This window comes from Mytilus galloprovincialis, chromosome 9, assembly GCF_965363235.1.
Source record: "Mytilus galloprovincialis chromosome 9, xbMytGall1.hap1.1, whole genome shotgun sequence".
Taxonomy (NCBI): Eukaryota; Metazoa; Mollusca; class Bivalvia; order Mytilida; family Mytilidae; genus Mytilus; species Mytilus galloprovincialis.
The window spans coordinates 2,628,248-2,700,336 of record NC_134846.1 but is presented as its reverse complement, the minus strand read 5'-3'; the positions used below and the strand labels follow the sequence as shown (position 1 = coordinate 2,700,336).

Below are 72,089 nucleotides of genomic sequence, written 5' to 3'. Positions count from 1 at the left end.
TATTGACACGAGTATCCATTAATGTTCATGGTAAAACCTTTGGAGTTATATCAGTTTGCGTGGAAATTTAAAAATAAAAGCACGGCGATCTTTCCTTGGTGATGTTTTAATGGCCGTCCGGCTTTAAAAAAATCGGATAACCAACAACTATTATATATATGTGTACCAAAAGCCGTCAGCGATTGGTCACAGACAAATTGCTTCATTGTGGACCAAAGTCATGCTTTTCGCGGGACCCTATTAAACATCTATAGTGTTATCACTACCATGTGTTGTAGAGATTTCGTTGCACAAAATGACAGAAACATTCTCTGTTGGAGCTCTATATTGATAATTCGATCTTGTATGTTTTATATACCCATTGTAGCCGAAAATGAAAATGAAACATTCTTATTTGATATCGATCTATTGTTTGAATGGTAAATTTTCCTAACCATTTTTTGTTTTAAAAAATGATCATTTTGAATATAGATTTTAATTTTGAAAAAAGCAAGTGTTGGACTTGTGCTTTTATTTGCACTCAGTTCATGTAAGATGTCATATTTTTAAATGTGCTTATCCGAGTCTTGGACTGCATCCCAACGGCTTTCATTCGTTTATTTTAAATTTGTAGTACATTTTATACAGACACTGTTTTCAATTGTTTTTACCAATATTTTAGATGCAAGTTACATCTTGAACACTCAGAACAGCGTTACAAAAGTTAGATTTCAGGAATGAATAGCCTTTAGCCATCAACGATGACTTTTCAAGAGTTGTTTTAGTTAAAGGATGATTCCTTTATTTTTGTGCAATTTTTGCTCTTCACGACAAACAAGACAAACAGAACATTACGTTAAGCATTAAGTATCACCTAAAGTATTTTACAACCTTCATTGGTGGAAGTTCATATATAATTCTGTTGTTTTGTTGTTTGATTGTTTGGGGTTTTTTTTGTTTGTTTGGTTTTTTTTTGGGGGGAGGGGGGTTAATATATAAGTAATTATTGTCCTGAATAAACATCGCTATGCGTTTGTGCGTTTTTGCATTTCAGTTTGTATTGTGAAATTTCTTCTATCAGCCAAAACAAACTTTAAATTCGTCCGTTATAAATGTGTTTGCCAGAAATCCATGTATTTTTTATCTAATAGTTACAAACTTAAACATTTTCTAGTTGCCTTAGATGAGATTTTCCGTGACGCTGGGTTTGTAATGTGGTACCCCGTTTTATTTTTACAATACTTGAAATCTTTAAAAGATGCAGATGGGAATTGTCGGTTCTTATGAATGTATTCGCAAGGAATTAAGTTATGACACCGTGTAAGATCATCAAAGATGAATATTTAGGACCCCTTGGATTAAAGATCTTTCAGGACAACGGATTTGAAAGTTCACTTTAATATACATTGTATATCTTTAAACATAAGATTAATGAACATGGCACAAAGAAGTCTTGTCGAAAATATGATTATAATACGACACAAACGGAGCAGGATTTGCTAACCCTTCCAGAAAACCATAAATCATCACGTTTTTTACAGGGTCAATGTTGCTCAGATTTTATTTTTCAATGTTGTGTTTGTTGTGTTTTGTGGACTATTGAGTGTCTTGTTGATTTTCATTTTAGCTGTGGCTTTGTTGGTTTGTTTCTACCCGGTGTCCCTTTGGTATCTTTCGCCTCTTTCTTATATATATGATATCACAACTATTATATATATGTAAGCGTTCAGATACATTTATATGGATACACTGTTGAATTAAAATGGACCTAATAATTAGATGAGTGAAAAAAAGTATGAAGAAATAGAAAAAAGGGGACATACTAGTAAATAGGAGAAGTAAAAGGCAAGATATAAGGATGTGTGTACGTGTGTGGAATTGGCATTCTTAAGTGTTTTACACAACAAGGAATATTTAAGATTGTTATATAGAAGAACGCTTATTCATTCTGGTCGAAAGTTAGTCTGTCATACTTAAACGTGTTAGCAATGGTGTACCTTCTCCAATTTTTAGAATGCATGGGATATCTAAAGATAAAGACGAATATGTTCGAAAATTTATAATAGTTAGGAATTGATAAAATAAAATAATCCATGTGTGATGGTTTTGTTTTTGAAATTCTAAATATGTTTTACCGCGCTAAATATTATAAACGAAAATCGTACAAATAAGTCAGGAACAGAGGTTCAACCTGTAACTTAGTACCGTAGTTGTTGTTTGTTTTTGTATATCATATTTGTTTGTCGTATACAGTTTTATAAATCAATCAAGCCGTTGTTTTTTTCTCGTATGAATTGTTAAAATACCATTATTAGTACGGTGACAAATAAGGTAAATTTGAAAATTAAATGGACCGAAATACCTCACGGCTAATTTTGGTCATATTTTGTAGATAAATATAATATCCTTTGATTAAGGCATGTCGTAGAGTGCCAAAGTGGTGCAGATTTTTGAAAACTGCATTCAAAAGTCAAAAGGGGGGGTTTTCAAAAATCGAAAATTTGAGACATTTTGGACAATTTCTCGCTAGTCTCTCATGTTAACTGAGATTTTTTTTCGATGGAAGCATGCGCTAAGAATGCTCCACAAATACAACTAGTGATTTTTGTGTCTGATTGCCAGATATTAGTGATACGTACCCTCGCTTGCAACATGTAAGAAAATGAAACAAATATTTTTATCTACGGAAATAATCGACAAAAAATATTCAAAATTAAGATTTAGCTATGCAATAATATATGGCCTCATATAAAGATATTTCTGGGAAAGTTTTGTTAAAATGCAATAAAGAACAGAGGGAAAATAAGAACTGTAAAGTTAACACTCTGTCCATGATGTTATAAAAAAAAATGGTGAAATTCTTTTCTGATTATTTAAACTGTTAAAAGGATGTTAGAACTATAAAAATGAGTCTTCATGTTCATGGCACTATAGTTTATGAGGTTTGTTTTTATTTCGATAAATAAATCAGTACTAGACCAATTGCACATTGAGAAGATGTGCCCCCCCCCCCCTTTTCTTTTTATAAAACAGCGACAGACATGGTTGTCGTTTGTTGATGCGGTTCATAAATGTTTCTCGTTTCAAGTTTGTATATAGGTTTTACCGTTGCAATGGTTTTAGACTAGTCATTGTTTTGAGCCCTTAACTGTTCGGTGTGAGCCAAGACTCCGTTTTGAAATTTATTCTCGTTTCTAGTTTTTATATAGGTTAGACCGTTGCACTGGTTTTACACTAGTCATTTTTTGGAGCCCTTACTGTTCGGTGTGAGCCAAGACTCCGTTTTGAAGACTGTACTTTGACCTATAATGGTTAACTTTTACAAATTATGACCTGGATGTCTCATTGGAACTCATACCACATCTTCTTATATCTATAAACAAAGAAATATATAACAGACTTGAAAGCCCGACATATATGTGAACAAAGATTCACAGTAAATATTACGCTTCAAAAGTTGTTGTCTATGTATTATTATAATACACTATCACTAGACAGTAATATGCACATCAATTTGGAAAGGTAATGGAATACTAAAAAAAAGTGGATTTCATTGTATGGCGCCGACAATACTCATGAGTTTATTCAGATTATCATATGTACTGATTGACCATGTAATTGCTTCTGAGGTCATTTTGATCCGCGGTGAAGTGATTTTCACTGCAAAATATGTGTCAATATAAGAACGGTCAACCAGCTAGAATGACATATTTTGATACATGCATGTTTTCCAGACCCCTTGTAATTGTCTACCTTTGCCAATTTCGATTATAGAAGACGTGTCGCATCATGTAAGAGCGCGAGTTTCTGTTGGTATGCCGGACATCAGCGGTCCAATAACTCTTTTAAAAAAGTTGCATATTTCGTGAGTACGTAAAAACTGTCTTGTGGCTTTGGTTGAAGAAACGCCTCCAGTCTGAAATCACAATTCATCTTGTTTGACATCTGAGGAAAAGACCTTATTAGAAATAAAACATAACTGTCATGATTTTAGTCGGATGCAACCTCTGGAATAACTTTTCAATATCTGTTTACTGGCAAAAAAAGGCGACAGAATAATTCTTATATCTGTCACTTCAGCCACTTACAAATCCTACACAAAATTGCTTCACAGTCTATAGATTTTGAAAAGATCCCGATGAAAATAGTCCGTCATGTTCTTGCAAATCAAAATCATTGAAGTGCGATAGTACATAGTTACAGTGTACCTACACATCTTGTCCATCCATGTTTATTTTCAGATGCAAAGACATTTCTTACAATCTCTAATTGATCTGCATTCAATGACTTGAAGAACAATTTGGACCTACCACCATTTGAATTAAACCTTATTGTCTCTTTGACGCCTTTAATGATAGCTGACTTTGTGATATGGGATTTGCTCATTGTGAAGGTCGTTCGGTAACCTAAAGTTGTAAATATCTGTGTCATTTTGTTTCTTGTGAAGAGTTATTCCATTGGCAATCCTACCACATCTTCTCTTCATAAACACCAATGTCTGATGTAATGGGAAGGTTGGGCGCCCGCTGACATGTTTAACCTCGCCACATTCTGTATGTGGCTGTCCCAAGTCAGGACCTGTTATTCAGTGGTTGTCATTTGTTGTTGTTACATTTTTGTTGTTCGTTTATTATTTTGTACATTAATTAGGCCGTTTTTTCACGTTTGAATTGTTTTACATTTGTCAATTCGGCCCTTTTATTGCTTACTACCGGTATGCGGTAAGGGCTTTGCCTATTGTTGAAGGCCGTACGGTGACCTATAGTTGTAAGTGTATGTGTAATTTATGGTCTTTTGTGGCGATTTGTCTAATTGGCAATCATACCATTGATATGAAGCATCAGAAGCATTTTTTTTTAATTTCATCAAATAGTTGACAATGCATGCTGAATGTTGAAGCGCCTTGTCCTTGGAGTTATTTGTAACGAGTTAACTCACCACTAGATGGCTACCTGGTAATTTGCGTCATTTAAAACAATATCGGCACGCTCAAATGACTCGATATGCCTTAATTGCTTACCTTGTTGTATGACTTTTGTCTCCAGAATAGGCATTGTATACCAGTCATGGTATTAAATGCCATGAAGCGTGTTTTAAGGAAAGTTGATTCATCGTTACACGCATGTTGTTTTCTCTCTCACTCATTCAAATGCATGATCATGTTTTCTTCTTGGACATGTACAGGCTTAATTACACGATCTAAGCTACTTTACTCGTTCTTATTTAATGGAATTAGCACTGACAATAATTTTCCGAAATTTTTCGGATGTGTTCCAATGTGGTTTAAAATTAATTAGTATTTTCGAAAAACAAGAATAAAAGCACCTCAAAAGTTATCAAACCTTAGCATCTGTACGTATTCAAGCACATATACACAACTATTGATACAATTATATATTCTTTTTTATATAACTTAAGAAAGTGCATAAAAACATTGCATTTCATATAACAGGGGAAAATAAGAAAAGGGAACGTTACATGACTTATTGAGGTGAAAATTGAGTAGTTATACTACTATGTGATGAGTTTTATAAATTTGCTCGTAAAAGTTGATTTGTATGTTCTATCAAACTTTTCTATATAAAAACTTCTTAAGTATTGGTAGTTCCACTATTTTTGTTAAAATTCACCATTGGTGATATATATTAAAAATGTAAAATACTTTGATAGACGGTAAGATTGAAAAAAATGTCAAATACATTTGAAAATCGTTCAATTCACTCAATTTATATGTTTATATGATATTAAAGTTTGATGTCAAATAAAAGCTGATACATTACTCTTTCATCTGATACCAATTTTATGATGTTATCTTCATTCGGGAATTAATTATAAGCGTTACCGTGCTTGAAAATGAAAAAGAAAAAAAAATCAGAAAATCTCACTTTTACGCGATTTTACAAAAAACTGCACCGTAGGAAAACTCTACGACACGGATAAAATGTAAGTATAATGTTTACTCTATCTTCATGTGAATTTTCAGCCGTGAGGTATTTCGGTCCATTAAACTCCTTAAATAAGCGACTTTTCTCGATTTGTCACTCCACTATATGGTAAATGGTGTCAGAGTTTGCTGCATATGGATGTGCGTACATTTACGACATTATATAGGTTATATGCACAGTGTTTTCTTCCCGCAAGTGATATTTAGTCACCATTTGCACTGGTATAGGAACGGCCGTCTGTCCGTCGCTCCAAAAAAAATTGCAACATTTTAGTTTAAAAATAAAACTTTTTTAAAGTCCAGTAATAATTTCGTCATTTTTTCAACAACTTCAGTTTTTTCTAAACATTACAAACATTACAAATATAACAAACAATGCTGTATCTTTTGGAACACTATCTCAAAATTTAAGGAATACATGTGTAGCTATTTATTTAGATAAACTGTATCAATGTTTAAATTTTGGAAATTTCTAGCAACTATTTCCAAATGGCGTACCGTTAAGACGTTCGAGGCTGTTCAAGGAATAAGGAAACTTTGATTAACACAACAGCATTGTCAGCCAAGTATTTAATTGTTGCTTGTCAAACTCGAAAAGAGATGGGAAAGTAAAAAAAAAGGCTACTTAGCATTTACTTAATGTTTATAACGAAATAGACGTGCACAATATCTCATGTACACATAGTGCATTTCTAAATATAAAACACTTTTTTAATAGAAATATTTGAAATAAATACATCAACAATGTTTATTATACGCCCGTCAAAATTTTGACGGGACGTATTATGGTATACAAATGTCCGGTGTCCGTCCGTCCGTCCCTCCGTCCGTCTGTCTGTCCGTCTGTCCGTCGTACCGTCTGTCCGTCGTACCGTCTGTCCGTCGTACCGTCTGTCCGTCTGTCCGGCGTAAACATGTCGCACCGTAACTCGAGAACGACTTATCCAAATTTCATGAACTTAATATAGTTGTTTCTTATGATGGTCAAATGATCTGTATACTTTTTGGTGAAAATAAGATTTAAACTTTTTGAGTTCCGGCACTTTATGACTAATACAGGGGTGTGTTTTTTTCACATGTCGCACTGTATCTCAAAAACGATTCTTGATTATGACTTAAAACTTTAAACACTTCTTAGTTATATTAATCTCAATATCTTTTTGGTGATGATTCAAAATTTCATTTTTGAGTTATTGAGTATTTTGTAAAAAAGGGGGAGTTTTTTTTTTACATGTCGCGCCATATCTCAAAAACGATTTATGATTATTGCTTAAAACTTTACACATGTTTTTGTTATATTAATCTACAGATCTGTATACTTTTTGGTGATGATTCAAAATTTCATTTTTGAGTTATTAGTATTTTGAAAAAAAGGAGGAGTTTTTTTTTACATGTGCCGTATCTCAAAAACGATTTATGATTATTGCTTAAAACTTTACACACTTCTTTGTTATATTAATCTAATCTAAAGATCTTTATACTTTTTGGTGATGATTCAAAATTTTATTTTTGAGTTATTGAGTATTTTGTAAAACAGGGGAGGGTTTTTTTACATGTCTCGCCGTATCTCAAAAATAATTTATGATTATTGCTTTAAACTTTACACACTTCTTTGTTATATTAATCAAAAGATCTGTATACTTTTTGGTTTTGATTTAAAATTTGATTTTAGTAATATTTAGTTTTTTGTTAAAAAAAAAAAGACAGGGTGGGGGTTTCACATGTCCCGCCGTGTCTCAAAAACAATATATGGTTATTGCTTAAAACTTTCTCAGAAACTATTTATGATTATTGCATAAGATTTCCACCCAAGATGTCGGACGTATCATGCGCTCATGGTGCAGCTGTTTATTTTTAAAATTGGTCAAGTCTGTAGGGCGTTAAAAGTAAAAGTTATTGTTATTTTTTTCCTCTTCACTGAAATGCGATACTTATAAAATCCGTAAATGTTATTAAGTTTTCGGATATTTCTTATATTTTCTTATATATTTCATCGGAATATGCATGTACCAAAGATAGATGACTGTATCCCCAGTTATTAGTCCCGAAAAAGAGGAGAAATAAAATCAAATCTGAAACAGGCCTCGACTGTTCATGAATGTAAAATCACAAAAAATCTGAATCTGAGGAAAATTCAAAACGGCAAGTACATAAAGCGATTTGTATAAAGATTTTGACGTCGCGTACGGTGTTGGTGATAATACGGGTTTTGCTTTCCAATTCGCCTTTCTTTCATTTGTTAGAAGTTTCGGAATTGATAACTATATAAATGTATATATCAAAATGTGCGTAATTAAAAGTAGAAATGGAATATGCCTTAAAATCAATACTTTAATTCATTTTGTTACTCGAATGATCCCTCATAACACTGATTTTGAGCGTGTAGACAGGTAACACCGCGACATATGATCAGCGTTGCTTTGAAGTTATTCTTGTCATTTTTTATACTTATTAAAAAAAAAGTTGTACTCCTAGCAAGAGTAGTCTTTGGTGTTAATGGTGTATGTTTTATTTGTGACGTCATCGTTAACTGGACGCGTCTGACAAGGACGAAAAGTTCACTTTGTTTTGTGGTAAAGCCGAAAATAGAAAAAAAAATATGGATAGGGGTGAAGTTAAGAGTGATTTTAAAAGGTAATTCAAATAGATTATTCCGAAAATGATATATCTTTTTATTCCGTATATAATAAGGAAAAAAAATAAAAAGTTTTGTTACAATATTTCAAAAGATCGTGTCAGAATTCATAATGTTTTGAAATTTGCATTTCTGTCACAAAACCCAAATCTCGCATATTTTTTGGAGCTCTTCAAAATTCGAACGAATGCTGCAGATCCAAACCACAATTTACATATCCACCCTTCATGTGTCAAAATTATACAATAAATATACAACTTTCTATGTTTTCAATTAGTAAGTATTGTTAAAATTATGTCCTAAATTGTTCATTTTATTAAATCCGTTGAAATGTCACACTCGCCGTTTTCTGACGTTTTGGCGTATTTGTTAAGTGTCTTATGAAAAGTAATAGGCAGTTGCAGTCTTTTCTACGATATGAAATTGTATTCAAACGTGAAAACATTTTTTGTAAGTGTATGAAAAAAAATTGTGTCGAAGTTTTAAGAGAAAATATTGAAAAAAAAATAAACGCGATCTATTTGTTTTTGTCTAGTCAAAATGTCACAAAACGCCGTTTTTTACATTTTTGTTACAAGTATGATAAGTCATATTATACAGTTTTGGAGGGGGAAGATTTGAAATTATAATAACACAAATAATACTAGATAACCTTAAAATCTACTGTTCAGGGATTTTTTTGAACCCATTTTCGATCACATGTCGGAAGTATTAACGACATAGTCAGCGACTACTTTTGTCTAGTCATAATGTCACACCATGCTTTTTTACTTGTTTTGACGTTACGTTCTGTAAAACTTGACATGTAGTGCCTAACGTCGCAAATTACGGAAGCCTTTACGTGCCATGCTAATTAACTTTTCCAATTCTATATAACGGATTATGAATTTGATATAACAGATTATCAATTTGATATCACAAATTATCAATTTGATATAACAGATTATCAATTTGGTATAACAAATTATGAATTCGATATAACAGATTATCAATTTGATATAACAAATTATCAATTAGAAATAACAAATTGTCAATTTGATATAACAAACTGTGAATTTCTCTACCAACAGTATGATTTAATCATAATAATGAGATTGGTTGAAACATTGCGTAACCCAAATTGGCGCATTTATTTGTGTATTCATTCATTGTTTATCTGACGTCCAGCGACAAATATGTAAATGAATGCTTATTCAAAACTTTCTCAACAGGTTTAATGTTTCTGAAACCCTCTCCCTCCCCTTTAATCTATTATTTGAGGCAGTCTTTGAGGGACTAGTTTGAACGTTCTCTATTCAGTACATGGGACCTGGTGTCTTAGAACGAACGATTATAATAGAAAAAGGATCAACTTATATTGCACATTTTCAAATCAGAAAGAATGGATAGTGTGCTTCTCGGGACATAGGAACATACAAGGATAACAAATGCTTCCCCTTCCTCAAAATCCTAGCATGCTTCTTTATCAATTTCGATGGGCACATACAAGGATTTATGAAACATCCTTAAGTTCACCCTTGCATTTTTCTTTATATATTTGTTTCAACATTTATTTTGTTTGCACACTTTTTATTAAAAACAAAGACCCATGCGCGAGATCTAGAAGAGAAAATTAATGCACAATCAGTGCAAAAGGGATCTGATATATCAAATTTATTAATTTTTATTTCAAATTATCATAATTTGTTATATCAAATTGATAATCTGTTACATTACAATTTATTTGTTATATCAAATTGAAAAAAAAGTAAATTTGCATGGCCCTCAAAGACTTCTGTAGCAAATATCTTATCATGCAAAACCATAACTTTTTTATAATTTTTTTTTTTTATACAATATCTTAACAGATTCTAAACGAATCTAATTAAAATTAATATCTATATCTGTTTCGGCGGAGGACATTTTAGCGCATTGGTAGGACATTTTAGAGAAAAAATCTAACGTTTTATCGCCAAAGTAAAGCCCATTTTAGCCCAAGATTTTTAACCCATTCGAGCGAAAATGGAAATTATCAATGCCCATTTTAGAGTAATGCTTTAATCCATTTTATGAATAATGATTAATGATCAATATTTTTTTTAAATAGAAGCAAGACAGCACAATTTTAAAAATATCATGTCCATTTAAATATAACACTGAGATTTTAAAATCAAATTTTAAAACGGTCCGTTCTAGCCTGGAACCCCCTGTACAATACTGTTCATTAAGTTGCAGTAGGAACTGATTTTTCTCTTTATCATGTCTTTAGATTGTGGTGCACATTCGTCTATACATTGTATTTTTATATTAGTTGTTGTTTGCAATTTGATGATAGTATCAAGACAAACGTAAATAGCTGAGTGACAACTATAGAATTACTTTTATTTCCACGATGAACCAAAGTGAACATATATATATATATACATACAACTTTTAATATTAAGCCAGCATAAATTAATGCTCATGGTTCAACTAGGAAAGTTGTCGCTGAAATTGGCTATCGAAAATACAGCTGAACGGATTAATCCTGCGCTAAAATGTCCCCTAGTAGTTTTTGTTTATGAAATTGGCAAATTTTATTAAATTAATTTTATTGTGGTTAATTTTGCATTTGCTTTCAACTGTTGATTCTTTTAACATTTATTAAATAGCGCCGGATGAAACAAACGATTCAACTAATATAATTTTTATTCGGAAATTATCAAAAGCGGGTAAAAGAATAAGCCCTTGACACCATTTGCGAGTATGATGGTCTGTGAAATGATAGTCCGTCGGAAGGGGGCGATAAATAATTATGACTGACCCGTGTTAAGAGAGAGCAATATCTCTTGCAAGTAAAAGTCATCCTTTTAGATTTCGAAAAGAGCAGGCTAAGGCTACAAGGAAGCACTCGCACCCTAAAAGTGGAAACGGATTAATATAAGTTGTAATAACTTGTTTCCCAATCCACAATAAATAAATATGTTTAAACTAAAAGAAAAAGCAACAGAAAAGACAGTGGTTTAAACTTTTTTTTAAATATCCTGTTTTAATCAAAAGAATGAGAAAATATCTTTGCTCCAAGGGGATACTAATTTAAATGAATATTATTTTTCTGTTTTAATATAACTGTACTTAAAAAATATGTGCCGCTTTTGTATTTCGGTTCTATACGTAGCAAGTCAAGCGAACCGCTTATATAAATTATGCTGTATGATTGAGCTGCACGAAATGAAAAAAAGTACGACGTTATGTATACAATGCATGAAAGACAACGTCAAACTAACGTTACCAAAACTAACACCAACACCGTACGCGACGTCTTTGCAAAATGGTTCTACCATCTTACCTGAACGCTAATATTATATAAATGTTGATATGAATAAGAAAATCCAACTGAAGGGCCCGTTTCCGAGCATATACATATATATAAAGTTATATTCTTATATATTATAAAAAATAAAACCAGATTTTTCTTATTCACTTTTAAACTGTAAATCAATAATTTTACAAATTTCAGAACGTTCTGCCGTTTCCCATCGGTCGTCTAAATAAACTACAAAAGGAATACTTATAACTCTCCAATATTTTACTATTACTCTGATCGTTTTAGTAAAAATGTGACCTGTTGATGATAAACCGAAAGGCAAAACTGTAAAAGTGAAAAATCAGATTTTTATAGCCAAATTTCCTTGAAAAACCTTAATGATCTAAATTCTCATTTATGCTTCCAATCAAATTTATACATACTTTCATGTGAATTATGTGTAAAAGGTAAAGCTTCATTAATACTCCAAATTTAAACTTTTTTTTCTAAATGTTTGTTTAGATATACTTATCTTAAATCTACTACAAGTCTTTCTTTACCCGAACTTTGTCCTGAAACAGTTATCGGATTTACTGCAATACTAGGAAGTTCAACTTCAATATTGACTTTTCAACTAAAGATGTATGCTTAAGAGCTGATTTGTTGTTAGGTATATGTATAAACATGGTTCAGTAATTTAATGGAATTATAAAGCCAAGTTCTGTTGTACTTAAAATAAATTCACTTGGCTGTAAAATAGGTTTCCAAAAGTATACAATATTTTTTAAATTCTCTTTAACGTTAATAATTTGATCTCCAGACTTGATTTCATAATTGTAAATAAAGTCAAAATTATACTCAAATCCATTCGTTGTACTTTGATCTAATATTTTTCATCTTCAGTATCGTTTCATTTTCCTCTGTTGCCGGATCCAGGGGGGGAGGGCGGTTCCGGGTTCCGGGGGTTGGAAATCCCCCCTTTTTTTTGGCCGATCAATGCATTTGAATGGGAGCATATAGTTGGAACCCTCCCTTTACTCTGGGTTGGGAACCCCCCCCCTTTTTTAAAATGGCTGGATCCGCCACTGTGTTTATTTTTGAATTTAAGAAATTAATATGTGATACAAGTAGAAAATATAAATGAATTAAAAAAAAGTATTATAATAAAATAAAAAAAAAAAGAAAAAAGAAAGCTTAGTCGTTATGACGACATAAAAATAAAACTTCATTCAAATAAAAACCAAAATCTGCTAATTTTTTTTATATTACCAATAGAGGGGCAACAACCCCAAAAATTGTTATCCGATGTGTCGAAAAAAAAATCAGCATATAGATCTTAATTTGATGAACATTTTTACTCCTTGTCAGATTTGCTCTGAATGCTTTGGTTATAGAGATCTACATTTTACCCCTAAGTTCTATTTTTAGACATGGTGGTCATCTTGATTATTGGGCGGGGTCATCGGATTTTTTTTTTTTTTTTTTTTGAAACTAGATACCTTAAGGATGATTGTGCCAGTAGTTTCAGAGGAGAATATATTTGTAAAATTGTCGTCGACGACGGATGCCTAGTGATGAGCAAATCTCAGTTAGTTCTCTGGGCCAGGTGTGCTAAAACAGAAAAACGGACAAAAAGCAACAGACAAAAAGCAAAAGTGTCGGACAAAAAGCAAAATTATCGGACAAAAAGCGAAACGGACAAAGAGCAAAAGTGTCGGACAAAAAGCAAAATTGTCGGACAAATAGCAAAAGCGGACAAAAAGCAAATTGCGGACAAAAAGCACTGTATCAGACGGTCTTATACGATCGGTATAAATTAAAATGATAAAATAATGTTTATAAGATAATAAAATAATTCCTTATGTTGTAACAAATTAATTTTAATTTCAAAACAAATAAATGAAATTATAGATATACACAATTAACTTTAATACACAAATACAAATACTAAGATCTAGTACATTTTGAGATTTTGTATCGATTAAAAATTCAATAAAACAACTATACGTAAAGATGAAATTATGACCCTGTTCAAGGTAGACACAACATTCAATTCGACTCTTTTGGAATGAACATAGTGCAAAGGAAAGGTAACTTTTTCATACAAATGATACACCTTAGCTGTATTTGGCAAAACTGTTAGGAATTTTTGATCTTCAATGCTCTTCAACTTCGTACTTTATTTGGCCCTTTAAACATTTTTTGATTCGAGCGTCACTGATGAGTCTTTTGTCTGGTAACTTTTTTAACAAAAACATATAAAAATACATACAAATATATTTCCTTAAAATGTTTACATTGGCATGAAAAGGTCACATTAAGTATCCTCAGCCCAATGCAGCTGAATTCAAACACATTTAAATGTCCAAAATTATTATAATAACAAAAGAATTATTCCCAATATTTTCCTACTTAAAAACTTGATGTAAATTTTAATAAACTTATCTTACAAAGAAAAACTTATGACTTCAGGTGTGGTTTAGTAACTTGATTTTCATTGGTTAATTATTCATACTTATATATGTTCATGGCCCCTTTCAAGAAAAAAAATTCACATTCCTATTTCATGGTAAGTAAAATTTTATTTAAAGACATATTGGTTGTAGTTATTATAATGAGTTAATAAATACATTTTGTTTTCATGGTCTTCTAATATCAAAGTTATATCAATATCTAATGGTAATAACAGTTATATCATTCATTTATTATTGTTTTAAAAGGTAGATTGGGTGTATTTTTCTGAACTTACCTTCCGTGTATGTTGCAAACATATTTTGTTTGGTTTGAAATATGGCCATTGTTATATTATAGTTCGTTTCTGTGTGTGTTACATTTTAACGTTGCGTCGTTTGTTTTACTCTTATTTTTGAGTGTAAATTCACTTTGCGATAAGACGTGTCACGGTACTTGTCTATCCCTAATTCATGTATTTGGTTTTGATGTTATATTTGTTATTCTCGTGGGATTTTGTCTGTTGCTTGGTCCGTTTCTGTGTGTGTTACATTGTAGTGTTGTTTCGTTGTTCTCCTCTTATATTTAATGCGTTTTCCTCAGTTTTAGTTTGTTACCCCGATTTTGTTTTTTGTCCATGGATTTATGAGTTTGAACAGCGGTATACTACTATTGCCTTTATTGAAAATAATTTACCAAATATCAGACGATATACAAAAGAAAGATCTAAATATTTTGAGATTTAACTTTAAAAAGTTTAATTTCGTTAAGTGTATTTGAAGTTTTCAGAATTTCTTTGTTAACATCAATGAAATTTAATTGTATTTCATTTTTAAAGCTCAATTTAAAGATATCAATTTCGCTAATTTCACTGTCTTTTTACGAAAAAATTAGGTCCGTCGTCCTAGTCTTTATATTGAATTTGAAAGAACATTGAACCAGAAGTCTCTTACAGAAGTTTTTAAAAAAAATCTTGTACAAATTATAACTTTTATTCAAGTTATCAGTGTTTTATGAATCGTTTATCACCAATTAGTGATGCATTCACACAGTCTTTTGTAATGCATATTTCTGTCATATTTTCACAACAACATGATACAGTCTAAATAGTTATCAAAGGTACCAGGATTATAATTTAGTACGCCAGACGCGCGTTTCGTCTACATAAGACTTATCAGTGACGCTCAGATCAAAATAGGTATAAAGCCAAACAAGTATAAAGTTGAAGAACATTGAGGACCCAAAAAGTTGTGAAGCTGAGCACTGATACAAAAATCATTATAAGAACACAAGACATTTTATGGATATGTCTTTGGTATAAGGAGAAAAATGAAATTAGAATTTAAACCATTCAGGTGTTCTCGTTTCCAGTTTTAGGACAAGGAGAATAGAACTAAATGTTAGGTTTAAGCATATAAATACTGAATTAAAACATTAAACTGATAGAGGATAAACCTTTATCACCTAGTGTAAAAAGGTATGTGTAAAAAAACATAACTTTTACAAAAACCCTGTACAAATTACAACCTTACATCTTGAACACAAACGTAACAATATGCATTGTTGATTGTCATTGCTCATAAATGGAACTCGTATAATTCTTATTTTATAGCTTTATTATATAAAGTAATATAGAGTTGCTGTTTCCTTTTGACGATGGATTAATGAGTTTAAGAAACTCAATCGGTTTTAAGTTTTATTTCCATTAGAGAATATTACTAATAATAATATTTGTCATCGTTTAAAAATTGGGTCATTCTTATACACAACTATGTATATATGCTTCATTGTTCTGTATTGCGTTTGATAAATAAAGGCAACAGTAGTATACCGCTGTTCGAAATTCATAAATCGACTGAGAAAAAAACAAATCCGGGTTACAAACTAATTAGTTATCAAAGGTACCAGGGTTATAATTTAGTACGCCAGACGCGCGTTTCGTCTACATAAGACTAATCAGTGACACTCATATCAAAATATTTATAAAGCCAAACAAGTTCAATGTTGAAGAGCATGAACTGAGGGAAACGCATCAAATACAAGTGGAGAACTACGACACAACAGAAACACAACATTAAAATGTAACACACACATACACGAACTATAATATAACAATGACCATTTTCCAGACTTGCACCAGAAATCCAAATAAGTAGGGGAATGATTTAGATTTTAATGTGCGGTATTGTTTTTTGAGAAGTTTGTAGATATGTCTTGTATGACTGTGGTAGTCATATCTTATTTTTGGGTCTAATTCAAAATCACATGTACTCACACAGAATCACACAAATACTAGTTGTTTAAATATCATTTGGCAATCCTCGGTAGAATCCGCTACTCTCCCTTTATCCCTCGGCTGTAATACGGTATGTGATATGAGGGTACGGAATCGGCCGAGTTGAGACAAATGGTTCAAATGTATGCGAGACAACTAATCGGCTATCTTCGGGTGAATCCGCCACTCTTCTTTAGATGAAGGTACGGAATCGGCCGAGTTATGACGAATGGTGAGACAATTTGTGAGAAGAAGCTTTGTATGTGTAATTCTAATATTGTATGCTTAACTATGTTCAGTGGTGATGGGCCATTGGCCATTTTGAATTTGGATTGGCAACATACGGTATGTTGCCAATCCAAATTCAAAATGGCCAATGGCCCATCACCACTGAACATAGTTAAGCATACTATGATACGTATACACTCAAATTGGTTTAAGACTATCCATTGATCATGTCTGCAATGTTGTAAATAGATAGGCATAAACATTCCTAAGAATATCATTGTAATTTAAGGTAATCAGAATACATTTTGACCCTTGCATCCATTATCAATTTCAGATCCACTCTAAAATATAATTGTGATAAAGTTCATTCAAATGATATTTCCTATAGTTTTATTTTGTGTCTGGAAATATTTATATAATAAGGACTGTTTGAAATACAATAAAATATAATACTGCTCATATCAAAATAAGATTTTAATTTTTTTTGTTCATGAATATAGAGTTCAAAGTAAAATCACAAAAATTCTGAATCTGAGGAAAATTCAAAACGGCAAGTACATAAAGCGATTTGTATAAAGATTTTACAAAATGTTTCTACCATCTTACCTAAACGCTAATATCATATAAATGTTGATATGAATAAGAAAATCCAATTGAAGGGCTCGTTTCCGAGCATATACATATATATAAAGTTATATTCTTATATATTATAAAAAATAAAACCAGATTTTTCTTATTCACTTTTAAACTGTAAATCAATAATTTTACAAATTTCAGAACGTTCTGCCGTTTCCCATCGGTCGTCTAAATAAACTACAAAAGGAATACTTATAAGTCTCCAATATTTTACTATTACTCTGATCGTTTTAGTAAAAATGTGACCTGCTGATGATAAACCGAAAGGCAAAACTGTAAAAGTGAAAAATCAGATTTTTATACCCAAATTTCCTTGAAAAACCTTAATGATCTAAATTCTCATTTATGCTTCCAATCAAATTTATACATACTTTCATGTGAATTATGTGTAAAAGGTAATGCTTCATTAATACTCCAAATTTAAACTTTTTTTTCTAAATGTTTGTTTAGATATACTTATCTTAAATCTAGTACAAGTCTTTCTTTACCCGAACTTTGTCCTGAAACAGTTATCGGATTTACTGCAATACTAGGAAGTTCGACTTCAATATTGACTTTTCAACTAAAGATGTATGCTTAAGAGCTGATTTGTTGTTAGGTAAATGTATAAACATGGTTCAGTAATTTAATGGAATTATATAGCCAAGTTCTGTCGTACTTAAAATAAATTCACTTGGCTGTAAAATAGGTTTCCAAAAGTACACATTATTTTTTAAATTCTCTTTAACGTTAATAATTTGATCTCCAGACTTGATTTCATAATTGTAAATAAAGTCAAAATTATACTCAAATCCATTCGTTGTACTTTGATCTAATATTGTTCATCTTCAGTATCGTTTCATTTTCCTCTGTTGCAGTGCCGGATCTGGGGGGGGGGGGGGGTGTTCCGGAACCCACCCTTTTTTTTTGGCCGATCAATGCATTTGAATGGGAGCATATAGTTGGAACCCTCCCTTTACTCTGGGTTGGGAACCCCCCCCCCCCTTTTTTTAAAATGGCTGGATCCGCCACTGTGTTTATACCTCCAACGTCTGTTCGCACAACAAAGTTGTTATCAAAGGTACCAGGATTATAATTTAGTAACATAGCAGCAACTGTATATATACTAATGTGACCAACTTTAATTCAACGTAACTGCGAGCACCTCCGATACGAAAACATAAAAATGCCAAACTTTATTTAGTACCATTAAATCTCAACCGTAGAAACCGCCAAAACTATCCTCGTGTCTTATGCACCTAACATCAAACTTTATAAATAGTACATAATGTTGCAGAACCATCAGTACTAGTTATACTAGTTCCCTTCTATGTATTGGAAACTCATTTTGTTGATTTATGCATGCCTTCAACTCCATTGGGGTATACATGTGTATTTTTCAATAAACTTAGATATAATTACTTAAAATAGCAATCGGGAAAAACCCAATTTCAAACGAAAATGAAATATATTTATTTAATTGATAAAAATATGTATAAATTAAAATAACATATATTTTATTGAATTTCATTAGATATGTAAAGGGGGAGGTTGCATCTTTTATGAAGAAAAAATATATACCGCAAAATACGTTTTTAACGTAATACTAATAGATACGTTTTTATAGACTGTAAACATGATTATAAATGCATTTCATACAACAAAACTAAATAGTCACAACACTTTGTAAGAGGCGATATGCGTGCTGCAATTTTATTTATATAAACAAATGAATCCGGAATATCTCAATGTATTTAAATATGTGCACCATGTAAGTCCTAACACACCCAGACAAAGTTCTTGTTATATGCATATTATTCCAAAAACTCAAATTGAATACTAGAAACGCTTTTTATTGATACATGTATCTGGAAGTTTTTGATGGACCAAATCTGTCTACAAATTTAAAACAACGAAACACAATTGAAGATTTAACATAAATTGAGGAATATTTTATCTAATTAGTTTACTTCTAATAACAGTATTATAATAGTTTAGTATTGTATAAATATTTTTATTATTTACTTTATGCCATACAAGTTGTTTTTATTTCGACTAAGGACATTGTATCTTTTAGGACTATCAGAAGACCACCTATGACACCTATTTATATAACCAAACTTTAGGACCATTGTTGACTTATCCCATCGAACTTGAGATAAAAGATACGACAGAAACTAATTATCAGTCTATGTTTCAGCATTGTTATCGTGGAATATAAAATGTTTCAAAATGCCAAAATTATGAAATAAATCGTCGCGATAATAGCATTCTGATGGATAATTGTTCCTGGAAAATAACTGCACATTTTCATATTTTATATATTCTGATTGAAAGTTAGTGTAAAAGGAAAAGTAATAAAAAAATGCCACAGTCTCTACTTTGTTCGTATATGATTAGTACAAGTGGTTCTAATATGTATTTGCATGAAATAAAGGTGCACAAAAAGTCCACATTCTAATATACTATATATTTGAACGGAAACAACATATTCATTAGTGGTCATTAGTAGCTGTGTTCGGCCGGTTGTCTTGATCAGTGTGGAGCTGTTTGAAAAAGCCTTGAGTGGTACCGAAGCAAAATTAAACATCGATCATCGGTGCCTTCCGTAATCATATAAACACAAACACTTGCGACTTCTTTTAGTCTATTTGGTTCATTTTGTGTCACACTGTCTGGAAACAAAACGCGATAAGTCCGTTGCCGAACCCGATAAGTGCAGAAACGCCGAAAAAAAACCGATAAGCTCGTTACCATTCTACACCGAGATAACATAATTTCTGGCGACTCTCGGAATTTAAGTACAATCAAAACTACTTTATACTCACATTGGGAATAGCCAAATTGACGATTAAAATATTTCTGATATAGTCCTGAAAAATTGAAAGTAAACTCCTCAAAGATACCAGGATTAAATTTTGTATTTACGCCAGACGCGAGTTTCGTCTACAAAAGACTCATCAGCGAAGATGCTTTTGTCACTTGGTAATTTTAAGCTTACATATTGTTCTATTGTTTTACAGATGACACATTTATTCTACCTGCTATGCTAGATTTTAGTACAAATAACAATGGAAGGTGACGACGCTGTAGCAGTTGTTTTGTTTTACAGACGACAAATTTATTCTACCTGCTATGCTAGATTTTAGTACAAATAACAATGGAAGGTGACGAGGCTGTAGCAGTTGTTGGCATAGGTTGCCGCTTTCCGGGAGCCGATAATATTGATGAATTTTGGAATCTTCTGGAGAAAGGCGAGAACCACATTAAAGAGGTTCCTAAACATCGGTGGAATGTCGACGAAATTGACTACACCGGCACTGATGACAGCTGGAAAAATAGCGCTAAATATGCAGGACTCATTGATGAGTAAGTTTTTTATGAAAAAAATCTTAATATAATTCTTTCCTTTTTAGATGATAAATGGAGTAAAATTATATACAGATAGCATTTATATACTATGTTTATGTTTCCCCGACAAAATGTCGAGAGGCATATTAGTCTACACTATGTTTTGCTATCTCATACAGTTTTTGGGCTAAAACTTTCACATTTTGTAGGTTGTTTATAAACATAATGGTTTTGATTTTGATTTTTTTTTTCAAATATTCTCGATAAACAAGGTATTTAGACATCTTTTGTACTTAAAATTAGAAAGAAAGGAAATAGTAAAAATAGCAAAAAGTAAAATCACAAAAAATACTGAACTCCGAGGAAAATTCAATCGGAAAGTCCTTAATCAAATGGCAAAATCAAACGTCATATTCCTGATTTGCAACAGGCATTTTCAAATGCAGAAAATTGTGGATTGAACCTGGTTTTATAGCGCCAAACCTCTCACTTGTACGACAGTCGCATCAAATTTAATATTATTGATAATGATGTGTGAACAAAACAAACACACATAATATGTAAAAATCACACAAATAAAAATTTACGAAGTGATGATTTCAGCTTCCTAACGCTTTACTATAGGGAAGCTGAAATCATCTCTTTTGTCGTAAAGCTTTGTTTTCAACCAACCCTCATAGTCAATTGCAAGATACAAATCCTAATTAAGTGGCAAAACCAAGAGCTTAAACACATCAAACGAAGGGATAACAACTGTCAAAATCTGACTTGGTACAGGCATTTCCTATATAGAAAACGGTGGATTGAACCTGGTTTTATAGCGCTAAACCTCTCACTTGTATGACAGTCGCATCAAATTCCGTAAACGAGTCACAGAAGTCAGAGGAATGTTTACGAGTTATATTTGATGCTTTCCTTGACTTCCAATTGATTGAGGCAGCGATATAACGACTTAAAAGGTGTGCTTTATTCAAATTTTTTAGCAAAAAATATACTAGTTTGTGTAAAATATACCATAGTTCACCAAATATGTCAAAGGAAAGTAAAATAACCAATTATTTTTTGTCAGCTTTGACAAGTGGGACAACAAATTCTTTGGGATAGGTGACACTGAAGCAGGATGGATAAATCCTCAAACTGCATTGACACTAGAGGTTACACATTCAGCTTTAGAAAATGGAGGACTTACCTTGCAAAACCTGAAGGGATCAAACACCGGAGTATATATTGGTATGAACTCTATAGCCAAAATATATAAAAATTTGAACAAAATGAACGAAAAACAAATATGTCACACAAAAACAAACGACAACCACTGAATTACAGGCTCCTGACTTGGAACATACACATACATACAGAATATGGTGGGGTCCCAACCATCCCCTAACCTGGGATAGTGGTGTAACAGTACAAGAAAAGAACGAATTATAAAAATCACTTGAAAAAGGCTTAACCCATCAGATCGATGATAATACAAATACTACAAATGCAAGTGGACCTGGTAGGATACATATACACCCCAACAACAAAAGGACACTAAGTACAGATCTAAGAGTACTCGCAGTTACTGACAGCTAGTTCAAAGCCACTAACAACTAATAAAAAATCATGCATCTAGGATTAAATTATCAATCAGTACACATCCAACATCCAATATATTTAGTGTAAAGACGTCATTAACAGTCAGAGAAAAACATGACCTTGTGCATTAACTTTAGTAGGCAAACTAATTGAAAACTCTTCAAGCAAAATACCGTATTTAATATTAAACTATCAAGTTTTATAGCTGTTTGTCCAGATATTTTGGTTGGTTTGACAATTTCGTTTGAACCAAAGTCATGGTCAAACTTCTTCGCATTGTAACTCGGCATGCTGCAAACAAGTGCAACTTTAACAGACGGATTATTAACAAAATATGCCTTACAGCCAAAAAAGATTCAGAAAATGGCTAATTTAAAACAATATAGAGTCATTATCATTAACTTGCTCGAAAACATAGTACAGTTGGTACCGTTGATGTTTTTATAAGTATCCACTCTTACAGTAATATTTTTATGAAATGTAACGAAGACGATCACTGAGCAATGGTGTTTATGACCGTATTCATTACAGCACTTCATAACAATAATAAAACAGCGATATTTTGAATCATAAAATTGAGAATGGAAATGGGGAATTATACACAACAAACTAAAATTAAAAATTATACAAGACTAACAAAGGCCAGAGGCTTCTGACTTGTGACAGGCGCAAAATTGCGGCGTATTTATTGATTGCCATTTTCAATAAAAATATATATATATATATATATATGATAAGTAATTCAAAAAATAAACAATATTGAAGAGTCACTTCAAGTATCCATTCGTGCATTTACAGGGGTTACAAATAATGACATGATGTGTGGTGCATCAAGATGCCGAGAGGAATCTAACATCTCTATGCTGACTGGTATCGCCTCTTCACTAACTGCAAATAGAATTTCACATTTTTACGACCTACGTGGACCATCAATGGTAGTAGACACAGCATGTTCATCATCTCTTACAGCTGTTCATATGGCCTGTCAAGCAATTCGTACAGGTTTGTCTGTCATGATCATTATTTCCATCATGATGCTTTTAACTTGCATCGTGATGTTTTTGTCAATTTAATTATATCATAATTCTTTTATAAATTCAATTTCATCGTGATGCTTCTGAGAAGTATCATGATACATGTCAAAAACATCGTGATACTTGTTTAAACCATCTTGATGGAAACACTAACATGATGAAAGTATCGTTATCTTGACATAAACGGCCTCTCATACATTACTTTACTGCAGATAAAGACAATTAGAAATTAAGATGATAATAATTTTGAAAGTGTCAATCAATACAAATGATATGTCACGTGTTTTATATGACTTATTCAATATGTTTTTCCATTTATTTCGTATAACATCTTTCACTCTCTAAATATTAGTGTCACTATTATTGTTTATTTGGCATTATGTTAAAGATTTTGAAAAGCTAATTTGAAGACATTTAGACTAGCCAAAGTTAACTTGCGATTATATGTTCCGACGGACCTAGAATGAAGTAAACGTTATCTAGGACATAGTTGAAAACAGACTTCGTCGTAGGACTGTTTTAATGCGGATTCAAGTTAAATAGCAAAAAATCCTATATATACATACTACCTTTGTTTTTGCAGGCGAGTGTTCCATGGCAATTTGTGGAGGCGTTAATAGCATTCTTTCTCCTGGTATCTTTATTGTACTGGGCCAAGCTAAAATGATATCTCATTCTGGGAAAAGTCATCCATTTGCAGACGATGCTGAAGGTTATGTTAGAGGAGAAGGTTGTGGTGTAGCCATTTTAAAAAATTACAATCAGGTTTTTATACACTTTTTAACCTTTTCTAGACAAGGATTTGTATAGTAAGAAGAATTGGAATCTCGTGGTTTGTCGTTTTCCCTACGCGGCAAGACTTAACTACTCGCCACTATTACTTGTCAATTACGATGTATTCGGTAATTTTTTGTACACATGTGTCGAGTTATTTTCTTACTATACAAATCCTTTATCTAATGTTATGTGCATATGTGTGGAAAATTGTTAAATAACACAAAGACCGAATTTTAAGGAAAATTCAAAACGGAAAGTCCCTTTTTAAATGGCAGAATAAAAAATTCAAACACATCAAACGAATGTTAAAACTGTTATATTACTAAATTGGTACAGGCATTACCTTATGTAAAAACTGGGGATTAAACCTGGCTTTACAGCTAAGTAAACCCCTCACTTGTATGAAATTTCTGAATATTGATATTCTCTTCTTTAATCTGGTTTATTTGGACAAATTGATTCCTTTTAATGTGAAACAATAAATTGCTCCCAAATGACACTTAGTATTTCATATGCGAAAAAAATTGTGATTTTACTCCAGTGACATCATATAACAAGAAGACATATTTAAATTCTATACCCGCATCATCTTCATCAGTTTGGTCACAGCATACATTTACACAAAAATTGTTTTGATTTTTAGGCAAAAAGAGATGGAGACAACATATGGGGTACTATAGTGTGTGGATGTAATCAGAATGGAAAGACAAGTTCTCCTATTACTGCCCCGTCTTCAACACAACAACGAGTCCTCCTTGATGATGTATACCGGCGATTTAAAGTAGACCCTTCCATTATACAGTATGTCGAAGCTCATGGTATGATTTGATTTCTTTGTTTTACTATTTGAACTTTTGATAGTGCGTGTGCTTCATATGAGGCGGCCCTAGTATTTATTCACGCACCAAGTATTTTGATAAAGATTTTTTATTGTCCATTAAACTGATCAATTACAACAAACAAATAACAAAAATCTGGAAAAAGATTACAGTTCTAACAGATGTGAAATTTTGAGTTTTAAAATCTCTCGTTTCGGATTGTACTTCATTAAGCAGCTTTTGTACAATAGTTTAATATAATCAAAAAATTAAACAAATGTACCAAACTCGGATTAAAATTAAAATTAAAACCTATTTTCAGGTACAGGAACTCCAGTTGGCGATCCAATAGAAATGACAGCATTGTCTGAATTTTATGGACAATATATCAGCAAAACTCAAACTGTTTCTATGGGATCTGTGAAATCAAATATAGGACATCTAGAATCAGCTGCTGGAATTGCTGGTTTAATCAAAACTCTCTTAATGATGCGCCATGGAAAAATAGTTCCATCTTTGCATTACATAGAAGGGAAAGGCAATTCAAGTATTGATTTTGAAAATAACGCTTTGAAGGTGGCTACTTCAACTATTCCATGGCCAGTGAGACCAGACGGAACAAGGTATGGCAGTATCAATTCATTCGGATTTGGTGGTTCAAATGCGCATGCCATTGTGAAAACTGTTTTAAGTCAACCTGATGTTCAACGACCAGACCCTGTCATTGATTTTGATCATTTTCTGATAGCAATATCAGGTACTAGTATTCCAGCTGTAATGAAAACATTCGAACATATGCAGTCAAAGATAGCAACAACATCTTACAACGTACGAGATCTTTCCTACACGTCATTGTTGAAAAGAGAACATTTCACTCACAGGATTGCTTTTATTTCCAAAACAGAAGATGATCTACGGAGAGAAATCTTGGAAAAAGAAAGTAACTTACTAAACATTCTTCCAAGTAAGTCCAACGAGCTGAATATGATCTTTTTCTTTGGTGGTGTGGGAACAGTATGGAATGGAACATGCCAAAAAATGTTAGATAAAGATACACCTTTTCGCAGAACATTCATAAGAATCGACGAAGAACTTCATAAATATACTAATTTTTCAATCATCGATCATATAAGAAACCCTACAGAGAATTTTCAAATGGATTCATTCAAAGGTCCTTTGGTCATATTTGCAAGTCAAGTTTCACTTTTCCACTTATGGCGTTCATTAGGTATAACTCCAAATATAATCGTAGGACAGTCCGTTGGAGAAGTAGCCGCAGCTCATGCAGCAGGTGTTTTCAGTCTGAGAGATGCCGTAAAAGTTATTTTTCATCGTTCAGCTTTATCCAGCAAAGCAAACGGCGGTCAAATGATGGTTGTAGGCAAGTGTGACATAAGTGAAATTGAGGAAAAATGTTTAAAATACAATGGAAAGCTTAGCATAGCAGTGTATAGTAGTAAAGAGGCATGCGTCATCTCTGGAGATAAAGAAGCGATTGAAGATATACAGGAAGACCTGAAGAGGACAATGCCAAATATACTGATGAAAATTCTAGATGTTAACTGTGCATATCACAGCTATCACATGGATGATGCAAGTGCAGAACTACCAAAGTATCTCGACGGTTTGAAACCCATGACACCAAAATATGAAATTATATCAACCGTTACTGGGGAAAAAATAGATAGCAGTTCCATGGCAAATCCAATGTATTGGGCAAAAAATTTACGACAACCGGTTTACCTGTCCAAGGCAGTATCAAATTCGACGAAGGAGAATAAACTTAACATTGTGCTAGAACTAGGACCAAAGCCCGTTGTTAAAGCGCATATTCGAAGTATTACAAAATCAAAAGCAGTATGTATCCCTTCCCTGAATCAACCGGATGAGCTACGCACGTTTGTTGAGGCACTAGCCAGACTCTTTGAATACGGTTCTGATATACAATTTGAACAATTTTTTCACGGATATGAAAGCCTAACAGATATACCTCAATATAATTTCAACCGTTGCGATGTTTTATTGTCGTCTGAAACATTAAAATCAAAGCTCAGGGCGCTTAAAGAGCACACAGATAGGCATCCCTTTGTTACGCATAACAGAACAACAAATAATTTTATAATTCAATTGTCGCCCTCGATTACTCCTTACGTTTACCAGCATGCAGTTGAAAAAACATACATTGCCCCTGGATCTGTTCATACTGAAATTGGCTTAGAAATTGCCCGACGCCTATTGCATTTACAAACTTCGGAAATTGAAATATCTTTGCGTTTTGTAAATCGATTACGAATGGACAAGAATCGCACTGAGGAATTAACAACACAGGCAGATGAGTTTGACAGCAGCACATTCAAAATAAGATCAAACGAGAAAACCGTCTGTAAGTTTGAGATGAAAAGGGCCACACGATCATCACCTTGTACAATAAATATTAATCAAATGAAAGCTAAATTAGACATGTTTATGACGGGCAAAGAATTTTATTCTAATCTCAAAGAATTTGGATTCGAATATGGTGAGGACCTCTCAATGATCAAAGATTGTTGGCGTTTTGAAAATCAATATCTTGTTACCATGGAAGTTCCAGCAAGATATATTGATCCTCAATTTATTAGCAGTTTGGTTCCTGTTGTATTAGACGGCGCATTTCAAACGACAATTCTATCATTTGATCCGAACACATTAGATAAAACAAGAGACATTTCAATGCCTGTGAGGATACAATCTCTAATTGTTCACAAGCAACCAGGTAAACGAGTATACGTTCTTGGGCAGTTAGAGAAAACCAATAAATTTGGATCGACCATGAATATGCTTGTCATCAATGAAAATGGAGAGGTTGCAATAGAACTCATAGGATGTGAACTACAAAATACTGCACCTACTCTTCCAGATAATCCACTGAAAAACAAATTTTATGAAATACGATGGCAACCTGTAATTGTTGATAGAGAGTACATGCATGACAACGTTTCAAATACTCTTTCTATCACATTTGAAGCCAATGTACAACGTTTTGTTGAAAAATATTTACCCGAATCAAAACACATTATAATTTCGTCATCTTTTCATTGCGACATAGTCTGGAAAGAACTTCATGATTACGTAATCGCAACATTCGGAAGCTTCAAAAACATTTCGGAAATCGTTTATTGCCCGGTACGCACAGATGTTTCCCCCAACAATATTTCATCTAGAGATATATTCGAAAAGGTAAAGTTTTCCTGCGTCATGCTCACAAAGTTGTGTCAAAAACTGATACATGATAGACTAGACATTCCTATGTATATTCTTACCAAACGAACTCAACCAAAGGCAAGCATGCTGGACAATCAAACTTTTGATATAATCGGATCTGAATTATGGGGCATGGTGAGATGTTTGATTCTAGAAAAGGTATTAACGAAGCTTTGTCTCGTCGATTTTGAAGAGGAATGTGACTTGGTTTGCCTTTTGGAAGTTATTAAAAATCAGCACAAAGAACAAATATCGATATCCCAAGAACTGAAGTTTGTAGGCAAATGTATTTATTCAAATACGCTCATGAGAAGCACTATTGATGAGCCACCTCTCAGAATGAACACCTACAATAAATTTGATGTACTCGAGCTAAAATCAGAGAAATGCAATTGTATTCATCGGCCTTTTTTTGCACACAGCCACTTATCTCAATTACCTGAAGGGTTTATAGATTTAAAAGTTGTGTCTACATATTCAGAACCTATATGGTTCCCGACAATTTTGACCGAAATTATAGGTGACGACGATCCTTGGAAAACACATCGTCGAGATGGTCATTACATACTTGCTGCAGAGATTTGTGGTAATAAAGTTCATACTAGGTCAACCAGGGAACAATTGCATTTAAATGAACCTCGCAATGCAAATCCACATGAAGAATTTGTCACATGTTACCCAGGACATGCTTCAAATTTTGCAGTTGTGCCAGAAGATTGTATTTTAGAGAAGTGCTTACTTCCAAATTATCAACCAGGACTTCTTCTTCATATATCCTTGTTCTTTGCCCTTTCAGAGGAAATATCTAAACAAAAACCAATAGCAATATTTCACGACGAAAATGTATCTAACAGTCCTCTCCTTGAGTATATCCTTGGTTACAAAGGAATTGGATCCGTTTCAAGCATTTCAATATCAAATTTATCAGAACCAAGACTTTCAAAGGTTACACCAGCTTTGCAAATTATCTTTTTGTCATCTAATGTTGATAAATTGAAAACAGTCTTAACTGAAAATATCCTAGTACCCGTCCAATTGTTTTCTTTTACAAACCTCGTCAGCAGATCAAATGAAAGGCTTTTACGTCATATTTGCCCATCTTTAAGTTTGAAGCTTATCAACAATGAGGAAGTTTTACAAAGAAGAAATCTATCTAAAACTATCTGTGAAATCAAAAGCTGGTTATGTTCAGATAATGCAGCTGCACTGCAAAATATTCCAATGTCATTTGAGAACGGTAGAACATTTTTCTTCGACGACAAAGCTACTTATGATGTTAACTCAGTCAGTCACCTTCAGATTGCAGCAACCACAAATACTATGTTTGGTAAACATTCCTCTTACATAGTTGTGGGCGGTTTAACCGGTCTTGGAGAAGAGATTGTAAAATTGATTTGCGAATTAGGCGGTGGTGTCATAATTATATTTGGACGAAGACTTCCCACTGATGAACATAATGCAGAAATGCAGAAACTCACGAACAAATGGGACTGCAAGATTGAATTTTTGCAAACAGACATCACAGATATGTTATCGTTGAAGAAAGGATTTGACACCATAAGAATAACGTATCCAAATCACCCTATAAAAGGGGTGTTCCATGGAGCTGCAGTTCTTGATGATAGCACCATTTTGAATATGACAGAAGGGAAATTTGAAAAGGTTCTTCTACCAAAGGTGTTAGGTACATGGAACTTACACTTGTTAACGAAAGATATTGATTTAGACTATTTTGTACTTCATTCATCTACAGCATCTGTTTTAGGGGGAGTTGGTCAAAGTAATTATGGAGCGGGAAATTCATTTATGGATACTCTTTCCTACTACAGACGGAGCACAGGATTAGCAGGGCAAACAATTAACTGGGGTCCTCTTCAACTTGGGCTGATGAAATTAAATAACGATCTTGAACGTGTGTTGGGCTCTCAAGGCGTCAACTCCTTAACAAAGCACGAAATAAGAGAATGTTTCAAGCATATACTAGTAAAAAACACAAAACAAGCTATATGTACAGACATTGACTGGAAAACTGTTGTTCAAAAGACGGGAGATAAAGCAACTACGTCCAGAATACTGCCTATTTTAAGAGAGCTCCGACTTTTAGATATCTTCGCAGACACTTCCCAGTTAAAAACAATTTTGGTGGATACGGATGATTTATTGAAACTGCCACCTATCAAACAATTTCAAGAAATAATAAGGCTAACTTCTGTTATAGCAGCAGATGTTTTTGCTGTTGATTTGTCCGTCTTGACGCCAAACACAATGCTAGGTTCCATAGGTATGGATTCAATGAAAGGTTTGGAATTTTCAAATTCTATAAACAGTCGCATTCATATACGACTACCTTTTGTGTCTGTTATTGCTCAATCTGCAACTATTCAGTCAATTTCAAATTCAATACTTGAACATTTGCAAATGGATAATAAGGCTCACCAAATTCCTGTGGACAAAATGCTTGAATTACGAGCTGAAATTGAAAAACTTAGGACGCCTTTGACGGAGATCGAGAAAATGTACCTAGATCCAATTACCGATATCAAGCATTTAGACGCTTTTATTGAAATTAAATTTCAATTGGAAAAGAATTTAATGCCGACGAATGTCTTAATAGCTGGTCTAGAACAACTAGAAAAGGTGTGCCCATCCTTGTTATCAGAATACTTCATAGATAGTGGAGAAACATATCGAATCATTCACAAAGAGAAAATGCTGCAAATATTGGAAAGTCATGAAGCTAAATATTCTGAGCTCAATTTAGAATTTTATCGCCAACAAAGAGATTTTGAACTTTTTTCATGTGGAAAATTTGATTTAAAAGGTAATGACGAAGGAAATCATAAAAAGGGACAGATAGAAAAGATGTATGAAACAACACTTCTATTTGCCTATATGTCAGTTCAAAAAGACGAGAAATTTCTGAATTTGCGCTTTCGTCGTTTTTATTTTGACTTCACAAGTATCGGAATAGTTGTAAACGAGTATTTTACCATCATGAAAAATAATATATTGAAAGAAAGCAATGAATTTCGGCCACTACAATACACACAACCTGGTGTTATAGACAGACGTCTTTGTAAAACAGATTGCAAAATGAAATATTGGAGATCAAAATTGGGCATCAATTATAGACCTATTAGTCTGTCCAATTTTGATCAAGCACAGTCTAATGGCAAGTCCATGATTATAAGAAGATTTGAATTGAAGGGCGACATTATTCAACACTTTAAAAAATGGACATTGAAGAACAATGCATCTATAAGAGACCTATTTCTTACAGCATACCAGTTATTGTTAAATTTCATATCAAAGTCAGGTACTCCTTCTGTCGTTACAAATGTGGATCTAAGAGAGGAAGATGATTGCGAGCAGTATGTAGGACCACTTGAAACTTTGATTCCAATCATCGCAAATGTTGATAAGAAAGACAAATCAGTACAAGAATTTGTTCTTGAAAATTTAAAAGAAATCAAACTAGTAACTACTAAAAATCTGATTTCTCATAATGTCTTCAAGTCTTTGACAAAAGACAGAAAATCTCTCACATCACTTTTTGAGCATGCGGTCTTGTTTGACAAAGATTTAAGTCAAGAACTGACATCTTCAAAACTTGGTATAAGTCCGGTTCAGGTAGTTTCTATGGACACACGATTTGGAACTGCAATTCATATCATCTCTGACTGCAAACATAAAAGAAACTGGCTGGAAATCCAAGTTCACCCAGGATTTGCAGATAAAGCGGCAGCATTAGCCATTCTAAATAATCTTTTAGAATTGGCAAATACAATTGTTAACAACCAAAGCCTTTCTCTGCTTCAACTTTACGAGATATTTTCCATGAAAATTGAAAAAGACCAACACCTCCAGAACCTTCGTATGTCTACAAAAACCGACCAACTACAGGACATCGATGTAGACAGAAAACAAAAGTCCGTACATAAAGGTATTTATACTTGTAAAATAATTCAATTTACTGACAACGATATGGGGGTCGGTTTATAGGAAATGTTCTGTCATAAAGAGACAAAACTACGCTGAGATAATTGTGGCATATCAACAGCAAAGTTTACTTCCTATTTCTTCTTTTAAGGAAGAAAATAATCATTTAACATATAATTTAATCCATGGCATCAGTAAAAATGTTAGGTTTTTGTATAAATTGCATCAAAATTATAATGCTTATTCATTAACACACTACAAAAAGGGAGATTAAAAACAGACCTCGAGACAAATCGTTTTTAACTTCTTACTCACGCAACGAAATATGTTTCATACTGTATTTTGTTAATACCAGGAGTTGGTGTCACTAAAAAACTTACGACTAAGAATGAGTGTAAGTCATGAACAATTCAGTGTACTTACAATCAATCTTACTTGTAAGTTTTATTTTTGTGAAACCGACTCCTGGTCGTTATCGCTGCGGAAGACTGTCATTCATCATTTATATTGTATTTTTTTATTAAACAAAACAAGACCAAATGATTATTTGCTACACAAACTAAACTATAATGCTAGTAATTGTATGTACACACCTTGAATCGTATACTTTTTATCATATCAAAAAAAGGATTACAAATGATAACCGGCATAAGGAAGGGGATAACGCTTTGAGTAAGGTTCTTTGGTAGTTCCCTTACAATTTCAATGATGGTTGATGGATAAATGGTTGTGTATAATAAATGTCTAGTGACAAATAAAACTTGCATACTGTGGATTAAACAATACTCGTTGGATACCAAGTTTCGTGGATTTCGTTGGTACAGGGGAACAACGAATTCAAATATTCAACGAATTGCAATTTTCTAAAGGAATGTATGCAGACATTGCCAAAACCACAAAATAAAATATCCACGAATATGCAAGTTTTCCTCAAACATCGAAAATTGGTACCAAAGAAAATAAATGAATGCACATTATTAAGGACGACAACGGGCTATTTTAGACATGAATGATCCCTGCTTTAGTTAGAAACGCTGAGTCATTTTACAGTCGCTGTAAGCTAACACGGTGGTAGTTTGCTGCAGAGCACTCTAAATGTTTATTCTTAGTTGTTTGTGCTTGGCAGAGGAGCCCATATTCAAATTTTAAAGTCTTTGGTTGGATCAAGACTAATTCTTATATAGATTAGACCGTTGGTTTTCCCGTTTGAATGGCTTTACACTAGTAATTTGTGGGGCCCTTTGTAGCTTGCTGTTCGGTTTGAGCCAAAACTCCTTGTTGAGGTTCGTATCTTGACCTATAAAGGTTTACTTTCATAAATTGTTACTTAGATGGAGAGCTGTATCATTGGCACTCATACCACATCTTCCTATATCTATTAACATCAAACAATTAATCTCCCGAACTCGAAAGAAGCACACTACATTGAGGTAATTCCTTGTTGAAGCGAAAATCTTGACCAGGTACAAAGTGTAGAAGTGAACAATTTATCATACGAAACAACTTAATCATTCAGATCTCAAATTTTTATCCGATGTATCCTTTTCCTAACCTGTTGATTATTTTTATTTAATCTGCGTGTGGTTTGTTTAATCTTAGTTCTTCATTGGTCAAAATTTGATTATGATGTCAAACTTTCTTACCATCCGTTAAATTTCCTATTGTGGCGTCATGGAAAAATGAAACCGTGCTTGATGACTTTACATAGAAAGCACACATCATTTTGCAGATCATTATAAATGGAGATATAAAATTGTTTGTGTATCGTCTATCAATCATTAGAGAAACAGATTCCAACACCAATGTTCGTCCAATACGATATTTATCCACTGTCGATAATTAAATTTAAAATATTAAAAACGCTCGGACAGCCTCGCCATTTAAATTTGAAAATTTAACTGTCTGACGTAGATAAATATCGTATCACACCTGATTCAATGGAATAAACTTAAAATTAATGTAAAACAGAAATTCATTACATTATATCAGCTGAAATAAAACAGATTGAAGGTTTTAAGATTCTATACTCAGTCAAATGCAAATATTTTACCTTAACGTTCAGAACATTTCCCCATGGCAGATGAGGACGCTCGTTTAGTTGCTTAGTCGAATAAAATGTTATGTTGTGTATTATACATATATTTCTTTGTTCATTATGTGAAAGGAATATAGAGTTCTTAAAATGTATTCCAACTATTTCAGAGGACCACGACAACAACTGATTAACTACTGTATCTACACACAGATGGAATTCTAAAGGTATTTCATTTTTTTCAACAGACAAAGCAGCAGCCACTACAGGTCAACGTTTGTCCTTCAACAATGAGCAAAATGCATACCTTTTCATACGCTCTAAAAAGGCTTCGAAATTATAAAATACAAAACATTATAAACAAAACCATTACCCTGATTTTAGTAGAAAATACAGTAAACGGAAAACTAAAATAATCTACAACGACCAACAAAAATCAATGATAACAGTGTCTTAACTTGGTGCAGGCATATTTTTGTGAAGGGTGTCTGTAGAAAACTAATTACAGAAGGGATTTCACATCATCATATCTTTTATTTGTCACTAGACATCATAATATCGTAAATGTAGATATTTTGATACTTTAAATAATATTAAACCTGCGTAGCTAGATATAGGAAGATGTGGTGTGAGTGCCAATGAGACAACTCTCCATACAAATAACAATTTAAAAAGTAAACCATTATAGGTTAAAGTACGGCCTTCAACACGGAGCCTTGGCTCACACCGAACAACAAGCTATAAAGGGCCCCAAAATTACTAGTGTAAAACCATTCAAACGGGAAAACCAACGGTCTAATCTATATAAACAAAACGAGAAACGAGAAACACGTAGCTGCTTATTTTAAAGTGTGCACCATATTTTATGTTATTTCGAATAAGCCGGAGTAAATCAAGAAAAAAACGTTGATGACGTCACCGTCACATGACAAAATTATGTCTATGAGCTGATAGACAAAACACTGTCAGACAATCAACAGACGTGTTACATCCAAAATAAAATTATACTAAAATGTTACATCCAAAATAAAATTATACTAAAATGTTACATCCAAAATAAAATTAACTAAAATGTTACTTATTTAACACGGTAAATAGAAATTTGAATAATGTTAAAATTGTTAGTCTCAACATTATTATTTTCAACAACAACAAAAAATAATTAATATATTATTGATATACACATATGTACATTCACAGCCCTACATTCTGTCGTTATCTATTATTACAGTCATATTACCACCGCGTTGTTGGCTGCGTTATCGGTCAGTTCGAACGCAACCCCATATGTGAGTACTGAAATATGTTTCTAATTCACAGGCAATATTAAGTGGAATGAAGGTCAGAGATGAGAAAATACTAATTTGTGCTAGCTATTTTACTTTCAAAATGAATCCGAATATCACACTTAGCAATTTGTATATAGATAATTAAGTACAGACGATTGCTATACAACATTACTCAGGTCAATTATTAGTAAAACGTTGGTAAGTTAGGGGCTTAGTTAAAAATGTTATACACTGCGGAATGCATCCTTATAATAATTTATACTATTGCAGTTCGCTTTGTTTAAACAAAGAGGCGTGAAGTAAATACGTTATATACGTTATATTTACAAATAAAGATCATTATTTACTCTATAATAAGTTTATACTGACACTTAAATTCGGTAAATTGTTATATTTGTATTCTGGTCATCCTAAGGGTTGATTATGTTTTGCTATATCTAAAGTCATTTAAGTAGTTTTGACAAAAATGTTGCCTTGTCAATCCATCTTTAAAGTATTTTTTCGTATTTTACAGGTATCTACAGTAAAAGAATTAGCACTATCAAAGTCAAAGATGAGAACGATAAAAGATGAATATTTAAATCAGATAAAAATACAGACAGTATATTTATGCGGTATGGGCTTTGCTCATTGTTGAAGGCCGTACGATGACCTGTAGTTGTTAATTTCTATTTTAATGTAAAATAATTTGTATATATGTTGATGTAAAATATATTGTATATATGTTTATGTAAAATAATTTGTATATATGTTTAGGTATAATATGTTGTGTATATTTCCTCTTGTTAACCGGATTTTCGAAAGAAAAATAGGTTATTGATTTGAGGATTTACAGCGCCAATTATTGTCCGTTCATTAACATGAAAACGCTTTGATGATTTTTTTCAAATTTAAATATGTTGTTTCATGTGACTAAATGAACTAGATTGTTTTAGGAAGAAAAAAGGAATATATAATTTGATAAATTTAATTGGAAAGACAAACATTTGAAAATTATATATTTTAATCCAAAATAATCCACTTTTAATTTGTACTGAATAACACTAAACTTCAATAGCAGTTTTAAGTTCGGTATATTTACTTTTCTGTGAAGCAACATTGAACTTGAATATTTGTTTTATAAATGTAATTGTCTAATTATTAATCATTTAAGACATTTTAAAATTATATAATCATATATAATAAATTACATTTATTTTGTATTTCACAATTTGTTTTAAACAGGTACTTGTCTAAATATTGTGCATTCACTGTAGTAAAACTTTTTTGGTATTAAACATGTTAATGAACGATGCCATGTTGAAATATTGTGTTTTAAACTTTTGTTTCATGAATGATTAATAAGATATGAATGTTTCTCAATATTATAATATATAAAAGTCAAAAACTCAATGTTTTATAAATCATCGTCTTTACCTCTATAAAAGCTATTCTACCCACCAAAAAATAACTCTTATACAAGAGTGCACACACTGAAATGTCTCGCCTTTACTAACCATTAATATTATGTTGATAGTCCTAAATAGAAAGCTTTACTTCAACTATTAAATATCCTAGAAAATGAGATCAAGATCATATAAACTAAACGAGAAATACGCGTACACCTAACAATCATTCAATACACTAAATATAGTTGACCTATTGCTTATATTCTCTTAGAAACAGACTTAAATGAGAAAACTAACCATTGACCAATAATCAATGAAAATGAGGTCCAGGTCAGATAAACCATGCCAGGCAGACATGTACAGCTTTAAATCCTTCCATATACAACAAATAAAGTTGACCTATTGCTTATGGTTTAAGAAAAACAGATCGAAACACATAAACTTAACACTAAGCAATGAACCGTGAAAATAAGGTCAGGGTCAAATAAAACCTGCGAGACTGACATGTACATCATAAAACTTTTCCATACACTTAATATTATAGTTGACCTATTGCACAAAGTATTACGAAAAAAAAAGATCAAAACTAAAAAAACTTTACTTTGACCTCTGAACCATGAAGATGATGTCAAGGTCAGATGACGCCAGTCCTGTCAGTTAGACATGTACAACTTACAATCATTCAATACACCATAAATAGTAAACCTATTGCATACAGTTAAGAAAAAAAAACCAAAACCCAAAAACTTAACTACACTCACTGATCCTTGAAAATGAGGTTAAGGTCAAGGTCAGATGACACGTGTCAGATGGAAATGTACACCTTACAATCCTTCCATACACCAATTATACTAGACATATTGCTTATAGTATCTGAGATATGGACTTGACCACCAAAACTTAAACTTGTTCATTGATCCTTGAAATGAGGTCTAGGTCAAGTGCAAATGTGTGACAGGCAGTAGGTCAAGGGAGCTTTTCTCATCACTTGGCGTCCGTTGTCGGTCGTCGTCCGTTAATTTTCACAAAATATTCTCCTCTGCAACTACTTTGCCAAATTGAACCTGAAATGGTAATTTTAACAGAATTTCGCAGTTTTGGGTTATTATCCGCCGTACACAGCGGAGGGACATTAAGTTTTAGTATTGTCCGTCTGTACGAACGTACGTTCCAAAGTTGGTTTCCGTTCTCTGACTTCAGTTTGCCTCAACCAAACGTTATGAAACTCAGTTATACACAATGCTTATTACCACAACACACAGATCAAGTTTGATTTTTGGTGGCGTCACTTTAACAGTTCTACAGTATACAACAAAATAAAATTATCACTTAATGATTCTCATTTTTGATGTATCAATTAGTTAGCAAAGCGCTAAAACGTCTGAAATTAATCTTCGCATTTAAAAAGCGAATAACTTTACAGACGTATCAACCGGCGGACGAGCGCTTATCGAACCACCAATTGCTCTTAACGACAACAAAGGAAACATTACTAATTATGAAGGAAGGTAAAAGCAGATTCGAAATATGAATTATTCTGATTATCAAAATATAAAACCTTTACAACACTTTTAATATATATATATATTTGAATATATAATGTATGATGCGTCAAGAATTCCCAACACAGTTGTGCAAAAAACAATTCAATTCAGATAATATAAAAAAGAAGATGTGGTATGATTGCCAATGAGACAACTGTCCACAAGAGACCAAAATGACACAGAAATTAACAACTATAAATAGGTCATCGTACGGCCTTCAACAATGAGCAAAGCCCATACCGCATAGTCAGCTTTAAAAAATTTCAGTATATAATAAAATTGAGAATGGAAATGGGGAATGCGTCATGGAGACAACAACCCGACCATAGAACAGACAACAACAGAAGGTCACCAACAGGTCTTCAATGCAGCGAGAAATTCCCGCAGCCGGAGGAGTTTTGATATTTTTGCTGATAACAAAAAGAAATAGAAAGTATTGTGTTCTTTGTCAAAGTTAGTGCCTCTAGCATGTCTAGGATACAGTTCTTATAAATTTGTCTTTTTGTTTGTTTTTATTGTAAATATTTTAATTCGGAATGCACAAATATGAAGATAGAAAACTTTTTGGAAATGGCCTTTTTGGAAAGTATGAAATAAGTTTAATGAAATCTTACCCCACGTCTTTTCACCCTTAAATATAAGAGTTTCACGTGCATTCGCAAAGTCTTTCAAACAATATTCTAATAACTTTACTCGGACAATAACAATATATACTACATTGACTCATTGTAGGTCCAAATAGAGCCATCGGAAATAAATCATTTATTGGTAGTTACATGTATGCTTTCAGTTAGTAAATAGGTACGGTCAATAATTTCCTAATCCTGATCTTTATTTCTACAAAGGTATATTTTCTTTATTTTTGCAAAGAAAACGCTTTCTGAAATTTGTTTATAAATCCGGATATGTTTTAAAAATAAATTTGCTTAGTACTCCAAAATTATGATGACCTTAATCAGCTGCAGGTTATTCTATTTGATTTTTTGTTAAAATTTATATTTCAAACAAAAATAGATTTTAAATCGATCCAAAACGTAAACAAGTTGCTAAATCCTGCTAGGGCCAAAGTGCTGAAACATACGAGGGCTTTTAGTAGATAGTGATATAATGTTTATATGTAAGAGGTTAAAAAAACTATCAAACTAGGCTTAGGTCAGGCTTTAAACAATTTAAATAGATGCACAAATATTGGGATTTGTAATTTTTCGCTTCTTTTAATTCAATATACACAAGTGTCATCGAGGTTAGTCGAGTTCGGGCTATGTCAACAGGGTTGTCGTTTGTTGATGTGTTACATATTTGTTTTTCGTTCATTGTTTGTACATAAGTAAGGCCATTTTACATTGTCATATCGAATTTTATATTCTATCACCTGTGTATAAACCATTATCACTTGTCAATTATCCGACGGCTTGGTCAAAATGTCAACTTGTTCTCGCATTTTAATTTTAATTTCCGATTCCTTCGATACACTCGGGCTTTTACCCCGTTAACGTACGTACATATAGTAAAAGTAGAGCGAGAAAGTGTTCATTCATGAAATATTCATGAATGAAAACGCATTCTCTCGTAGATTTCTTGTTATTTTCTCTTCAGCGCATGACAGATCCGCGAAGTAGTGTTTGTGATACTCATTTTCAAAATGAGTTTAAATTCATCTTTAATCGTCGGTGAACATTCATTTCTTTTTTATTCAAGCTGTTATCTTTTCAGTCAAAAGAGTAGTTACTCAAAATTTCAACAGAATCTTCCCAGAATCAGAATTCAAACACTAGTACTACATTATCTAAGAGCAGAATAATTGCGATAGTCTGTCACCGGAAGTTTGAGGCCGACGCCTAAGGAAAGTGGCAATAGCAAGCTATAGCAAACTTTCCAAAAATCTCCGATACAATTTCATTAAATCTGACAAGAAATGTAGAATACATTCAAGGCCATTGAACGTTACAATAAAGGCAGTAATAAGAGTAGGTGTGCAGTTAAACGTAAACCTATTTAAACACCATTTGTTGAATAGTAATATTTATCATTTATCATTATTACAAGTGTTATTTAGTACATGTGAAAGAATTAAGCAACACAACTGTAGAAGATTTAAATTTAATAAATCTAGCGTACATTGCTGTTTTTCATGTAACAATAGCACAATGTAACCGTAGCCTCAATAGTTATTGTTACATTCGTAATTAATCGGTTCCTTATCCAACTTTGCATTCCTGCAATTAGTACTAGTCTCCGATGTAACAATAACATTTTTATTATTGTTACATTTCCATGTAACCGTAGCCAGTTGTTAAATAAATTGTTCTACGAAAAGATTAAGCTTTAACGTGTGAGCATACTTCTTTGAAGACAGGATGTGTGCCTGTTCGTCATCTTAATATGAGGTTTATTGAAAGTTTCGCAGAAATTCATTTGTTTTCTGATTCATAATCATACAATTGGTCCTGAAGTACGGAAATCCCAATCACTATATATGACCTGACTACTTTAACGAGGGATATAAAATCTCTGATCTGTTGAAAGTGGAAGTTTCCGACAGATGACATTATAACATTCTCATTTTCGAATCCTTTAGCTGCTGATGAATTTTTAGTCCATAAGGTTTTAAACTATCTGTAGTCGGTCCTGCTCTGCAACTAGTAATATTCATTTTAAATTCTACATTTTAAACTATCTGTAGTCGGTCCTGCTCTGCAACTAGTAATATTCATTTTAAATTCTACATATAAAGTCAGTTGTTTTTCTTTTTTCCGTTGATATTGTCAGTTTTAATAGACTTCTTCTTTTTGAATTTGTCTAGGTGTGATGTATTTTTGAATTAGTCTAGGTGTGATGTATTTTTGAATTAGTCTAGGTGTGATGTATTTTTGAATTAGTCTAGGTGTGATGTATTTTTGTTATACTTTTTGTTGTTGATAATTTAGAAATCATTAAGGTTCCAAATCCCTCATCAATGTTGACTCATTTGTTAGGTTAAATAGCTCCTTTAGTATTGGTTCAATTAATATTCATGCATCCATAAAAATATCAAGTCAAAATATTCAAGCATGACGAAAACAACTGTTGAAAACTAATTATCAAAGTGTTCAAAGACCGGTGGAACAAAATCTGCACAAAATCATCAAACCAGAACAAAAATCGCTCACACTCAGAATAAAATTTATTATTGTCGAGTTAACTTTTACTTATGTTTGTTTTGTCTATGAATTTGTTATGACCAAATAAAGAATAGTACAAAATCAATAATATAAACTTCTATTCCATCCAATTTTCTGTGCAAACGCGGTATTGGCTTTGATCATTGGTGAAGGCCGTACGGTGACCTATAGGCGCATTCGACTCCAATCTTAATTGACTAGATATAGGAAGATGTGGTATACAACACTATTTGTGTAAAATATTATTACATGTTTTTTATTCGAAGAAAATTATTTTCATAACAAATATATTTTAATCAGAATTTACAACTGTTCTTTAACGTAAATATTTCTACCAGTAGAAAATTTTAATACAGGCAATAATTTTTAAGCTTTATATTACATTGTATACGTCAATTTTAACCATAGTCAAGAAATTATTATAGATTCAGATTTTTATTTTGTTTTTAAAATCTAATTGATATAAGAAAATTTTACAAGTATAAGAACTACGATATAGGAAAATTTTATAAGTATAAGAAACAATTTTAATGAGTAACGTTTAGTTGTTTTAACTATTGATCATTAATTGTATAAAGTTTTATACTGTTAGTGTCTCATAAGTCAGTATTTATGGCTGGATATTGATTGTTTTATGTGTAAATATTATAATTGTTGTATATGTTTTATGGCAATCAATATGTGACACTTTAATAAACAAATTTATATATGAGTGCCAATGAGAAAATTCTCAATACAAGTCACAATTTATAAAAGTAAACCATCATGTCAAGGTACGGTCTTCAACACGGAGCCTAGGCTCAAACCAAACAGCAAGCTTAAATGCCCCAAGAAATTACTGGTGTAAAACAATTCAATCGGGGAAACCAACGGTCTAATCCATATATGAGTGCTCACCCTGAAATGTCTCGCCTTCTTTACTAATCATTGATATTATGTTGCTAGTCCTAAATAGAAAGCTTTACTACAAACTATTACATAAACTTAACATGATCCAAGAAAATGAGGTCAAGGTCATATAAACCAAACAAGAAATACATATACACCTTACAATCATGCAATACACTAAATATATCTGACCTATTATTTATAGTTTCTAAGAAACCGACTTACCAAGAAAACTAAACATTGACCAATGAACCATGAAAATAAGGTCAAGGTAAGATGAACAATGCCAAGTAGACATGTACAGCTTACAATTCTTCCATACAACACAGTTGACCTACTGCTAATATTTTTGAAGAAAAACAGACCAATACACAACCAGGTGCTCCGCAGGGCGCAGCTTTATACGACCGCAGAGGTCGAACCCTGAACAGTTGGGGCAAGTATGGACAAAACATTCAAGCGTGATACAGCTTTGAATTCGGATTGTGATCAAACTTTTGACATTACATGGGTTTTTTCACACAAAACAAATGTCAAGATTTTACAAATCAATCAAAGATTTCTTCTTCAAACTTATTTAAATCTAAAATTGGTTGACACAGCATAGGTTTCTGACACAGAATGAATGTGGTCTAATGAACTTAAAAATTTTTTTTTGCCTTTAAGCAATTCACTATGCTGTTGAATATTAATCCTCTCAAAAAAATGTTTGAAGAAATTTCTTTTTATTTATGAAATCTGAAATGAGAAAAATTTAACCCCCCCCCCCCCCCCATTTTTTTTTTCACATCCCCGTTTCCCTTTTTCCAAAACTGATATCAATTCAAATTTCTAATGGAGTTTGCAACAATAACTACTCTTTTAAATACATCATAAAATATTAAAATGTAAAGTAAAGTGCTTGTTATCACTGAATGGTAAAGATTGGTTGGTAGTAAAAGTGAATATACATTGTTTATTGTATAAAACAATAAAAAAAACTTCATCAGCAACATTCTATATTGGCAAATTTCCAATGAAGTTATTAACATAAAGTTATTGGCAAATAAAAATAGAAAATGACATCATAGTCATGTCTGGCAAATGTCCAACATACATTATCTAAAAACATTTTAGATAAGATAAGGAAAAAAAGCTTCATCAGCAACATTTTATATTGGCAAATTTCCAATGAAGTTATTTACATAAAGTTATTGGCAAATAAAAATAGAAATAAAAATAGAAAATGACATCATAGTCATGTCTGGCAAATTTCCAACATATATTATCAACTACTATTCTATACAAAGAAAGATAACTCCAATTGAAAATTAATTGCTATTGCACAATATTGTGCAATTAGATATTTCTTGCTATTGTGCAATACTGTGCAATTGAAAATTTCTTGCTATTGCACAATACTTGATATGGAATCCTGATTTGGACCAACTTGAAAACTGGGCCCATAATCAAAAATCAAAGTACATGTTTAGATAAAGCATATCAAATAAGCCCAAGAATTTAATTTTTGTTAAAATCAAACTTAGTTTAATTTTGGACCCTTTGGACCTTAATGTAGACCAATTTGAAAACTGGACCAAAAATTAAGAATCTACATACACAGTTAGATTTGGCATATCAAAGAACCCATTTATTCAATTTTTGATGAAATCAAACAAAGTTTAATTTTGGACCCCCATTTGGACCAACTTGAAAACTAGGCCAATAATTAAAAATCTAAGTACATTTTTAAATTCAGCATATCAAAGAACCCCAAGGATTCAATTTTTGTTAAAATCAAACTAAGTTTAATTTTGGACCCTTTGGACCTTAATGTAGACCAATTTAAAAATGGGACCAAAAATTAAGAATCTACATACATAGTTAGATTCGGCATATCAAAGAACCCCAATTATTCAATTTTTGATGAAATCACACAAAGTTCAATTTTGGACCCTTTGGGCCGCTTATTCCTAAACTGTTGGGATTAAAACTCCCAAATCAAACCCAACCTTCCTTTTATGGTCATAAACCTTGTGTTTAAATTTCATAGATTTCTATTTACTTATACTAAAGTTATGGTGCAAAAACCAAGAATAATGCTTATTTGGGCCCCTTTTTGGTCCCTAATTCATAAACTGTTAAGACCAAAACTCCAAAAATCTATCCCAACCTTCCTTTTGTGGTCATAAACCTTGTGTTTAAATTTCATTGATTTCTATTTACTTATACTAAAGTTATTGTGCGAAAACCAAGAATAATGCTTATTTGGGCCCTTTTTTGGCCCTTAATTCCTAAACTGTTGGAACCAAAACTCCCAAAATCAATCCCAACCGTCCTTTTGTGGTCATAAACCTTGTGTCAAAATTTCATAGATTTCTATTCACTTAAACTAAAGTTATAGTGCGAAAACCAAGAAAATGCTTATTTGGGCCCTTTTTAGCCCCTAATTCCTAAAATGTTGGGACCAAAACTCCCAAAATCAATCCCAACCTTCCTTTTGTGGTCATAAACCTTGTGTTAAAATTTCATTGATTTCTATTCACTTTTACTAAAGTTAGAGTGCGAAAACTAAAAGTATTCGGACGACGACGACGACGCAAGACGCAAGACGAAGCAGGACGACGACGCCAACATGATAGCAATATACGACCAAAAAATTAAAATTTTTGCTGTCGTATAAAAACTTATCACTGAGCAATGAACTGTGTAAAATGAGGTCAAGGTCAAATAAAACCTGCGAGACTGACATGCACATCATGAAATATTTCCATACACCACATATATTTGACCTATTGCATATAGTGTTAGAAAAAAAGACCATATCTCAAAAACTTAACTTTAACCACTGAACCATGAAAATGAGGTCAATGTCAGATGACACCTGCCAGTTGGACATGTACATCTTACAATCATTCCATACACCGAATATAATCGATCTATTGCTTATAGTATCTGAGATATGGACTTGACCACCAAAACTTAACCTTGTCCACTGATCCATGTAAATAGGTCGAGGTCAAATTAAAACTGTCTGATAAGCACAAGGACCTTGCAAGGTAGGCACATACCAAATATACTTATCCTATTACTCATTATAAGAGAGAAATTAACTTTACAAAAAATTACAACTTTTTTTTCAAGTAGTCACTGAACCATAAAAAAAAGGTCAAGGACAATGGATATGTGACAGACAGAAACTTGATAACATGAGGCATCTATATACAAATTATGATGCATCCAGGTCTTCCACCTTCTTAAATATTAAGCTTTTAAGAAGTTAGCTGAAGCCACAGCGGCCACCACATCACTATTCCTATGTCGAGCTTTCTGCGACAAAAGTAGCAGGCTCGAAAGAAAAAAAAAGAAACAAGAAAACTTATGAACCACATCAACAAACAACAACTAATGAACATCAGATTACTGTATTAGGACAGGTGCAAACAATTGCAGCGGGTTTAAACGTTTTAATGGTGCCAAACCTTCACCCTTATCTGAAACAAAAGTGTAACATCACAACATGACACAAGTTTTCCTAACGAAGGGTATGGTTCACTCCAGGCACTAGTTACAACTTACACTTCTTCTGTCCATCAAATATGTGTTTACAATTTGAGAAACAGACATGATCACATGATCACATGATCACAAAAACTTAACATTGATCAATGAACAATGAAAATAAGGTCAAAATCAGATGAATTCTGTCAGCCAGACAAGTATATCATACAACCTAAGGCAGCAACCATTTTATTTTCTGGGGGGGGGGGGTATGTTTTTTTTTGGAAAAAAAAAGTTTGTTCCCATTTTTTGGAGAAAAAAATAATTTGTTTTTGATTCTGAGAAAAAAAAAATGTTTGTTTCACCCTCAGCTGCCACTATATGTAATGCTAAAATTGAAAGAAAAAAATTGTTTTCTACTTGTCACGAAAAAAGTAAAAATTTGTCCAGAAAAAAAAACCATAGCCCCCACCCCAGAAAATCAAATGGTTGCTGCCTAAAAAAAAACTTGTTCAGGACCATATGATAGTTTCATCCATACGTAAAATTACAGGTGTTTACAGGTAATTCCCTGGCGTTTAGATTATTTTTTTTTATTTCTTCTTATTTCCACTTATTTTCATTTAACTGGGTTGTCATTCTCTTGTTCATAGATAAGACAACATAAGATAAGATAAGATAAGATAAGATAAGATAAGATAAGATAAGATAAGATATTTTATTGTTTGACAATCCAAAATTAAAGGATTGATACTAAGACAATAAACATTGGTTATACACAAAAATACAGACAAATATATATATATATATATCTGTCCACATTTATAAAAATTGTATATATATATATATATAAAAGAAATATTATTACAATAATAAATGTATATACTTTGTAACCTGCCTAATCTGATACCTGAGTATTCCAGCATCCTGCTTTAACTGACACATTTTCATGGTCCAAAAATATGCCTATCCTTGCAGAAAAAACCTGAGTATTCCAACACCCTGCTTAATCTGACATTATTTTCTGGTCCCCCAGTGAGTCGGATTAGGCAAGTTACACTGTATATATCCCTGAGAGGAGGTGGTACCACAAAGTTATTTAGTACTCAATATATAAAGCATTTCTAGAATTGTACATGTCACTTATGAATTTTACAATAATTCTTATTATATCAGTCTCACCACACATTTACAAAAATTTAAATCTTGCTTCATTAGTCATATTTAAAAAAAGAGGGTCCTGAACTATTTCATTAATTTTGGAAACCAATTGTTATCTAATTGTATTTAGGTTTGTACATTTTATAGTGAAATGAAATTCATTTTCTACTTCTAAAAGACACAAAGGATAAATTCTTTGTTCTACAGGAGTTTTAGTGTGACGATCCTGTTCAATTCTGAGAACACTATTCATGCTATTATTTACTAATGAGAATTTTGGCAAAATGTCCTATTAATTCATCTTATCTAACAATAACAGTGGTTTCTATAAAAGAATAGAGGGGCAATACTTATAAAATATGGTAATTGTAAATGGTATAAAGTGGAACATGAACAAATCAAATATTTATTACTAAAAATAATGTCATGAATGTAAAATGTTCATGAAATTCTAATTAACAAATAAAATGCTTTGCTGAGTGCAGCCTGATACGACCGTAGAGGTAGAACTATGGTATAAAATGGGACATGAACAAATCAAATAACTACAAATAATGTAAAATGTTTATGAAATTCTAATATACAAATAAAATGCTTTGCTGAGTGCAGCCTGATACGACTGTAGAGGTAGAAATATGATATAAAGTGGAACATGAACAAATCAAATAACTACAAATAATATTTACACACAAGTTATTGTCCAGAAACTACAAATATGCTTGTTTTGGGCCCTTTTGGTCCCTTATTCCTAAACTGTTGGTAAAATAACCCTCAAAATCAATCCCAATCTTGTAAAATTTCATTGAGATTCATTATCTTGCTAATACCAAAACATACATAGGAAGCACTAATACAGAAATAATTCTAAAAATTTATAGCTAAAAAAAATTAAATAATTTATAAAGTTAAACTTCAACTATTGTAATTATCAAAACGTAAAAACAAAATTTCAGTTGCAACGCAAGCTGTTAATGCAGCATAAAAAGCATAAATATTGTAACACAAATTACCTACAGACAGAGCAAAAACAGTCTGTTCCTCTCCAAGAATGAACAAGACTTCTAAAATGTGAGAAGCTGATTACAGTCCTGAAATGGTTTTTGTAAGCTATTCCATAAAGAAGCAGCAGCAAAGCTTAAAAAAATATTTCTATATGAGGTAGTTCTTACCTGTGGTATTTCCAAAATGTTACTGTATCTAAAAGAATATTTAGTGTGTTTAATTCGAAGTAAATTTTGTAAACATAAAGGAGCCAAATTATTTTATATTTTACAAGTCTCAAGTGCCATTGTCCTTATGCCTCTTACTTGTAGGGTTGGAACCATTTGTATTATCAAGAAGAGTTTCAGAGGACAATAAATAGTCGTTATATACAAATCTTAATGCTCTCTCTTGGACTATATGTCTCCATTCAAATGCATTGATCGTCCAAAAAAAGGGGGGTTCAAACCCTAAAAAAAACCTCTGAATCTGCCAGTGTGTTTAAATAGGGTTCCTATTTGGACAGGTTATAATGAATTTTTTTCAAAGAAATCCACTATCAATTTCTCATTTTCCATTTGCATTTTTATTCTTCATGATCATCTCTTCTTCCTCAAGTTCAACAATAATTTTCTTAGGCTTAAATTGTGGACCAACAAGTGACAAGACAACTGGCAAGAAAAACAACGAATGAGCAGCCCCAAGAAGGATGATCAATATCATAACCTTGAAAAAAGACAAAAAAACATATGACTTTGAAAACGCCAACATAATGATTCCAATTAAGGATGACATAGCTCCATTGAAAATTGGGCCACCAGATCTTATAAGAGCTCCACATGCACCCAATTTACGATCTTCTGATGCCGTTTCCATAAATCCATGACATACATGGGCACTAAAGTCAACTGAGAAACCTACACTCATAACAATGTGAATCATGGTTATAGAGCTCAAGGTCAGATCCCAAAAATACATGAATCCTATAAGTCCAACTAGGATCATTACAAGTGTTACAGTCACAAGGAAAACTAACAAAGGATGGGGAAGAAAAATGGCAGTTATAACAAAGATGGCAGCTACTGATATCCCCAATGTCTGTAAAGTGTTGGGTAATATTGCAACAAATTGTTCTGTAAAAATAAAGGGGGGAGAATAAGCTATAACACATGGAAGATTGGAAGATGCTGCAACCTCTCTCATTCTTAGCATAAAATTTCCCTCATCTTTAGATTCTATAATATCATAAGCAAATACATAAAATCTTGAGGCTTTGATAGATGTATTGTCATCACTGAAACTTATATCATTGGTAAACATAGGGAAAGCAGGAAGGAACTGTGTTTGAAGACTATTTATAAAAGCTGACTCAGTCGAATCATCAAAATAAGATGTCTGTCTGTATGCATTTAACCAACTGATAGAGCAATTACTACATGTATCCACATCCCTTTCAGCAAGGGTCTGAAGATTTTGTATCTTCCTTATTGTTTCTGGATCTGAGTATCTAACATTGCCAGCAACACTAAACTGTGTTACAATTATACCCCTGGATGTAAAACTTTCATCAAAACTGAGATACTTGAAATAATATGAATCTTCACTTACAAGATTTTTAATATCAAGCCCCTCTTTAAAATTAGTGGCTCCCCATATAGATATTCCCAAATAAGCTGCAAATATTATAAGAACTATAACCTGCACTGGTTTCAAAAGCACTATTTTAGAAAGTATTTTTGGTGGGTATTTTTCTAGTGAGCCTTGAACATCAGTCCTCTTGCTTGGAGCCTTTCCAGTACACAAGCACTTATACAGCTGCCCTTTCTCTTCAAGTTCTCCAGGAGTGGGAAGGGGTTTACATGTGTGGATATGTAAACCTTTCTGTACACGTTTTTCATTCAGTGTTATACAAGCCAAGTAAAAAGTGATATAACTAAGGTAGCCAAACAGCACTGCCACACCTAAAAATAGATACATGTACATATATTTTTCAAATAAAACAAAAGTATACACCATGACTTGCTTGCAGGTTCATATTTCAATGTTTAGTAATCTAAGAAATCTACATTTAAATTCCATTTGGCAATATATTTTTTAAAGTTTGCATCATAATGAACTTGCATTAATTGCACTTAGTTTCTAGTTGTTGTGACAACAACTTCATGGTTGACTACAGATTATATTTGTAAAGGGCATAACTCTAGAAAAAAGTGACACCACTCATATTCAAACTTGATCCGTGTTTTGTGATTATAAGCATTGTATATAAGTTTCATTACATTTGGTCAAGGCAAACTAAATTTAAAGAATGAAAACCTGTTTTTTATTTATCTTTTACACAAAATAATATTTTCCCATGAATAATCTGCACTCCTTCAAATGAATGAATGAAATGAGACAAGAGATCTAAAAAAGACATGCACACAGTGTTACCAACTGACACAAAACATGAATAATTGGTTCTATTCTAAAGGCTACCTCAAGTTGATAAATTTGTGGCTTCGACTTTTGAACAATTAAATTTTATAGTCAAGAGTGTGAAAAAGGTGAAATATTGATAATTAAAAACAAAAAGGAGCTTATTTCAATAGATTTAAACAAGTCACCAAAATTTCATGAAAACTGCTCGAAACATTTTGAAGTGTTTGTCCTAAAACTGGAAGTCCCCATTACTATATGTACCCTACATGTAACTCCAAAAAGTAAAATCAGAATTTTTTAAATGTTGATAGTTAATGTGTGTCAATATATATACACACCATTAATTCATCAATTTTTTTTCAAAAAACATTTTTTGAAAGTGTTTTGAGTCTGTTTTTAGTAAAAAATCTGGAAATCTAATTTTCCCAAATTAGTTAAAAATGTAAATATAAAATTAATTAAAACAACAATTCACCTAAGTGTCATGAAAATATGTGAAATGATTTTTAGATTATTCTCTGAAATGTTGACTACAGACATGACAGAGGAACAGATGGACAGACGGACAGATATAAGGACAGACGGATAGATATAAGGACAGACGGATAGATATAAGGACAGACGGATAGATATAAGGACAGACGGATAGATATAAGGACAGACGGATAGATAAAAGGACAGATGGATAGATATAAGGAGACAGACGGACAGATATAAGGACAGACGGACAGATATAAGGATAGATATAAGGACAGACGGATAGATATAAGGACAGACAGACAGATATAAGGATAGATATAAGGACAGATATAAGGACAGACGGACATATATAAGGACAGACAGATAGATATAAGGACAGACGGAAAGATATAAGGACAGACGGATAGATATATAAGGACAGACGGACAGATATAAGGACAGACGGATAGATATAAGGACAGACGGATAGATATAAGGACAGACGGATAGATATAAGGAGACAGACGGACAGATATAAGGATAGATAAAAGGACAGAAGGACAGATATAAGGACAGAAGGACAGATATAAGGACAGGCGGACAGATATAAGGACAGATGGATAGATATAAGGACAGACGGACAGATATAAGGACAGATGGATAGATATAAGGACAGACGGATAGATATAAGGAGACAGACGGACAGATATAAGGAGACAGACGGACAGATATAAGGACAGACAGATAGATTTAAGGATAGACGGACAGATATAAGGAGACAGACGGACAGATATAAGGACAGACGGACAGATATAAGGACAGACGGACAGATATAAGGCCATATGGACAGATATAAGGACAGACTGACAGATATAGGATCAGATTGACAGATATAGGACAGACAGACAGATATAAGGACAGACTGATAGATATAAGGAGACAGACGGACAGATATAAGGAGACAGAGGGACAGATATAAGGACAGACAGATAGATTTAAGGATAGACGGACAGATATAAGGAGACAGACGGACAGATATAAGGACAGACGAACAGATATAAGGACAGACGGACAGATATAAGGCCATATGGACAGATATAAGGACAGACGGACAGATATAAGAACAGATTGACAGATATAATGACAGACGGACAGATATATGAACAGATTGACAGATATAATGACAGACGGACAGATATAAGGACAGACGGACAGATTAAAGAACAGATTGACAGGTATGAGGACAGACAGACAGATATAAGAACAGATTGACGAATATAATGACAGACGGACAGATATATGAACAGATTGACAGATATAATGACAGACAGACAGATTAAAGAACAGATTGACAGATATGAGGACAGACGGACAGATATAAGGACAGATGGATAGATATGAGGAGACAGATGGACAGATATAAGGACAGACGGACAGATATAAGGACAGACAGACAGATATAAGAACAGATTGACAGATACTAGGAAAGACAGACAGAAATAAGAACAGATTGACAGATATAAGGACAGACGGACTGAAATAAGAACAGATTGACAAATATAAGGACAGACGAATGACAGTATACAGGGGACCATAAACGGGCATATAGAATTCAATCTAAGTAAACTTTAGCCTTAAACATTGGCAGATCCAGGGTTGGAACCCCCCCTTTTTTTTTTGGACAATCAATGAATTTGAATGGGGACATAATATAGTTGGAACCCCCCTTTGTCCTTGGTTGGGAACCCCCCTTATTAAAATGGCTTGATCCGCCCCTATTAAAGAATTTCAAAGATATAAATCAGAGTGTCAAGTTTTAGTAGGATTCTTTTATATTCTTCGATAATACATTCTTAAAACATAACACAATATTATTAGGTCTTCCCACTTTTCGTGTTTTTCTTCTGATTATTTTTTTTTTTTTTTCTTCTGCCGTCGGAGATGCTTTTTAGTCTTACAACATATCGAATGGATTTTTGGCCAATGATGTTGTACAGTAATGAAGGTTTCAAAACTCACCCTGTGTGACCGAACACTTATTCTTATAGGAGTTATCTCCCCGCGTCCCCTTTTTCTTGTTATCGCTATATCTCTAAAACCGTAAAAGATTTTTACAAACTATTTTCACTAAATAATTTTGACTTGAGTGATCGGAAGACATCTTATGGGAGTTATTTCCCTTTGCAAATTTTAGATAGGCGATTTGTTGGATAAATTCATATGTTATAAGTCGTAGAGGCCTACAGTCTTTTGATATGAAGTCCTTGGTCCATTTGAAGGAAATTGATGTCAAGGTCAAAGGTCAAGGTCATGAAATAAATTTTGAATTTTGCTTGTTATCGTTATTCCAAAGAATCTGTGACAGTAAATGATAAGATGTGTTTGCCAAATAACTGTTTACAAAAAGGCGCAACTTCAACCTATTTAAATCGAAGAGTTTTGGTTAACCCTTATAGGAGTTTTCTCCCCTTTTGTATTTGAAATCTGTATTTCTCCACAACCATACAAGTGATTGACCTCGGGCCTTCCGATTTGAGATCACTGACCTATGACCTTGAAATTGAGGTCAAGGTCAAAGGTCAAGGTCATGTTATAAATTTTGAATTTTGCTTGTTATCGTTATTCAAAAGAAACTGTTACAGTTAATGATATGATGTGTTTGCCAAACTACTGTTTACAATAAGGCGCAACTTCAACCTATTTAAGTCGAAGAGTTTTGGTTATTCCTTATAGTTTTCTCCCCTTATGTATTTGAAATGAGTATTTCTCCACAACCATACTAGTGATTGACCTGAGGTCTTTTGATTTGAGATCACTGACCTATGACCTCAAACTTGAGGTCAAGGTCAAAGGTCAATTTGACGTTCTAGATTTTGACCGTTGCTAAAAATTCTTTCTAGTTCATTATAAAACAATTAGGTAAACTTATTAATCTTATTTTTTTATATCAGTTTGATTTACCACATTACATCAACACGGAGTGACATTTTCTAACATCGTTTTTTAAATTCCATTCTTATTATCGAGGTGGAAAGACCTTCAATTGTTCTCTAAAGAATTGGTTTTTAATATTATATATGACTACTGCTGCCATGTTATTGTTCATTTATTATCACATTATTAATGTAAGATGTTAATCTTAAAAGATGTAAATTATCATGATTATGTTGATAATAATCAGCTGCGCCATGAGTGCATGATACCCCTATCTCGTTTTCAAAGAATGTCACATCAGAAATTTATAAAGAAAAGCTGTCAATAAATAAAAACAATTCACCAAAGTTAAATGAGAACTGCTGAAAGTGTTTTTGAGTTTGTGCATGAAAACTGTAAAATCCTCCTTTTTCTATGTAAAATGTAAAACTTAAAATTTATAAAAATTAAAAGGGAGTATTAATACGTCAATAGATATAAACTATTCACCAAAAATTAGACCTCATGAGAACTGCTGAAAGCATTTTTGAGTTAGTATATGTACAATAAGTGGAAAATCTGATTTTTAATGACTAAAACCATAATCTGATAATGTAACTAGGAAACATAAAATTTAATATTTATAAATTTAAAAAGGGAGTTCATGCCACTAGATCATGTAGATATAAACAGTTCACCAAAATTTCTTGCAAATTGGTGAAAGCATTTTTGAATTGTTGTCCAAAAACTGGATAGTTCCCCCTTTTTTTTCAATGAATAAAACCTAATAACTCATTTGTAACTTGGAAACTTAAAATCTAAAATTCATAAAAAACGAAAGGCAGCTCATGTCAATAGATATAAACAAGTCCCCAAAGTTTTATGCAAATTGGTTAAAAGTGTTTTGTTAATATCCGACATGTTGATGACAGACGGACCGACTGACAGACAACGGTTTACCATAATAAATAAAAACATATACCATGGTCATTCAGTGAATTACCTGTATAAGCACAAAAATTTCTCACTGCAAGAAAGGGAGAAGTCATTCCAACAAAAAATGCAACTAAATCTGTTATTGATGTTAGAGTTATTGCAACTCCACTTGTTCTCATGGTCATCATGACTTTCTTCTTAGGTTCTACAGATCCACCTTCTTCATATGTACTGGCTAACCCAGTCAGCAGTAAGAACATGTCATCTAAGCCAATTCCTGAAAACAGTCATGTATAAAGTTCACAATTGGTGACATGAAAAAAACTATCTTAGTGCTACTGCCAATGGCTAAGTGATTAAACTTTGGTGGATAGTTGTCTCATTGGCAACCATACAAAATCTCCTTATCTTAATATATACTTTAATTCAACGCCCTTTTGACATGTTAAATTATTTCTATCAGTTATAATTTAATAAATGCATGTCATGATAGTGTAAATCTAAAGATATCTTTTATCTAACATGTCTAAATGAAATTTGTTTTCCGTTTCATAATTTTTTCATCGATGCACAATATCTTAATTATATTCCAAAAAATATAAATGCATTTTTTTGTTTGTTAAAGCTGAGTTTTAATGACCTATAAATCATACCTATTATCAGAAATGGCATTACCCCAACTATGGCAACAAACTCAACTCCACAAGCACTAACAAATCCAAGAGCTCCAACAATGGCCAAACCCATGCCTAAAACAGCAGCTCTAGCTAAATTCTGTCTGTCTGATAAACAGTCTTTGTTGCTTATTGCAAAACCAGCATAAAACAACATAAGAGTAACAGTAATTGAAAAGTATAAAACATCTCCGCCAATATTGGTGTTCAATCCTTCTTCCAGTGAATATGTGTGTGCAAATGCTATTTCAATTGATGAATGTTTAAGTTTTTTCATTACTTCTTGGAACTCTTTTATCCAGAGTTTGCTAGTATCAAAGTAACTTGGAGTATCTGTTCGCAGGTTAAATCTCAGCTTAATTGAGGATGCATACTGCAATATTCCATTTGTGTACTCTACATTACCAAAATATGTGTTTATAGTTCTTCCTTGAAATATGGGATAGGGAATATTTCCTGTTGACATAGCTGTTTTGAACTCTTGTGTTAACAAAAGGTTTCCCTCAATATTGCATGTGCCATTGCTCATAGCACAGAGTTCATCATATGTTGAGACAGATCCGTGAGTGTTGTTGCAAGTGATGTTGAGAACTGTACGATAAACTGATTCTATTTCACTTAAATATGTAGTGTTTAAAATATTTTCTCCATCTTTGGATTTGAATATTACATCTCCATACAGTCCATACGCAAGTTTGTTGTAGGAATTGAAGTGTGAACGCGAGTAGTCCTTGTATAAACCTAATAATGTACTTCTATCTTGAATTGCTTGACTATTTAATGGTGTAAATGTTTGTTCTAGATCATCATTCTTCCGTAAGTTAAGAAGCCCTAAACTAAACAATCCCATTACAAGAATATACCCAATGATAAATTTCCAAGGATGTGATGCGACTAATCCACCATAACTTTGAAATTTCTTTCCTATAAATCCTTCAACAGCAGTGTAGCAGCTAAGGCAATTCATCGTAACTTAGTTATCTGAAATTTGAATGTTCATTTGTAATTATCAAAAGAAATCATGTTTACCATTATTACAAACAGAATTATTTCTGACTTTTATGTAATGTATCACCAGCTATAGAGAATACAAGAATCCAGTATCATAAACTCCTTTTGCTGAAGCACTATAGGCCTCAATATAAACTCTTAAAATCATAACCCTTAATCATGTTAATGTAAAGTGTGAAAAAATCAGAGCTAAGAAAAACCCACAGGTAATCATTTATACCTTTGATAGTGTCCCTCTATGGATAGGCTACCACGTAACATTGTATATTTCAACAATCAAAATTCATTTGTAGATTGGAAAGTAAAGCAATAAAGACTATCTAGGTTGCATTCAAAAAATCATTTTTATGTTAGAACCTATTTGTCTATTGACAAAACATAAGTGTTTTTAATAATGTGAATGTTTATTAAATATCAAGTATAATGATAACACAATTATATAACTCATGCATTGGAACAGTCCCTCTTAGGCAGCAACCATTTGATTTTCTGGGGGGGGCTATGGTTTTTTTTTCTGTGCAAACTTTTTTTTTCGCCTTCGGCGAAGAACAATCTATTTTTTTAGCGACAAACCGAAAACAATTTTTTTCTTTCAATTTTAGCATTACATATAGTGGCAACTGAGGGTGAAACAAACAATTTTTTTTTCTCAGGGTCCAAAACAAATTATTTTTTTCACCAAAACCTGGAAACAAACTTTTTTTTCCAAAAAAAACCATAGCCCCCCCCAGAAAATCAAATGGTTGCTGCCTTATGCATTTTGTGTTTAGCACCTAATACAGTGTGCTGTCGTGCATTGTCATTATTTAACCTGGGATTAGTTTTACTGATATATAAAATGTATAATGTCAGACCCAGAATAAACTGATTATTTCTGAATGTTTATTATTTGATTTCTGTATTTCAATCATAGAATGGGGAAATGTGGGAAAGCATGAACACATGAAGGAAATTAAGAAAGGAAATTAAGGTGGTACCTAACACTACAGGGAGATAACTCTGTAAAATCAGCTAAACGTTTTAATTACATTGTGTTGTTAAGGGAATAGTAAGCTTCTTAATGATCAAAATTAGTGTTTGTCAAACTGCTATATAACCAGTGTAATTTTTCTGATAAAATGGTTGGTTCAAATTTTTTGATTTTTTGATATTTTTGTCAAAGGGTCAAAGTAAACACTTTGTCAAAATTTCATGAAAATTAAACGAGCCAAATTAATTTTGGCGAAAGTGTTGGGTACCACCTTAAGAAACAACATTTCTGTTAAAAAATATTTATCTAAGCTGAGAAACGCAGTTCTCAGAAAGCAGAAAGATAATCAAACAAAAGAATTTTTCAGTAAAAATGTCTAATTTCAATAATAGATACTACCAGACTAAGAGAATATTCATTGTTAAGTTAAAACTAAGAGTCAGACTGAATTAATTCTTAATAAAATATAATTAAAATTGTAATATATAAATGCATTACGTCTCTCATGTTTGAACATGCAGTTATTTATTTACATTTATGAAAATTAACTGTAAAGTATGAGCACCAATGAGCAGGGATGCGTACCCAAAGTTTGCTAAATATCTAAATTTTCATTTTAAACTGTTGTGAATGAAAAAATACTTCTGCATGATTTCAATTCACAAGGAATTTAAATCCTTGCATCTTACAAAAAAATGTAATAAATATTTCACAATAATTTAATTTTGGATGTAACGCATCTTCTGATTTAATTACTATCTGCGAGTATCATAAAGTTAATTATTTTCAGTGATTTTATACTGTCAGTTTAGTGTGGATTTATAAGTCTCTGCTTATATTTTCTATAGCAATATATTCAGACCATAAAAAAGAATAGGTTTGTTTGCCCTTACCCTACCTACATGACCTACCGAGAAAATAGCTGCCTACTCAAAATCTTTTATTGACCTGATGTGAAAATATTTTTTTTTATTCCAATAGGCATGATTGAAGACTAATAGACATCTGATACTTAAATTTCTCTTTTCCAAAAAAAAAAAGAAAAGAAAATGCCTACCTACCTACCAACTGTCTCAATGTTTGGTAGGGTTTGGGCAAACCAAAATATTTTTTAGTGTGGCCTCATAAAGTGGAATGTTAGACTTTAAAGAGATGAAATTCATTTGATAAATAAAATGTCCATCTGTAAATACTTGACATTTGTGTTGATTGATATTATATTCTAAAATTTTGGTCAAAAGCTTAGGCAGGAACCATTTGATTTTCTGGGGGGGGGAGGGGCTATGGTTTTTTTTGGAAAAAAAAAGTTTGGTTCCAGTTTTTGGAGAGAAAAAAATAATATGTTTTTAATTCTGAGAAAAAAAAATTGTTTGTTTCACCCTCAGCTGCCACTATATCATTGTATATGTAATGCTAAAATTGAAAGAAAAAAATTTTTTTCGACTTGTCGCGAAAAAAAAAGATTGTTTTTCGCCGCAGGGGGAAAAAAAATTGTCTAGAAAAAAAACCCATAGCCCCCCCCTAGAAAATCAAATGGTTGCTGCCTTACTGACAACAATATATACATTTATTGTAAAATTTCAATTCTGTATTTGTTTGTTTTTATTAAAGTTCAACCTTTAATATAGCATCTAAATATTTGCACTATGAAATTGTATTCATTGTGTTAACCATCTATCCTACACGTCTTAATCATTCCATGTCGTTCTTTCTGACACCAATAATGGTTTACTTTTACCATATTTACAAACTGTGACTTGGATGGAAAGTTGTCTCATTGGCACTCATATCACATCTTCTTATATTTATATATATATTATGCATCACCCTGTCACACTTACAGTATCAGCGCTAACATTTTAATCCTGGTATCTTTCAGGCCATTCATTAGGAGGCGGTACCCGGTACTTTTACCCTCCTATGCTATTGACAAATGACAAGTACCGCCTAAATGTAGGAATTTTTATGTAAGATATTCATGGAATAAATTGAAAAGTACCACCTAGAAGCGTGGAAAGTACCAGTCAACATGAAAGATAATGAAACCCCTGATCTTTTAACATTTGTTTTATGTTTACATATCTTTTTTTATATAAATTTGTTCTTTTGGAAGTATGTCTAGGTATTTATTAAACTTCCAAAAACACGATATTATTCATAAACAATTTAGTATGTAGAATATTCGGATTGATTTAGGTAAAATCAGGAAATTATAATGCAAACTAAATTTCAGTAACGATATGTTAGTGAATTTAGCCCCCCCCCCCCCCACCCCCCCCCCCCCCCCCCCCCCCGAGGAATTTAGTCAGCGATCTCACGTTCACGTATTCATGGTATTGCTTTTCTTTTTATAAAGAAAGCAACTTTGTTTCAACAATCCCTAAAATTCCCATTTTCTGAGATATAAAAACATGCCTTTAACAATTTTTCTCCGGTTAGCTCATTATTTTAGTTTCGAATTCAACATGTTCAATGTTTCATCTCATTAATTAAACTACTTCTGCAAAAAAATTATCTACGGTAGTATATAATTTGTGCAAAGCCTTGTGAGCTTGTAAATGAGTAATACAAATGAGACCTTCAATCGTTTTCAATGTGATTTCGATTTTGATTTTATAGATCGCCCCCTTGTAAGATTTCATTATTATGCGAACTTACACCGCCCCTGACTTACATTACAAGATCTTCATTCCTTCCATTCCCGCATTATGTTATGTAACAATCAAGGGGAGAGTAACGTGCAAATTATGATAGCTTTCTTAAAAAAAAGAAAAGCAATCGTGAAATCTCAGTAACGGTGAATTTGCGGTATTCTGATTTCAGTACTTATATTGGATTTCAAAAGAATAAACTGTATTATTAAACACATCCATTACGTTAAATATCATCGAAAAACGAATCAAATGATGGTACACAATCTTAACCTGAGACATATAGTATACGGTAGTCTCTGTTTAAACATTAGCAGCATAATCGCTCAAACAAAAAAGACATAGTGACTCTACATTTTGTCTATTTAATAAAGGTAAATTTGAACATCATCAGTTCAACAAAATTGAAGTGGCCAAGTTGATGATTACTGTAGGCAGCTGGGTCTTTTTTCACCGGACAGGCGCGTAGCTACGTTTACGTCAAAACGCCCGGGCGTACACTTGAAGTTTGGTAAAATAAAATATTTTTAATCTGAATAAATTTAAAAAATCTTGTTTAAAACACATCAGTCTTTTAAATCATTCCTAAATTCCTTGTAGTTGTTAATAAAAGCGACATTTTTTTCTATCCATCAAATGGTGCCATATATTTGTTCATGTTTCTGTCTGTCGAAGTCTGAATCTTCTTGGAACATTTCTTACTTTCCTTTCGTTTAAAGCATTTCATAATCAGCTGGGATTCGTTATATGCTTTGAATTTCAGTCGAGCCTACATTTATGACGCGAAAACAAGAAATATAAGAGAACCTAGATTTTATTTGAGGCGACAACATTTAGGTTCAATATGGTGTAAAAGTGTTTTTTTTTTTTTAATATAAATGATTTTGTCAAACCTTAATGAAATTTTACGAAAGTTGGAGAGAAGCTTTTTATTCTCAAAAGATTATCCAGACCATATAAATGATGAATTTATATTTTTAATTTTCCCGTATTCTACTGATAAAAGGAATTTCTGTTTGCATATACAGTCTGTGGTTGAAGTTTGTTACACTTCAATTACTTTGTTAACCCTTCATTGAATTTTATGAAACTTTTGCAGAAGTTTTTTTTGTGATTAATGTCTAAAGCAAAATTTTGAAAATATTTTTTTTCATTTTTCAATTGACCTACGGACTTATCTTTTAGCAGTTAGCAGACGCTCTGTGATTATTATTTTTTACATGATGATTTTGAAAACCTTCAGATGTTGTCATGAGACTAGGGTAGAAGTTAATATACCAGATCAAGAAAAAAAATCTATCCCACAGTTCCTTTAAACATATTTTAAAGTAACCGGTTTGGATATTTACCCCAACACCAATGACCATTAGATTTCAAATCAACACAATGAATAGATAAAAAAAGGTAGTCTATAAGCTATGTTCAACTTGCTATTGATTAGTTTTTTATAAAAGAAATGCCCCCTTTTCGAAACCCACTGCTATAGAAGGTGTTATTACCTGGGTCCGATGTGGCTCTCAAACCCTTCGCCGTGGTTGGGGCGTACACTTAAAAATAGCCTAGCTACGCCACTGCCGGAGATGTTGCCTTGGGATTGGACTGCATTATTTGGGGAATTACTCTTATATTTTTTCTGTCTATGAAGAAATAACTTCAAAAATGTTGTGTACACTGAATAAGTTAACCCGCGTATATAACATTCATGCCTTAAAATTCTAAATTCTATTCTTTCTTCATCTTGGATTGTAAAACACAGAGAATCTAAGGTCCAGATTTTTAATCAAGTTAGCAAAATTTGATGCAGGAATACAGATAACTAATGTGAATCTACATTAAAAAGAACAAATGCATAAGATTATAACTTATAAATATTAAATATTTTTACATGTATAGATTATTTTTGCTTGATTTTTAATGCTTTATCTTTTCTTTTGATATTCTCAGAGCATTTTCTAAATTAAAGCTATCTTCTCTCGCATTTTATTTTACAAATCTATCATATAGTGTAGCTTCTAATCTTTGTACATACTCATAAAATGAGTATGTACAAAGATGTTTTATTGATGATTTTTTTTTAAAGTTCATTTATATAAAATAAAAATTTATAAAGCCAAACAGGAAGTATAAAGAGGAATAACTCTAGTTTCTTTCTTCTGATCAAAGTGTTTAACCCCTTAGCTAGAGATGGATAATGTGTGAATCGTGCGTGTTTGGTTATTTAAAGGAAAACAATGTCAACATTGAAAGTGAAACAAAGCTGAATCATTTGATGGACTATAATTCGTTCCACAAAAAAATCATTTTTATACAGGTAAAAATGATGATTAATATACATTTTTAATCTATATTATAAATAAAACAGACCTATAGCTGGTAAAATTTAATTGCACGAGTTCTCTTTCTACCCGTATCAATAGTAGTAAGTTATGTTCGTATTGCTTATATGACAAACGGATGACTTCGGAGGTCAATTTGATAGTTATTTAGACATCGTCAAAACTAAAATACACACAGAACTACATATTATCGAGCCCATGTTCTGTAAATTATTTATTTTAGACCTTTTATAATTTAACTAAATGTTTTACATGGTTATAAATATGAGAATTTGTATCAAATAGGTGAACATGAATTTGACAGCTAGTGCCCCTTTAAACTATAGTTCAACAAAATATTCTTCAACATGAGTTAAAGATTCAATTGTGTTACATTATTTTAAATTTGTAGGCATTTGGTGAATTTGTGATTAATATAGATCTTAAGCTGCTTTTCTATATATGCAAAATCATATGAAATGGACTCTAAAGTATGTTTGACGATGCCATATTCATTTCAATTCATTCACGCTGCCTTTTTCTTTTTTTGGCTTAAACAAGAGTGCACACACTGAAATGTCTCGCCGTCTTTACTAATCATTGATATTATGTTGATACTCCTAAATATAATATAAAAAAGAAGATGTGGTATGATTACCAATGAGACAAGTGTCCACAAGAGACCAAAATGACACAGACATTAACAACTATAGGTCACCGCACGGCCTTCAACAATGAGCAAAGCCCATACCGCATAGTCAGCTAAAAAAGGCCCCGATATGACAATGTAAAACAATTCAAACGAGAAAACTAACGGTCTTATTTAAAATATAAAAGAATGAACGAAAAACAAATATGTCACACATAAACAAACGACAACCACTGAATTAGGCAGCAACCATTTGATTTTCTGGGGGGGGGGGGGGGGCTATGTTTTTTTTTTTGGGAAAAAAAGTTTGTTTCCAGTTTTTGGAGAAAAAATTATTTGTTTTTGATTCTGAGAAAAAAAATTGTTTGTTTCACCCTCAGCTGCCACTATATGTAATGCTAAAATTGAAAGAAAAAAATTGTTTTCGACTTGTCGCGAAAAAAAATAGATTGTTTTTCGCCGAAGGCGAAAAACAAAGTTTGTACAGAAAAACCATAGCCCCCCCCCCCCCCAGAAAATCAAATGGTTGCTGCCTTACAGGCTCCTGACTTGGGACAGGCACATACATAAATAATGTGGCAGTGTCAAACATGTTAGTGGGATCCAAACCCTCCCCCTAACCTGGGACAGTGGTATAACAGTACAACATAAGAACGAACTATAAAAATCAGTTGAAATAAGCTTAACTCATCAGATGGACAAAAATTCAAGTAGACGTGGCCGTTACTTATACATCCCACTAACAAAAAGACAGTTTATTACAACTGTCACATAAACTCAACAATAACCAAGAAAACTAAATATTGACCAATGAACCATGAAAATGAGGTCAAGGGCAGATGAACCATGCCAGGTAGACATGTACAGTTAACAATTCTTGCATACAACAAAAATAGTTGACCTATTGCTTATAGTTTAAGAAAAACAGACCAAAACACAAAAACTTAACACTGAGCAATGAACCGTGAAATGAGGTCAAGGTCAAATAAAACCTAAGCGACTGAAATTTAGATCATAAAATATTTCCATACACCAAAGATAGTAGACCTATTTCATACAGTAAAAGAAAAAACAGACCAAAACACAAAAACTTATCTGAAACCACTGAACCATGAAAATGAGGTTAAGGTCAGATGACACCTGCTAGTTGGACATGTACACCTTACAGTGCTTCCATACACCGAATATACTAGACCTATTGCTTATAATATCTGAGATATAATATATAACCTTGTTAACTGATCCATGAAATGAGGTCAAATTAGTGAAAACTGTATGACAGGCATGAGGACCTTGCAAGGTACGCACATATCAAATATAGTTATCCTATAATTACTTAAGATAAGAGATAAAATTGAGATTGGAAATGGGGAATGTGTCAAAGAGACAACAACCCGACCAAATAAAAACCACAGCAGAGGGTCACCAACAGGTCTTCAATGTAGCGAGAAATTCCCGCACCCGGAGGCGTCCTTCAGCTGGCCCCTAAAATATATACTAGTCCAGTGATAATGAACGCCATACTAATTTCCAAATTGTACACAAGAAACTAAAATTAAAATAATACAAGACTAACAAAGGCCAGAGGCTCCTGACTTGGGACAGGCGCAAAAATGACAACCCTCCCCCTATACCTCTAACCAATGTAGAAAAGTAAACGCATAACAATACGCACATTAAAATTCAGTTCAAGAGAAGTCCGAGTCTGATGTCAGAAGATGTAACCAAAGAAAATAAACAAAATGACAATAATACATAAATAACAACAGACTACTAGCAGTTAACTGACATGCCAGCTCCAGACTTCAATTAAACTGACTGAAAGATTATGATTTCATCATATGAACATCAGGCACAATCCTTCCCGTTAGGGGTTTAGTATCATACCATCATAACATATATGAGAAGAACATAACCCGTGTCATGCCAACAACTGTTTTTAGAATAAATGTGTTTAGTTCCGATGCAAAGACCTTATCAGTGACTCAATATTAACGCCAAAATATGCAATCTTTAATGACTTGACAACAGTATCGTAATTATATCCCTTCTTAATAAGTCTATTCAAAGGTTTTGTAAGTTTCTGAGGTGAATACTGACACCTTTGGGCTTTATAAAGAATATTTCCATAAAAAATTGGATGTGAAATACCTGAACGTATTAGAAGTCTGCATGTAGAGCTATATTTACGAATGAGAATTTAACATTACAAAAAATCTTAACTTTTTATCAAGTAGTCACTGAACCATGAAAATGATGTCAAGGACATTAGACATGTGACTGACGGAAACTTCGTAACATGAGGAATCTATATACAAAGTATGAAGCATCCAGGACTTCCACCCTCCAAAATATAAAGCTTCTAAGAAGTTAGCTAACGCCGCCGCCGCCGGATCACTATACATCCCTATTTCGAACTTTCTGCGACAAAAGACGCAGGCTCAATAAAAATCATTTTGAATTTATCATTAGTAGATTTTGTTTGCAGCTAACAAAAAGGTGCAATAGTAATTGAAATGTGGGGAACGTTTGAGTATCGGTTTTTAGAAAAAAAATGACTTTTTTTTTAACTAAGGCTGATTCGTTCTTGTAATGAAATAGAGTAAAATAGGCCTAATGTCAAAACTAATTCGTATAGCTAAAATTGCAGCACGCGTATCACCTCTCGCAAAGTTTTGTGACAATCAGTTTTGTTGCTGTATGAAATTATTTTTTTTATTTTTTATAATATATATAGTAGCATATATTTATTAGTATAACTTTAAACTTTTATTTTGCGTTAATTTTTTTCCCATAAAAGATGCAACCTACATCCCTTTACATATAAACTGAAATACTATAAATTATGTCATTGAATTCTCTAAATATTTTTTATCAGTTAGAATGGTCCTAGAACAATTGTAGTTAGGATTGCTCTAAGATAGATTTGTTTTACATCCTAAGACATGTCTCAGACACGTCCTAATACCATCATAAATAAGAATATCTTTCCTGCTACAGCATGAAAGGGGCTTTTTACCGACCGTGCAGGGGCTGTATAGCCAGTCAAGGTCGTTAAAAACTTCCATATATATAAAGGGGCATTTGAACATATTAAGATGGATGTAGTCTTCTGCAACCTTCTTCACCTCTTGGGAGTATCAGCTGCTTTCCAGATTTATCAGACTCGTTCGTTTCTCCAAGGCCCAGTTTCTTGACATTCATTTCCGTGGTCATCTGTGACATGGCTATTCCGCACTGTCATGTAAACCATAATGCTGTCCTTGCAAAAGAAGAGGGGGCGAAAGAGACAAGAGGTGCAGTCAACCTTCAATGGGATGAATTGACCTCTACCAGAAGAAAATTCAATTAGTTTATTAGTTTCATTAATTAAGAACAGCAATGTCTACCAAAGAAATAATGATGGGAAACATATGACCTTGAATATCTTATCAACTGCAAGAGTATCATATGCTTAAAATAACAAAAAGGGAAAGGGATATAGAATGGAGATGGGGGATGCGTCAAAGAGACAACAACAGTAAAACTAAAGGCTGAGCAACATGAACCCAACAAAAATATTGTATCGACTGGGACAGATATATATTCCATATGCAAGTGCTGCTGAAATGTTGCTGCATAGAAATAGAAAGTTCACAATTGAGAAGCTGTTATATTATCTTGTAATAAAGTTTTGTTCTAAATAGACCTTCTTTGTAGATTTCTAGATGCTATTCAAGATATGTTGCATACTTCACTACTGTATCTGTTGTATCCTTTATTTCAAAGTTTAATGGGAAAGATGTGTTTAACATAGTAACCAAACTTATTCATCTAGAGGGCACCATTTTTATAGAGGAAAGCTAAGCAAAATATCCCAATATAATTGAGAATGGAAATGGGGAATGTGTCAAAGAGACAACAACCCGACCAAATAAAAAACAACAGCAGAGGGTCACCAACAGGTCTTCAATGTAGCGAGAAATTCCAGCACCCGGAGGCGTCCTTCAGCTGGCCCCTAAACAAATATATACTAGTCCAGTGATAATGAACGCCATACTAATTTCCAAATTGTACACAAGAAACTAAAATTAAAATAATACAAGACTAACAAAGGCCAGAGGCTCCTGACTTGGGACAGGCGCAAAAATGCGGCGGGGTTAAACATGTTTGTGAGATCTCAACCCTCCCCCTATACCTCTAACCAATGTAGAAAAGTAAACGCCCTTATTTACTTCACATGGTTAAATTGTATTGTAAAAAAAATCTGTATTAGAGACACTTATTAGCTAACATAATCAACATAAAGAGTGTCCACCCATCGTTAATCATGTAAAACTTAAGAGCATATATTGCCTTGCAGTTTCAGAGGGGAAGATTCTTGAATTGGCTAATCAGGTTTTAACTTTACAGCATCAGTGATTGACACACCCTGCATGTATGATTCTTATGTAATGTTGATCCAATTGCCAATAAGAACCCAAGATTGTTACTGGCTATTGTGGTTTTTCATCTGATCAGAACAAAATGGAGACCTTCCATAAATCCTACAAAGTTTAATAAACAAGAGTGCACACACTGAAATGTCTCGCCTTCTTTACTAATCATTGATATTATGTTGAGTCTCAAATATGAAGGTTTATTACAACTGTCACATAAACTTAACATTATAAACCAAGAAAACTAAACATTGACCAATGAACCATAAAAATGAGGTCAAGGTCAGATGAACCCTGCCAGGCAGGCATTTACAGCTAACAATTCTTCCATATACATGTAACAAATATAGAACTTGACCTTTTGCTTATAGTTTTAAGAAAAACCGAGACCAAAACACAACCAGATGCTCCGCAGGGCGAAGCTTTATACGACCGCAGAGGTTGAACCCTGAACGGTTGGGGCAAGTATGGACACAACATTCAAGCTGGATTCAGCTCTAAATTTGGATTGTGATTAAATAGTTGACACAGCATAGGTTTCTGACACAGAATGAATGTGTTCTAATGAACTTAAATTTTTTGTTTTCTCTTAGAGCAATTCACTATGCTGTTGAATAGTAATCCTCTCAAAAAAATGTTTGAAGAAATTTTCTTTTTATTTATGAAATTTCAAATGAGAAAAATTGAACCCAATTTTTTTAATCACATCCCCCTTTCCATTATTCCAAAACTAATCTCAATTAAAATATTCTAATGGAGTTTGCACAATAACTACTCATTTAAATACATCATAAAATATTAAGATGTAAAAAAACTGCTTGTTATCCCTGAATGGTAAAGATCATTTTAATTTATCAGTTGGTAGTAAAAAGTGAATATACATTGTATATTGTATATAACAAAGATTAAAGTTGATTCTGGACAAAGAAAGATAACTCCAATTAAAAAAATTCTTGCTATTGCACAATATTGTGCAATAAGATATTTCTTGCTTACTATTCTGGACAAAGAAAGATAACTCTAATTAAATTTTTTTTTCTATTTCACAATATTGTGCAATTAGATATTTCTTGCCATTGCGCAATACTGTGCAATTGAAAAGACTTGCTATTGCACAATATTTAATATAATAATTTTAGATCCTGATTTGGACCAACTTGAAAACTGGGCCCATAATCAAAAATCTAAGTACATGTTTAGATTGAGCATATCAAAGAGGCCCAAGAATTCAATTTTTGTTAAAATCAAACTTAGTTTAATATTGGACCCTTTGGACTTTAATGCGCGTAGACCAATTTGAAAACAGGACCAACAATGTACAATCTACATACACAGTTAGATTTGGCATATCAAAGAACTCCATTTATTCAATTTTTGATGAAATCAAACAAAGTTTAATTTTGGACCCCGATTTGGACCAACTTGAAAACTGGGCCAATAATCAAGAATCTAAGTACATTTTTAGATTCAACATATCAAAGAACCCAACCGATTCATTTTTTGTCAAAATCAAACTAAGTTTAATTTTGGACCCTTTGGACCTTAATGTAGACCAATTTGAAAACGGTACCAAAAGTTAAGAATCTACATACACAGTTAGATTCGGTATATCAAAGAACCCCAATTATTCAATTTTGATGAAATCAAACAAAGTTTAATTTTGGACCCTTTGGGCCCCTTATTCCTAAACTGTTGGGACCTAAACTCTCAAAAACAATACCAACCTTCCTTTTATGGTCATAAACCTTGTGTTTAAATTTCATAGATTTCTATTTACTTATACTAACGTTATGGTGCGAAAACCAAGATAAATGCATATTTGGGTCCCTTTTTGGCCCCTAATTCCTAAACTGTTGGGACCTAAACTCCCAAAATCAATACCAACCTTCCTTTTGTGGTCATAAACATTGTGTTTAAATTTCATTGATTTCTATTTACTTAAACTAAAGTTATTGTGTGAAAACCAAGAATTATGCTTATTTGGGCCCTTTTTTGGCCCCTAATTCCTAAACTGTTGAAACCAAAACTCCCAAAATCAATCCCAGCCTTTCTTTTGTGGTCATAAACCTTGTGTCAAAATTTCATAGATTTCTATTAACTTAAACTAAAGTTATAGTGCGAAAACCAAGAAAATGCTTATTTGGGCCCTTTTTGGCCCCTAATTTCTAAAATGTTGGGACCAAAACTCCCATAATCAATACCAACCTTCCTTTTATGGTCATAAACCTTGTGTTAAAATTTCATAGATTTCTATGCACTTTTACTAAAGTTAGAGTGCGAAAACTAAAAGTATTCGGACGACGACGACGACGACGACGCCAACGTGATAGCAATATACGACGAAAATTTTTTCAAAATTTGCGGTCGTATAAAAACATTCAAGATAATAACCATAAACTGCAAAATTTCCTTAAAAATTACAGGTTGTCCAATTTTTCTGAAAATTTCAGGGCAGATAGATCTTAACCTGATAAACAATTTTACCCCCTTCAGATTTGCTCTAAATGCTTTGGTTTCTGAGATATAAGCCAAAGTCTACATTTTACCCCTATGTACTATTTTTAGCCACGGCAGCCATCTTGGTTGGTTTGCCGGGTCATCGGCCACATTTTTAAAACTAGATACCCAATGAAAACATTTGGCCCAGTAGTTTCAGAGAAGATTTTTTAAAAGATCATTAAAATTTTAGAAAAATGGTTAAAAATTGACTATAAAGGGCAATAACTTCTTAAGGGGTCAATTGACAATTTTGGTCATGTTGACTTATTTGTAGATCTTACTTTGCTGAACATTATTGCTGTTCACAGTTTATCTCGATCTATAAAAATATTCATTGAAGATAATAACCAAAAACTGCAAAATTTCCTTAAAATTACTTATTCAGTGGCAGTAACCCAACAACAGGTTGTCCAATTTGTCTGACAATTTCAGGGCAGACAGATCTTAACCTTATAAACAATTTTACAACATGTCAGATTTGATCTAAATGCTTTGGTTTCTGAGATATAAGCCAAAGTCTACATTTTACCCCTATGTACTATTTTTAGCCATGGCAGCCATCTTGTTTGGTTGGCCGGGTCACGCTACACATTTCTTAAACTAGATACCCCAATGATGATTGTGGCCAAGTTTGGTTAAATTTGGCCCAGTAGTTTCAGAGGAGAAGATTTTGGTAAAAGTTTACGGACGAATGACGGACGCCAAGTGATTAGAAAAACTCACTTGACGTTTCAGGTCAGGTGAGCTAAAAATTAAAGTCAATTGGTGTCATAATGAAATTGAGTCTAAATACAGAAAGGATAATTTAGTTTGAACATTTGTCCATCCTTTAGAACAATTCATGTTGACTGTCCTATGAAAGATATCTATTGTTTATTTCAGATAGTTGGGTTGTCCATTTAATTTTTGCCCTATGTCACTTCTTTTTGGTTATCTATTCTTTGTTCTTTTTCGACAGAAACATGTAAAATTGAGAACGGAAATGGGGAATGTGTCAAAGCGACAACAACCCGACCATAAAGCAGACAACATCTGAAGGCCACCAATGGGTCTTCAATGTAGCGAGAAACTCCTGCACCGGAAGGCGTCCTTCAGCTTCAAATTTTGATATATGTAGAATGCTTTCAGAATAGCAGTTTTTAGTTAATGTGTAATCTGGAAATATGGAATAGAGTATTGTTGCAATTAGCATGACAGGAAATGCATTAACATGCACTGAGGTCAAAGGAAGGTCATTTCCTACTCATTATTTATGAAGACCATGCAATAATTCCTAACATTCTGAAAGTAATAATTTGGATCATAAAATATTAGAGAAAAAAGATATTTGGCTTATAGATAAGATGTCCAGATAATTGGTAATTAACTGACAGTAACACCTGTCAGTCACAAGGTTGTATGGTCATAACTGCTGATACAAACACTCTCAGCAACCTGCTAAACCAAGAATAGTACTTTGTTAATCATTGAAGTGATTCATAGTGTTTTAATCCCCATTATAACCAAGATTGTCAGTCCAAAATATACTGGGGTTAAGGTAAAAAATAGATTTTATAGTTAACAAGATTATTTGGTTTCTTTGATAAAACAAATTTTAATATATATTTGTAACTAAATCTACCAATAAAACAAGTTGTTATTCTTGAAAAATATAAACAAGAGTGCACACGCTGAAATGTCTCGCCTTCTATACTAATCATTGATATCATGTTGATAGTCCTAGGTATAAAGCTAAGCTTTATTACAACTGTCACATAAACTTAACATTAACCAAGATAACTAAACAAAGACCAATGAACCTTGAAAATGAGGTCAAGGTCAGATGAAACATGCCAGGCCGACATGTACAGCTAACAATGCTTCTATACAACATATATAGTTGACCCATTACTTAAAGTTTAAGAAAAATAGACCAAAACACAAAAACTTAACACTGTGCAATGAACCGTGAAAATGAGGTCAGGGTTAAATAAAACCTGCGTGACTGACATAAAGATCATAATATATTTCCATACACCAAATATAGTTGACCTACGGCATATAGTATTAGATAAAAAGCCCAAAACTCAAAAACTTAACTTTGACCACTGAACCATGAAAATGAGGTCAGGGTCACA

At 32.7% G+C, this 72,089-nt stretch overlaps 2 protein-coding genes across 3 annotated transcripts; one reads left to right on the top strand and one right to left on the bottom strand.

The window, feature by feature from the left end:
- Window positions 1-20,422: 20,422 nt before the first annotated feature.
- LOC143044246 (mycocerosic acid synthase-like) lies at window positions 20,423-36,694 on the top strand. 2 transcript variants are annotated; one of them, XR_012968609.1, is made up of 9 exons: window positions 20,423-20,761; window positions 21,813-21,973; window positions 23,123-23,326; window positions 23,942-24,123; window positions 24,779-24,953; window positions 25,276-32,136; window positions 34,335-34,391; window positions 35,396-35,453; window positions 35,968-36,694. XR_012968609.1 is itself a non-coding variant. In XM_076216172.1 (8 exons), exons 1-7 carry the CDS (start codon window positions 20,553-20,555, stop codon window positions 34,352-34,354), a joined length of 7,812 nt encoding a protein of 2,603 aa, XP_076072287.1. In that variant the 5' UTR covers window positions 20,423-20,552; the 3' UTR covers window positions 34,355-34,391; window positions 35,968-36,694. The 2 variants fall into 2 exon arrangements, 1 of the variants encoding a protein (XP_076072287.1); XM_076216172.1 differs by lacking the exon at window positions 35,396-35,453.
- A 9,919-nt stretch (window positions 36,695-46,613) lies between these two features.
- LOC143044245 (patched domain-containing protein 3-like) lies at window positions 46,614-60,172 on the bottom strand. The gene is made up of 4 exons (XM_076216171.1): window positions 60,115-60,172; window positions 55,439-56,440; window positions 54,853-55,062; window positions 46,614-50,017 (listed from the first exon to the last, which is right to left on the bottom strand). Exons 2-4 carry the CDS (start codon window positions 56,424-56,426, stop codon window positions 48,624-48,626), a joined length of 2,592 nt encoding a protein of 863 aa, XP_076072286.1. The 5' UTR covers window positions 56,427-56,440; window positions 60,115-60,172; the 3' UTR covers window positions 46,614-48,623.
- Between the last annotated feature and the right edge of the window lie 11,917 nt (window positions 60,173-72,089).

Bases quoted from the DNA above. Each gene is read 5' to 3' on its own strand.
- LOC143044246 (XM_076216172.1), top strand. From the start codon at position 20,553: ATGGAAGGTGACGAGGCTGTAGCAGTTGTTGGCATAGGTTGCCGCTTT. The intron at 20,762-21,812 runs GTAAGTTTTTTA...ATTTTTTGTCAG, and splicing joins TATGCAGGACTCATTGATGA to CTTTGACAAGTGGGACAACA. The intron at 24,954-25,275 runs GTATGATTTGAT...ACCTATTTTCAG, and splicing joins ACAGTATGTCGAAGCTCATG to GTACAGGAACTCCAGTTGGC.
- LOC143044245 (XM_076216171.1), bottom strand. From the start codon at position 56,426: ATGAATTGCCTTAGCTGCTACACTGCTGTTGAAGGATTTATAGGAAAG. The intron at 55,063-55,438 runs GTATGATTTATA...GACTGTTTTCAG, and splicing joins AATGCCATTTCTGATAATAG to GAATTGGCTTAGATGACATG. The intron at 50,018-54,852 runs GTAATTCACTGA...ATCTATTTTTAG, and splicing joins AAATTTTTGTGCTTATACAG to GTGTGGCAGTGCTGTTTGGC.